Consider the following 72,089-nt stretch of genomic DNA (forward strand, 5'->3'; position numbering starts at 1 on the left):
GTGGCTCAGTGGTTACGGCGCTCGGCTGCTGGCCCAAAAGATGCGGGGTCGATCCCGGCCGCGGCGGCTGAATTTTGATGGAGGTGAAATTCTAGAGGCCCGTGTGCTGTGCGATGTCAGTGCACGTTAAAGAACCCCAGGTGGTCGCAATTTGCGGAGCCCTCCACTACGGCGTCCCTCATAGCCTGAGTTGCTTCGGGACATTAAACTCCAATAAACCATCCTCTTCTAACACTCGCCCAACGAGCATCGCCTATAACTAGCAAGGCGGCGAAAAGCCACACAACCAGCGCGCCGACGAAGCATGGGCGCTCAAGATGACGCCGTTTGTTGTCGAAAATCCACCTGTCATGCGTTTCGACCACAATGACGTGATTGAGTAGCCTGGCCTGCAAGACATGTTTACGCAAAAAGCGTACTGGCGCTAAAAGACGGAGACAACACAAACAAGACTGGCACCAACTTCCAACTAATTTTATTTACCGGAAAATCACTTAATAATCCCACGAGCAGGCAAAAAGATAAAAGCAAAACAGAAAAAGCAACCGATACAAGGGGTGATTTAACAAACGCACACGTGCCAAAAGAACCAAAGCAATGATTATAACGCTGACAAAGACCCACTAAGAAAATTAACCTCTTCACCTGACAGCGACACAGTCATGCTAAAAGAAGTCATGCTACAACCAACTAGCTCAAATCAAAGTATTGCTGGCCTGCAAGATTCAATTTGTGAGTACCATCATACTTTTATCTTGAATGTGTTCAGAAATGAATATGGTTCATGGCGTAATTGCTGCTTTCACTGGGGGCCAATTTTTTTTTGTTTCTCCGGCAGGAAAAGAGAAAGCGACAAAGCACTGGGGCGACTTCTGAATGTCAACTCTCACTGCGATGCGTCGAGCTCAAAGGAGTGCACAGATGGTGAGGACTTTATTTTTCAGCTTTGATGAAACAGATTTAGCGAACGCTGATCTTCCTCTTCAGTCAGCGTGGCGGAGTGTTGTGTGACCCGATTCATGTTGCGTTCATTACATTGGTAGTCTCTCGTTTGTACAAGATGAGTATCAGAAGCGCTTAGTCATCCACTGCAGCAGGCCCCTCAGGCTACGTGTAATATTTCTATGCCGTGTTCCTTTGTCTTGGCCACTTGCAGGCGTACGAGCAACTTCGGAATTCCTGGTCCCAGTGATTTTTACTCCACGTTGTCTTTGAATTAATTACCCATAGACTATCAGAAGAGTGCTTTCGTGTGGTTTTCAAGTAAGGGTTCAGTCTCCCCTGTTACATGCTTGCGAAGCGACATCGATAATCTGCTTACTTAAAAAAAAAGTGTGCTCAGTTTGCTGCGTTCAGCACATTTCACAAAGCTGTGCAAACCGTCTTTGCATGGAATACTTTATTACATACAGAAAAAAAATTGCTCAAAGCTGTTAAATGGGAGGAAATGGTACCACTTGGGCCATACTTTGCTGGAACAAAAAGGCAGACAACCAGCTCGCAATATAGACTCGTTTTTTTTTTCATAGTAAATATAAAAATAGATGTATTTGTATTAAACTCTATATTTATCTCTTTCTGTGAATTTCAATAAGTATTTGAGGGTGTGACAAAGCAAATTAAGATTAAAAATCACGAGGAAGAAAAATTTGGTAAATTCGATTCCACATTTTGCAATTAATAAGTGGCTTTATATTAAGTATCATTCGAGAATTATTCTATAAAAATGGGTTGCGAGTACCTGACCGCACACTGTGCGTCACTAAATTCAATGTGTTATTTTATTTTTTGTCTTTTTTCTGCGATCGTTGTACTTACGCTGACGACCACATCATGCATCTCTATGCAGCTTCGGTGTTGAGTGAGGTCATCGTGCAAGAGCTTGGCGAAGAATTATTTTCCAGGCAGTGCAAAAGTTCTGCTATAAGAGGAGTGCAACGATTAGTGGCGATTAGACTCCTCGGTTCAGCGGCACCAGTCACAGTGCACCTCACGATGTACTGGCACCGTAGATGCAATAAATTTTGTACCTTGAATCCTTTCTTTTTTGCATGTCCGCTGACTGCTTATATGTAAAATGTTACATATTCAAGCTCCGGCCAGTGGAAAACAAGCAGAATAAGTCAGCATTGTTGTCGGCCAGTCCACATGTAGCGAAAGGCTACATGCAGTTCTGTATGCAAGCTTGGCTGTTCTAGACAAAAACAAATTGCAGAATACATAGCAAGGGGTCTGGAATAAAACTAGGAGGACCCGCCTTCGCATACACTTTCCAACTGGCCTTGCAACTGATAACCCACCTCTAAATGATATTGGCAGTACAGTAGGGATTAATCTTGAACCAGAGAGGAAAAACTCGCACATGGGCCAAATCTGGCGCGATCGCAGCGGCATTATTCAGACTGGCTTATTATGGGCCTATTCCAGGCACAAACCTCGGGCCATTATTTATAGACCGGCTGAATGTGGGCATAGTGTCGGTGCGTATGGTGGGCCAATATTATTAGACTGGCTGAAAATAGGCATAGTCTTGGCGCGAACGTCGGGCCGCTGTCGCCAGACTGGCTGCATATAGGCCCTGAGCAGGCGTGGACGATGGGCCAATACCTACAGCTAGACTCGCGGAGCATAGGCGTTGTCTTGGCATGGATGACGAGCCATTGTTGTAAAAAGCCTCGGATTCCCCAACTGCCGATGTAGAACCCATATTATGCCAATTTTCGCCACTGTTTTGCCACTATCGGCCCAATCCTTTTGTGCTGCTTGAACCGAATGAATGATTGAATGATCCATGTTCACAAGCAAGCAATAAATTATCGCGGCGTCTGCAGAGCCTTTAGTGTAGCTCTAAACCAGCATAACTGTAAAGTCTTTCTATTTTCAATTATTATTTTCCCAGAAATTGTGTTTTACATTCTGTGCTGGCTACGGTCCCAAATTCTCTTCTATTTTGGGCCGGCCTTTGGCTTATATCTTGGGTGGAAAATACCTCTACCCAAAGGATATTTTCTGAAACACTTTTCATAGAATGCTAGAATCTACAACGTCTCCAAAGTAAAAGCCTCTTACATCATTTATGCTGGTTGAGACAGGCTCATAGGCAGGAGTACACTGAATGTCGCTGGTGTCATTTTTGACTGAAGCGCAGCTAAAACTGATAGAAGAGGTGAAGTACAGTTCGTTTGGCAACTTCCTTCTTAATACTTCAAAGTATTAATACTTTGAAGTATTTAACAAATAATACTTTTGAAGTATTAATATTTCAAAAAGACATCGCTTACAGTGATTCCTTACAGTGATCTCCTTGGTCATCGTTTCGAATATTAGTATCAAAATCGTCACAATGACTGCCTTAGAAATTAAAAAAAAGTGGCCTGCTTGGATAATTACGGAAATTAAAAAAGAAGAAAATAACTGTTGCAGCAACACAGAAAACACACTGGACGACGAATTTTGCTTAATTATTTTGTGCTTTATTTCTTGTGAACTCTTGGCTTTCCCGCGGGCTTTCTCTTTGTCATCAGCAATATCTTTTGCCACAAATTCTGTACACGAAATTGCATAAGGTGAAAAAAGCCTGGCTAAAGTTCTCAACATTAAAAATTGCCCTCAACCATTGCTGCTAAAGCATATTTGTCTCCTGAGTGAAGGCATTGTTTGCCTTTTTACAAACAGCATTATAGTTCTGCCTTATTCTCGCTGCGTTTACATCTGATGCAATGGCTTTACGTGTCTTACAATTCAGTTTTTGTTAACTAGTAATGCGCAAATTTAGTGCGAAATTTATCATCATAATCATGGGCAAGATTAAACTTATTACACCCGATTGAATCAACCCGTCCTGTGCCCGTTGCACCACCTTATACCAGCAAACTACTTATTCGCATCCGCACACCTAACTTTCTGCCATCCTTTGCTACGACTTCCATGTCTTGGTACCCTCTCCGTTACCCTTAACGAGCAATGTTATCTTGCCTTCTTCGCTTCACATGCACTGTTCAAGCCCATATCTTTTTTATTTCGAATAGGATGTCATTAACCCGCTCTTCTTCACTGACCAACCGCGTCCTTTTCCTGTCCCTAAACGTTGCACCTATAATCTTCCTTTCCATTTAAGTATAACTCTCTTCGTTAGCCTTCACGTTTCTGTAACTTACATGAGCACCAGTAATGTACACCTGTCGTTTATTTTTCTCTGGTGGAGGGTTGAACTGCAGTTCATGATCTGAGAGGAGCTACAAATTGCGCTCTACCAAATTCCTTTTACTCTAGGTACTTCAGGCACGTGATCCGGATTCGCGGACACTATGTTGCTAAATTAAACGACTTGATTACTTGATCCACAGACTGGCTGCCAGTCGTAAACTGCTGCTTCCTTCTGAAAATGTTTAACATTCCATTGGTTTTCTGCATTCCGTTTTTAAGCTAACCATACTCTTCTGTTGTTGAAAATTATTGGTCATGATTTGCAATTTATCTCAGTGAGTTAGCAAGGCAAGGCTATGATTGAATCAGAGGAAGTAAGGTATTCTGCACTGACTCTCATCTCTAGCTATCCCCAATCCAAACCTTTTAGTACGCCCTGTAAACCGGCAGTAGATATCATTGGACAAACCTTCTTTCTTATCTGACGCTCTCCCTTTTTGGAGTTTCATCCCTGACTTTAAGGATGGCAATGGTAGCTGTTCATTTGTTGTATACGTCTTAGGCATTTTTAGAAATGACTCATCTGCACTGTGGTTCTTGATGTCTGCATGACTTCTAAGGTTTCATCGGAGTCAAATGCTTTCTCTTTATCTGTGAAGGCTTCTTTTCTACTTTATTTGTACCACAATGTGATTAACCTACGTTTGTTCCCTGATCCGCTCTGCCCTGTCTTAACGTTGCACCCATATTTTCCTTTCTATAGCTCGCTATGTTTTCGTGAACTTACGTGAACCCTTTTCACCAGCCACCACGTTTCAGTCCCACAAGTACTGGTGAGATACAGCGGTTAAACTTTTCTCTTGAGAAACATTGTTGAACTACCATTCATGATCTGAGTTCGTGGAGTTTGTTCTGTCTGAAATTCAGACTGCAATCCTTCTTTAACAAGTGACTGAGAAAAGTCTTTCATGCAGTACCTTTTAATAGTTGGATGCCTGGACTTCATATCCATATAAATTCCGAGATGTACATCTCAGATATTCTATATCGCGCCGATAAATTACTTTATTCAAAACCAATGTGCCCCACTAGCACCAGAAATTAGTATTAGGCAGTTTTAGAATAGCATATGCACAATTATGAATACAGAATGCAAGAATTTTGTAGCACATGACGCATTTCTCTTAACTTCACTTCAGATCAGCTTATGCGAATGCAAACGCTGCTATATTGGATTGGATTAAATTAAATAGTTCAGCTTAGTGGTACCATCTGATTTTAAAGCAGGAACAATTTTGTGAGCAAACCGATGCTCGTCTTGAAGCCTAGGAACTGCAGAACCGTCACTTAAAATAAAAAAGAGCAAGTGTATATTTCATATGTTTCTTTACAGGTTCGATGAGGCAAAGCGAAGCACTGATTCCCAATTTATGAAATGTGAAGATATTGGAAAGCGCACTAATGACGAATTCACTCCACAGCGAGGGGTCCTGCTCGAACTTGCTCATCGCACCTACTTTATTCTTGAAGATTTGTTCTGACGGTATAATATGTGTGATTCATCAGGGAAGCGTATTAATTGAATAATTTTATCCTTTCACATTAACGACGCTAATGACAGCGTTACGGATATTTCCGCAAATCATTCACCACATGGCATTTCGTTTCGCTTTATATATTTCTTTATTACGTGTAGATTTCAGGTGCCTGAAGCACGAGTGTCGGAAAATAAACATTCTGAACAGGGACGTTTCATGTTTTAGCGCATAAATATTGTTACGTGGCCCGAAGTCTATGTCGGCACAAGGACGACCGGAGCACAGGGTCCAGATCACAGCTAGCCCCGAGCGGCAAGCGCGCACACACCGGGCACTTCCTCTGCGTCGTCTTCACGGAGATTATCCGTTGCATGGCCCCCCGGTCGGAAAAGCACCGTCTCGGTGCTCATCAGGGCAGTGAGGGCGACTGCAAGACGTAGGGCTTGAGGCGAGAGACGTGCACAACATCGGTCTGATGCTGAGAGGACGTGGCACCGGGGAAGGCCGGAGCGATCTCGTAGGTGACTGCGGTGACTTGGCGCAGGACACGGTACGGGCCGATGTAGCGGGACAGAAGTTTTTCAGAGAGCCCCACGCGGCGAGATGGCGACCAAAGCAAGACGAGGGAGCCAGGGGTGAAGGAGACCACACGGTGACGGCGGTTGTAGAATTCCTGCTGAGAGGTCTGGGAAGCGAGGAGCCGGGAGCGTGCGAGTTGGCGAGCGTGGTCAGCGCGGGTAATGGCGTCGTGGGCGTATGCAGACGGCGGAGCAGTAGAAGTGGGAAGCAGCGTGTCCAGAGGCAGCAGGGGCTCGCGGCCATACAAAAGATAAAAAGGGGAGTAACCGGCAGTGTCATGGCGGGAGGAGTTGTAGGCGAAGGTCACATAGGGGAGAGCGGTATCCCAGTCGCGATGGTCCGGAGAAACGTACATAGCCAGCATATCTGTGAGAGTGCGATTGAAGCGTTCTGTGAGGCCGTTCGTCTGCGGGTGGTAGGCGGTGGTGAGCTTATGTTTCGTAGAGCACGATCGAAGAATGTCAGCGACAACTCTGGACAGAAAGCATCGGCCTCGGTCGGTCAGAAGTTGACGGGGAGCTCCATGATGTAGGATAAGGTCGGTCAAAAGAAAGTCGGCAACATCAGTAGCCGTACTGGTGGGCAGTGCGCGTGTGATCGCGTAACGGGTAGCGTAGTCTGTGGCAACAGCTATCCATTTGTTGCCCGAGGCGGATTCCGGAAATGGTCCCAAAAGGTCTAAGCCGACGCGATGGAAAGGTTCGGGTGGGACGTCAATGGGCTGAAGCAGACCGGCTGACAGAGTGGTGGGGCGTTTCCGGCGCTGGCACTCATCGCAGGCAGCAACATAGCGGCGTACACAGCGGTAGAGGCGCGGCCAAAAGAATCGACGACGCACGCGGTCGTAAGTACGGGAGACACCCAAGTGACCAGCAGTGGGAAGATCATGCAGCTCTTGAAGGACAGCAGTGCGAAGGTGCTCGGGGACAACGAGAAGGAGGTCTGGGCCATCCTGGCTAAGGCTCCTGCGGTATAAAACTCCATCACGGAGCACAAAGCGGCGCATCGGAGGCTCGAATGGGGCGGTGTTGAGGCGGTCGATAATGGAGCGCAGCTCGGCATCGCGGCGCTGTTCCTCGGCCATGTTAGCGAGGACAGAGAGGGAGCACAGAGCATCCACGCTGTCAGTGCCAAGATTGTCACACGGGCCAACGGGGTAACGGGAAAGGCAGTCGGCATCGGCGTGCAAGCGGCCAGACTTGTAGAGTACAGAGTAATGGTACTGCTGCAGGCTCAGTGCCCAACGACCAAGCCGTCCTGTAGGGTCTTTCAAGGAAGAGAGCCAGCACAACGCATGGTGGTCAGTGACAACTGTAAAGGGGCGGCCGTATAAATATGGGCGAAATTTCCCAACAGCCCAGACAAGAGCTAAGCACTCGCGTTCGGTAATTGAGTAATTCCGCTCCGGGGCAGAGAGGAGACGGCTGGCGTACGCGATCACACGGTGCTCTCCGGATTGTCTCTGTGAGAGGATAGCGCCGATGCCGTAGCCACTGGCGTCGGTGCGAACTTCAGTGGGAGCGGTCACATCGAAGTGGGCGAGAACTGGCGCGGTAGTAAGCTTCGATATCAGGTTGGAAAACGCTTGCGCCTGGTCGGGTCCCCAGATGAAGGTGGTGTCTTTCTTCAGAAGGTTAGTTAGGGGGCGGGCGATGTCGGCGAAGCCTTGAACGAATCGACGAAAGTAGGAGCAGAGTCCCAAGAAGCTTCGGACGTCGTTAGAAGAACGTGGCTGGGGAAAGTCTTTGACGGCTCGGATCTTCTCAGGGTCAGGGTGGACCCCCGTATTGTCGACGACATGACCCAAGATGGTGAGCTGGCGGCGCGCGAAACGGCACTTAGACGAGTTGAGCTGCAGGCCGGCATGACGAAAGAGGGAAAGGATCTGGGAAAGGTCAGTGATATGAGCGGAAAACGTGGGCGAAAAGACAATGACGTCATCGAGGTAGCACAGGCAGGTGGACCACTTAAAGCCGTGCAAAAGGGCATCCATCATGCGCTCGAATGTGGCTGGCGCGTTGCATAATCCGAAAGGCATAACTTTGAATTGGTAAAGCCCATCAGGTGTCACAAAGGCGGTCTTTTCACGGTCCTGGTCGTCTACAGCAATTTGCCAGTAGCCGGAGCGAAGATCAATGGAGGAGAAAAATTTGGCACCATGAAGGCAGTCAAGGGCGTCATCGATACGCGGCAAGGGGTACACGTCCTTTTTGGTGATCTTATTCAAGTGCCGATAATCAATGCAAAAACGCCAGGAGCCATCCTTTTTCTTCACAAGTACGACGGGTGAGGCCCAGGGACTGTGCGAGGGTTCGATAATGTTTTTCGCGAGCATTTTAGTAACTTCCGCATTGATAACTTGACGCTCGGCGTGAGAGACTCGATAGGGGCGGCGGCGGATGGGAGGGGCATCGCCGGTTTCAATGCGGTGCCTGACGGCGAGAGTTTGACCCAGCGTCGTGTTGTTGACATCAAAAATATCCGAAAAAGATTCGAGAAGGGCACGAAGCTGGGCAGTTTGGTCGGGACTGAGGTCGGTGGCCATCATGGTCGTGAAGGCGTCGAGCGACTGAGGAGACTGCCGGCGCGGGGTGGCAGTGTCGTGAACAGGGGTGTTGGCCAACTGAGCGACGTGGCAAGGAGCGAGAGGAGATAGGGTGGCCACGCAGATGCCGGACGGGAGCACTTGAGAAGAGACGCCGAAGTTGAGGAAAGGCAGAGAGAGGGCGTTAGCTTGGATGGTGGCGATGGTATGAGGTAGGGCAACGTTACGGGTCAGCAGGAGGTCAAGGTTGGGCGTAACGAGATAGTCGCCATCAGGAACAGGGCGAGATGGGGTCAGTGGAACGAAAGAGGCGGTTCGGGATGACAGGCGAGCATAATCGGTACTGTACAGTCGCAGGGATATATCGACGGGTTCTGAATCCAGCAGTGGAAGTTCGAGGTGTAGGACGCCATCTGAGCAGTCAATGAGGGCGGAATGGTCAGTCAGAAAATCCAAGCCAATAATGAGGTCATGGGCACAGGTGGTCAGCACGGTGAATTGAACCGGTATACTGTGGCCGCCAATGGTAACGCGCGCGGTACACGTACCGTCGACAGCAGGCGTGCCACCATCCGCGACACGCACACGGGACATTGCAGGCGTGAGGACTTTGCGAAGGCGACGGCGGAGGGCAGCACTCATCACTGATATTTGAGCACCGGTGTCAATCAGGGCGCGCACAGGAACACGGTCGATAAAGACGTCCAGGAGATTTGGTCGAGAGGTCTTTTATGATTGCGTCCACGGTGGTGCAGTCTTTGCAAACCAGTAAGTTAAAAGCATCATCCGCAATCCCTTTCAGAATATGGCTCACTTTGTCGGACTCGGTCATGGCGGCGTCGACCTTGTGGCAAAGCGCCAAGACATCTTGGATATATGCCACATAGCTTTCGGTTGACGACTGGGCGCGCGACGCGAGCTGCTTCTTCGCGGAGAGCTTCCGGTCATCGGGTCTGTCAAACAAAGTACGGAGCTTTTCTTTAAAAGTGTCCCAGCTCGTCAGTTCTTCTTCGTGGGTTTCGTACCAGACCCGGGCCGTGCCACTAAGATAGAAGATCGCATTCGCTAGCATCACGGTGGGATCCCACCGGTTATAGGTGCTCACTCGCTCATATAGGCTGAGCCAGTCGTCGACATCGGTGCCGTCGTTCCCAGAAAAGGTACCAGGGTCACGGGGAGGAGCCATGACCACGAAGGGAGCAGAGGGAGCAGAGGGAGTGGTTCGTGACTCGCCGGGTGGAGCCATGATGGTAGTAGCCCCGGCCTGACGACCGCTTCGGAGCTGCGTGGCGTGGAGATCGTTTACCCCGCACCTCCACCAAAGATGTTACGTGGCCCAAAGTCTATGTCGGCACAAGGACGACCGGAGCACAGGGTCCAGATCACAGCTAGCCCCGAGCGGCAAGCGCGCACACACCGGGCACTTCCTCTGCGTCGTCTTCACGGAGATTATCCGTTGCAATATATTATTTTTTTGCAGTTTCATTGTATCTGAAATGAGGTATGTTTTAAACACTTCTTTTACCCTGAGCGCATAAGTCACTGTGACAAGAAAATTTAGGAAATGCTTTTATTATGAACATTTTCAATTTAGCAAAGCCATGGCAATCAGCTGCAGAGGATAGCTTCTGAGGCAGAGCTGCACCAGTCCAACTTGGCAATCAAGAATGCAGCACCCTGAACAGGCAAGGCTGCCAACATCTGGAACATCTTTTATACAGGATGCAGTGCTGGTTTCAGCTCACCATTGGTAGATCTGGTTAATGACAGCAGTGCACTTCATTCATTTGTGCGTCCAGAAGCGCTACGAGGAAAAAAAATGGCTGAGGCTTAGCTAAGGTTAAGCCTAGTCAGATGCGAAGCATATTGATGGCTAGGCTTGGTAATACATTGCTTTCCTTGGTTGACGTTCATCCCGCTCTTCATCGATCTCTGTGGCACGCTGAAGCTTTCGCTTCTCGTTCAAATCAGCCCTGCTTCTAGGCGGCATCCCAACACCTGGCCGCCTCGTAAGTGCCCGGAGAGCGACGCAAGCTCAGCTTTATACCGCTGCTGTAGCGTCACGTGGTCAGCTGCAGCGCCTCTGATGTGGAGCCTCCACTAGAGATGCAAAATTTCAAGAAATTTTGAATGGCATGAAAAAAACCTTTTTTTTCGGGTTTTTTTCATGAAAAATTGGAAATTTTGCAAAACGTATCAAAAACAGATTTATTTGCAACAGCACGACGATCAATAATAATTCTCCGAAGTTCAGTCAAATATGCAGTTATAGATGTCATATTGTGAAACGATCTTCTTGTTCTATTGCACTGAGAAGATAAATAATGAGTTGACTTCAGGCGAATATGGAGATATAAATATCATATTTGTGGAACGAACTTCTTGTTCTATTGCACCGAGAAAGGGAACATGAAAACTGATGTATAAGTCACTCTATATCGGACTCAGAGGCACTGTCGCTGGATGCGGCGCTACGCGCAACAGCATGGCCTGAACTTGTGTCCACAGCTAGGTTCGACTGCACATACACAAGCTTTCGAATGCGTTCCCCTGAAAGTCTGTTGCGAATCCTTGTTGGCACGTTTCCGAAACGTGTCCAGTTTCGTTCGCAGCTGGCGGTTGATTGTGGTATCTGCCACAATCGGCAAGCCAGACGAGTTAGCGACTGGCTGGTGCAAAGGCCTTGCCACCAGGTAAATGGGGCCACATGCATCGCTGAGTCCCAGACCCCTGTCCTGGATCAAATTCCTGCGGATGTCCTCTACTCTGCTACGTTGGAAATCAAGAAGCTAGGCTTGTATTTGGCTAAAACCGCTTACGCGCACAGCAGCCTATGTTTCTGTTAAGGGCGCAAAACAAATATTCTCTGTATGACAACAGAAAATTTCCGTAAAAATACTTGTCATTTCACACACATTTCTTACAGTGTATGTTATTTATGCCGTGTGTGCGCCGCTGTAGAATTTGCAGTCATTTTCTTTTACTTGAGCTGTGAGTTCAAGTAATAGTGTGTTTTTAAGTCAATCATGGATCTTATATGTGACCTGGCCTTCAACCCGCGTTCTCGCAGCACGAACGTTTTAAAAGCCCTACCTGGCACCGGCGATGACGACTGCTCTCCACTCGTTCAACTGCGCACACTGTAATGATTTTCAAAGCAAAATCTAAAGCCTAAACTAAAAGCGAGCAATTATAAAACCTTAAAATTGCATTGTGAAATTTTCGATGTTTCTTTCCATTTTTCCTCGTCGGAAAAAAACGAAAAAAACCGTTTTTTTTTTCCAAAATTGCAGTGTTTTTTTCAGGCCTTCACATCTCTAGCCTCCACCGGCGCGGCCGACCGCGCGAGCCGGCAGCCCATCTCTCCTCTGCTGTGACGTCATGTTGTCACGTGGTCAGCCGCCGCGCCTCTGATGTGGAGCCTCCACCGCCGCGGCCGACCGCGCGAGCCGGCAGCCCATCTCTCCTGTGCTGCGACGTCATGTTGTCACGTGGTTTCAAGTGGTCACGTGGTGTCACGTGGTCACGGTGGTAGCTCCACCGCCGGGCTCGACGGGCTGTAGTGTAGCCCTAGTAATATGCTTCACATAAAATTGAATGGGCGACATTTATTTCCATAGGGCACAGATCGCTTTTCTCAAACTGTGTGGTAGCGCAAAATGATCAACGCAGATGTATTTCTTTTCCTTCGCTTGAAGCATCCAAGATGCCGGCTCTAAATTTCACACCCGGGAATTTTTGTGGGCTGGTGGCTGAAACCGGCCCTTTTCTTCACGGCGGAAACTGCGTTCCTGTCCCACCTTTTGTAGTAGCTGATCACAGACTGTATCCAATCGAAATAGTTGTCCACACGGGTATGGGCGCTGGGCATTACTTTTCCGTAACTGCAACTGTATGGGAACGATACTACGCCCACTTGAGTTACTCGACCGTAGTCGCCAACTATCGTCACTGGGCCTCCACCGTCACCCTGGAAGCAGATGCGAACCAAAAATTCAATTTATAAATCGGGGACAGTAATTGCTGAATTTCTTATTTTTATGTCCTGCTAGATACTATAATGAGGTACACAATATTTCACCAGAGAAATAGAAAGTTTGAAACCGTCTTAATCACATACTTAAAGCACACCCAGGAATCTGGGCAATAGCATTTTTTAGAGGGAAACCATTTGCGAACGCAATTTTTTGATGTAATGTAACATTTCGCTATAGCAGTCAATATATCCGCAGATCACCCGACAGAGTCATGTATTTTTTTCTGTTCATGTTTTTGCTTCCGTTAAAAGCGCTCCCTACTGGTATTCTAAGGCATTTTTAAGTGTTCGATGCAATCGACGGAAACACTGTATAGAAAGATTTAGCTACACATTAGAATAATGGGCCATTATCTTCAATATTTCCATATAGGTGTCTTAAGAGTTTCAAATTTTTGAAAATTAGAAAATTTTGCCCCAAGAAAGCGGGGCATGAGGCTGCCTATTGTAGTGTGTGCTATAAGTTTCTAATGTTCAGTGATTTTCCAACTAAACGGCTGTTTGCAACCAGTTCTACTGCTCTATATGCTAAGGCATGCATGCGTGATCACTGTCTTGAAAGTTCGTGTGCCTTGCATTAAATTTTGCCATGGGATTATACTAACTTACCACACTGATACGCCTTAGTATATTTTCAGCGGTGGATGAACTTTAAAAATTTTGGGGATTCTTAGGAATATTTACGTGCTTGTCAAGTACCATATTTTTGGGGTCCTCAAAATACCAACCTTGGCGGTGGCATATGTTTGGTGCACTTGTGGTCATGCATTGTTGATAATTTAACGGCCCCACAATGGCATCCGTCCTAATACCCCTTGCTCGGGCAGGGGTACATCGGTTAAGCGATGTGAGTCAGCCAGGCTAGGTGGCTGTTTGAAACATAGCCACCTATAGTACAGTATTTAAACAACTCCTGTATAAATCTAAGCTGGCCCGATGTGCTTCGCGAAGCACGCAAAAATGCACGGAACTTCACCATCTTGTTGATTTTAATCAATTTTGCACACCCCTGAATGCCATATCAGATATACAATGCAGCCTTTCAACGGAACGAAAAGGGAACCAAACAGGGTGACACGCCATACCTACTATCACGTTCAATATGAATTGAAACGCGTACTCGGCAAAACTGCAGTTTGCGCCACTTCAAACTGTAACAATCAATCTGCACACACCGCACGTACCATGCAAAAATATTCAAAAATATCCAGTTAACTTTCTGCGCTGTATCAATGGCTAAATGTAAAATTTTCAGCAGCATTGATTTCGCAATGCTACAATAACTGAGCACGGGCTGCAATTTGTGTGTTACTGCTCAAATTAAGCGTGATAGTAAATTGTGAATTTTTCTCCGGTCGACATTTGGTATAAGTAGAGGACGATATGTCGATTACAATAGGGTTAATGCACTAGTTAGGGCAGAGAACGCACTATGTGCATGTTTTTAAAATATTCATTTCATACCATGTTTCTTGTGGATTAGCGAAGCACTGCTGTCTGACTTATTGTGTCTTCATTTATGACTTTTTTTACATTACCTTATTGGCCATGGTGTTTATAATCTGGTTTTTGGAGGCATAACCATCGCTCATCCTATTCGTTGTTTTCACTCCGTCTTGCTTTCCTATGCCCAACTAAGTAATGGCCTGGAGGGCCTTCAGTAAAATTCAAATCAATAAATATCTTGTAACATGGCCCAAAGCGAAGACGACAGAAGCAACAGATAGGCATAGCAAACAGGGTGAGAGAAAAAAACTCGCACAGGAAACACGGTGCACACATACCCCCTACAGGCGCGCCACAGAGACACTTCGTTCACTCCGTGTCCATTTGTATTACAAATTTTAGCGCAAGTAACCATTCCGGTACCCTTGTACCTGTTCTAAAAATATACATTTGTTTTCATTTGAAGTTGCTTTATCGGTAGATAAAAACTTCGTTCTGAATGTTTGGAACATTCTGCCACCTAACCTTGGTACGCAGTCATCTGCAAACTGAGGACTGCGGCTGCAATACTTACCTTGCATGGACCTCTGTGCTGTCCTGAGGTACAAATCAAAGTACCGTTCCTGAATACCTCCCTGGATCTGACTTCTGCCAACCTGTCCATGCAAGTCCTGAATGAAATAATCTTTACCTGTCTCTGCTGGAGGCTCCTTCCAGCTGCAAGACAATGTTGTTTTTTATTCAGGTAAATAGACAGAAATAAGATAGGCACCAGTAGAGTAAAATGGGTCTAGGCGAGGAGAGAAATGTTTTCTAGTTTCGAGTTTTCGTCCTAACTTCCCAAATATAACGAGCACATTCACGATCTCAGCGAAATTTGCCAGCCGATTATCACATGGACTGTGTTGGGAAAGAAGTCAGGCCTTTGCTTTAAAAATGTTTTTCGTTGGGAGGCTTTAGGTAATAGTGCTATTGCCATTTATTGCGGCACCTTGATCGAGCTGTACATGGAAATAATGCAATCTTTCATAAGCATCAAAAACCTTAACGACATGTGTAAAAATGATTAGCGCCGACGTTGCATTGCTTTCCTCAAATCAGTAGATAGAAACAGAAAGCAAAACTATTCTGCTCCTGAGACTAGGGCATGTTAGAGTCGTCTCTCGGCAAACCTATTGGGATAAAAAAAAACCTTCCTAAATTTCTTTTAGGGTGGGCCTTTAATAAGATTTTGCTTCTAAGCCTGCGCCTCAAGTGCTGTGTAAATATATTATCTAGTATATATTTGCAAATTTTAGGTCTGTGAGATGAAGTGTGAAATTGAATCCTGTATCAGTACGAGCACTACTGCCGAACTGTACATAGAGGGGGCCGGGCTTTGTCAAGCCGCAGTTATGCGGCTTTTACCCGTCATCCCCTTTTCTCCTTGAGAGAAAATAAAGACGATTTGGTTTGATTTGAGTAACGTGTGCATTGTCTTCTAATATATATTGAATTCTTAGTACAACTTTTCCGTACACTTCAGCGGCAAATGCAAACTAACCGTACTTATTCGTCACTACACGTGCTGGGGAAAACGCTGCTGGAATGAAAGAAAATAGTTCTAAAAAGTTGCCTAATTTGTGCATTCCTGGGACCGAGGAGGTTAAATACGGAAATGAGTTTTTCCACCGTGCAATTTAACTGCTCCATGGACTGCTAGTGGCACCATTTATGTTTTACAATTAACTCGTTCAGAAATAAGCAGCACGAAGGCAGATTATCCAAGTATACATGTATGAGCCAAATGTTTAGCCTAATCTTCATTTCCCGGTGCTCGATGTCATGGCCATATTGAATCAGATTAGGTGTAGACAGAATGCTATACTTATATCGATGGTTAAAACATTTCACCTACGGAACTGAAAATTGAACTACCAGACTTCAGTGTGAGCCAGCGAGGGACACTCATTTAAAATGAATCATCATGTAGAGGACAATACTCACTGCCCCATCCTGACACGGTAGCAAGCTTGCCTTTCAAGCGCATTTTCTTGTTCATTAGGCAAACTGGTCTGGCATCCTGGCTTATTGGAATAGGTTCCATGAGCTGAAAAAGCATGACCAAGATTAGGTTCTTACATCTTAGGACCTAATCAAGCTGAACATAAATCTTAGATATTCCAATAATGGTGTTTACGGTTCATTAGGAACATGTTACGGATATAGATAGTGACCCGTGCGCCGCTCTCATTTTGTCGCAATTAAATCGTTGGGTGGGTGATTCAATGTCTATCATATTCTGAGCATTGCGGATGAGAAAAGTTACTTTCTTGGCGATTTAAATTGAAATAGCTTGGTTGATAGTTATGTTATGATTTTTTGAACCAATTTTAACGGCATTAACAATAATATACAGCTCCATGAATTCTCTTGTCAAATTTAAAACTCGTTCTACTTACTACTGCAGTTTCACCATTTTATATATGAGACCTTTAAAGAATTTTTTTAAAAATAGTGGAATGCTCGAGAGATATGAAAGCCTCATCAAAAGCGGCAGATATGTCTCTTGGTGAATCGATATTATTTTTATGCCTTTAGAAATTGAAAGTGAGTTAAAAGCCTTAAAAGACTAACGCAAAGCCGCTATCTATTTTCTAGAATGGGTAGGTTTAGGATGCTCTTCTTTTTTAACTGAGACAACCTAATCAGAAAGCAATGAAAAGTAAAAAAAATTCATCTGCTTTTAAGGTTACTTTAATGAGTTTATTCGATGATCGAACCACCTGTGATGTCTAAGAGCACCTTGAAACTTAATTGTTTTAAGGTTGACCTTGAGTACACGGACCACGCAAGTTTTCGATGCTCACAGCTAAAGCCAAGTCTCCTGGGACGTTATTCAGGGAAAACAACCTATAATAAAGATATTTACCGATCTACCTGCCACCGGCGTGACCGGAAACACAGCCGCGGACCCTCGAACCACTTTACTCCCACCTTAAAGTGACCGACTGAAAACTCGAGCCATTCCTTCACTAGCTATCCGGCAAAGAAATGAAGACTGTCCTCAGTAAAACAAATTTCTCTTAGAACTACTGCAAGTGGCAAAAATATTGTAATGATCAGCTGTAATTATCTTTCAATATTTATCTCACATTTCTTATCACTTTGACTGTAATACCTGTTGTAAATTTTCTTCCAAAATCCTAAAAAAATAGCAATTAGAATTTCTGTTTAAATAAAAGCTACTGCGTGTTTAAATAGACAGGGTGTGTACGTTTCTAGCATCTTAGCTCAATGTTTATATTTTTGTAAAGTTGAGCATGGAATTTTATTTTTGAGTGTACACTACAAGTGTACGCTTTTGAATTTTGTGAAGGCGCTCGACCGTCACCCTTTCTCCGCAATCTGCACTACAATAAACAACATTTTTTTTCTTTTTGTATTTTCAACTTTGCAAATTTTTCGCCTAATGCCTAATTATTTACTTAAAATTGACTTAACACCACTATGCCGTAGGCGGTGCAGGCAGGGAAATTATTTTTTTGGCTGCCCACCAACTATCGAAAACAACCAAAGAAGACTTGAGTATGCCGGTGAAATTTGCACAAGGCGCCATATAATAGCCCTGCTAGTGCGAACCCGAGCAACCGCATTCTAGCGTAGCGACAAATTACGTCCGTTGGGCTTGATCAGAGAAGTGCACTAAGGAGTGTGGTGAAGCAAGCATGCCTCTCGAGTTTTTTTAAAGGTCGTCGTATCCCTCTGTGACCATGCAAATAGGTGACTTGTCGTTTACAAGAGAGCCATTTGGTTCTTGGTTCGTTTGCAACGTTCGAAAAGAGGCGTCTGGTAGCATCGTGTGCTGTGAAAAAAAAATGACGACTTGTTATTTTTTTTTTTTTCACTTTTCGGGGTGGCTACTAAAGATCAGTGGAGTCAACTGAATGGGAAACGCAAAAAATGATTGCATATGGCGCTACTTTTCTAGACCTTACTGCTTCTTGAAGCCATCTTGTAGGAATATGCGTGAATATTTTTAATTTATGCCACCCCAGATAAGAAACAGCTCTGCTCGTCATTGCGAATTATCCAAATTGCATGCAGCTGTTATCCGCGCGCAGCATTTCGCTTTATTCTATTTTGGATGCAAGATATGTGCGACGACTTGTGGTTGCGGTCCTTTGACGTAAAGCGAGTCTCGAAATCACACTCCTGACTTCAATGTAAATGTTTAGCGTTTGAAAATGTTTACGCACGGAGGAAAAACGAGATAGGAAATGCAGTATACTTTCTCTGACGAAATTTTTTTCTCCATTGTAAACTGCACATTGCGCCGCATTTTAGTTTCATTGCATTTAATAGTTTGTTCATTTATTGCGTTTCTTCAATCAGTGCATATGGGTGAGCTTTGTATAAAGATATATGAGAGCTTAGCCATGGTGTGCAGAAATTCGGATTATAGCGTGTCTTCTAGCCTTTCTGCAGGTCGTTAAAGTTGTCCTTGCCAAAACTAATCAAGCAACGGGGTTTGTTACTTAATCGCGTAGCGCAGATTTCGGTTACTAAGGATGGTGGATAGGCTTTGTATGATGATGAGTAGGAAAACCGTTTCCTGGTTACGGCAGGCAACCACGGCACTTTCTTTAACTGGTCAGTGGTGCAGCAAAGCTTGTCGATTTGCTTGCTTCACTGCTTTAGTCTTCGGCAAGTGCCGTTATAACTTGACTAGCAACTTCAAGCGCGGGGAGAGAGCTGTGGAACTGTGGTCTGAGCACGAGACATTTCGTAGTCTAATACCCATTGTTGCCCATCTTAGCAGCGCGCCCACCCCGCGTGCTTTTAGATGCTGTCACCACCGAGTTGACTTCCATTTCAGCGCACAGGCTCACCTAACCTGTAGTCTGACTACTAAGCCGGTCCTTTTTATGTCCTTTATATCAGCGACCCAGGCTCAGCGATGGCTTAGATGGCCGGAGCTGCCGCACGCCTCGCGTGCAGAAATGCCGGAGTCCAAAGCTCGGTGCGATGCAGTTCGCTACCGAGTAAAACATTCGGGAAGTCAGTGGTCCGGCCTAATCCGGCCTGAGGTACGGCCTGATATCACTGATCAGAACCGACAAAGCACTCCTTCATCTTAACAGGATTTGGACACCCTGTTGTAGTACGTGCCCACAACCTCCTATATGAAAAACATTCAGGGCACTCTGGCTCTCTAAAATGCTTCCAGGCGAAAGCCTTTCCTGGCGCACTGTTCGGCATTGACTGGGAGACTGTTAGTGCGGTACTAGTGCTTTATGTGACTACACACTTTGACTACACATTACAAATGCATACTTTGACAGCCGGCTTTGACTACTTCTTTAGCACGACTCTCTCTCTCTCTGTTTCGATGAGTTCGGTCGTATCCATGGCTCTGTTCGCAGTAATGAGGCATGTAATGAGGTCACCCACGGACGCCTTACGCCTTCTATCGAAGCAGACAACAGTTTTTTAGTTTTCGTGTGCTCCAAAAGGGGGTGTCAGGCATCCGTGGGTGACCTCATTACTTCGGATCCGCGCACTCTGACGGCATAACCATTTCGACCAAACGAAAAGCGTGACACCTCTGCTGGCAGCCTTCTGTTGACAACGATGAGGCATTAAAGGCTTTCGCCTTAACATACTAATTAGCCCGCGGCCGTCAGACCGCCGCGGCTGCGGTGAAACTGACCGAGGCTGTGGCCCGACCTGTGAAGCTGTGGTGAATCGTATGAATTTCTGGCTCCGGACAGGGCACAGAAGGGAAGGAGGGTAGCGCAGTTGCTTGTACGACCACTGTAATTCCGCTATTACAACGTGTTTTCACAAACTTTTGGCAGCCGCACTTTACGAAGGCGATGCCGAAGAACCACCTGGGCATAAGATATTAACGACCGGAGAGTGGCCAGGGACGAATCAATCCATAAACGTTGATTTCTTTTCCAATCCTAATGCAATAAAACAAGTTTTGTCATCTAATTATGCGACTTATGAAAATAGGAGTGCTTGGAGGCAAGAAGTAAATAGGGCGAAAATTCGCTGCATGGTTTCAAGGCATGGCATTTGTGCCTATTTCATTGACATCACCATATACGGGAAGGGAAATCTTACCCGGAGCAGAGCGATGTTATGGAGTCGAGTCTTCCTGTCGAAATTTGGATGAATCTGCGTGTCGGCCACCACAATAGATGGGCCCGTGTCGCTTAGTGCATCTTTGTAATATACTTTTATTGTGCTTGCCATCTCGTTCCTTCTGTATAAAAGAATAATGATTTATAAAGACAACGTCGTCCACTGCGCGTCCTAAGATTCGTTGCTGCAGTATTCCTTGCAGGCAGTAGCGGTCCTAAGGGGGGGTGACGGCGTGGTCGCCGCCCCCAAAAGCCTTTGCACATTTTCCCGAACGTCCGTTTATGGGCTCTCATAGGGCGAGATGTCATTTTTTACGTAAACATGGAAAGCTTTTTCTTCTATGATGCGTCAAGTAGTTCCCTGCTTTGTACATTTACCGTGTTAGCCGCTCCCTTATTTCACACAATACTACGTTCAACAGGTTTGTTTGTTTGTTTATTTATTTATTTATTTATTTATTTATTTATTTATTTATTTATTTATTTATTTATTTATTTATTTATTTATTTATTTATTTATTTATTTATTTATTTATTTATTTATTTATTTATTTATTTATTTATTTATGTTAGTACCTCAAATACCCAGGGCAAGAGGCATTCATGAGGGATGGGTTTTACAGAAATCTCAAGAAAAAAAAAACATATTCTCTACAATGCCAACATGAAGGTTCAAAATACAAATGGAACAAGAAGACAGCTCATAAAACCAAAATGCGAGATGCTCAAATGCTTTCGAATAAAAAAGAAAAATCAAGACAAGAATAAAAGACAGGAAGAAGCGCTGAACGGGGGAGTAAGAATTAAGCAACTGATAAGAGAACAATGAAAACCGCATAATCAAACAAAGTGCAATAGGTCAACGTTAGAGGGCAAAGGTACACGAAAACCTAAAATGTGTCAAAGATTTAAGCTTATCTTTGAAAGCAAACGTGCCTTCTATTATTACTGCGGCAATGGGAAGACCGTTCCAATCTTTTGCTGTTCGGATGAAGAAAGACTGCGCAAATCTTTGAGTTTTTGGGCAAGGGTATGACACCTGTTGACTGTTTTTTTGACGAGCTGAAAACAGGGACTGTTCTGTGACGTAGATGCTAACAGAAATGAAGAGTAGGAACGATGAAAACGGGCCAAACTGGGTAGTTTTCGACGGTGCTTTAGTAATGGCAAGCTGGATCGGTTCTTCAGATCGGTTACACTTGTGTAGTACGAATAATCGGAATGAACAAGTCTAATTGCGTGATTTTGATAGTTCTATGCTCTCAGAAAGGTGTTCCTCATGTGGGTTTCACATGGCGGCTGCATATTCTAATTTTGGCCTCATTAATGTGGTGCAGGCTAGTAATTTCGCATGTGCTGGGGCCAACTTCATTGAGCGTTGAAGATAGCCAGGGGATCGGCTGGATGCTGCAGTCATGTGGTCGATGTGCACTGACAACGTAAGATCGTCAGGCAGGCTTAATCCAAGATTTTTGTATGCTTTAGTAACATGTAAGGGAGAACCGCAGATAAAGTAGCTGTATTAAGTTGGAGCGTCTATGGAAATGCATGACCTTACACTTAACAATATTGAAAGACATTTGCCATTTTTCACACCAGTTTCCTACTGCAATAGTAAGTCAGGCTGTTAGCTAATCCTGTCTTACAACAGTATTAGTTACACAACAGGTTGGTAGTTATACGAGTGCAATTCGTACGTGACTATCGAGGTATCGTGGTCTTGCCGTACCCTCACAGTTACTTTTGCGCTTCATGATTGGCAATATCACTCAATTTGAAATATTGTGAGCTAAATATATGTATTGCTTGTGTGTTTTATCGGGGTTTAACGTCCCAAAGCAACTCAAGCTATGAGGGACGCCGTAACAAAGGGCTCCGGCAATTGCGACAGCGGTTCTTTAACGTGCACTGACATCGCACAATACACGGACCGCTAGAATGTTTCCTGGATCGAAATTTGACCAACGCGTAAATATATATAAATTTTATAAGTTAATTCTTACGTGAGCAATATTCATATATAAATCATAAACAGATAGGAATTACATATGAATATTTTTTCACGTAAGCGTTAGCATTCAAAGAATGAGTTATGGTACAACATCTTATCGTTCGCCATTGATTTTTCAACAACAAAGTGCAAAAAAAATTGTTGTACAATAAGTAAAAAGTGGAGGAAAAAATCGTTTTTTTTCTATTTTTTTTGTATACGGAAGTCCGTCCGCCCCCCTAGAACCAATCGCTGGGACCCCCCCTGCTTGCAGGAGACAGCTGTCTGGATGACTTCAGAACAGAATATTCTTCTTCGCAATATCATGGATAGAGAAAACTTCCCGCAAAACATTAGCAATATAGTTTACTTCACATCAGTAATGTGAAGCGTCTTTGAAGCTATGACGGAAAAACCCTCAGTTCAATAGTAGTGTCGAAGCGAAACTGGTTCACTGATGTTCAAAGCAGATTTGAAAGGCAAGTAAGCCGCTTGATAGAAGTATAAGCCCCAAAAATTCTGCTGTTCATATATGAAATTCACACGGTCGGTTTGAAATGTTTGGTAACAGCTTACATAGTACCCTCCAAAAGAAGTAGCCCATGTGAAATGTAGCATTGCTGTGTGCCTTGACTATATGCATGAGTATTTTATATATCCATGTTAGGGACAGTGTGTGAGTAGTCAATCACATTTGTTTAGTGACTGATTTTTGCTGTGTTGAACAGATAAATCATACATCAAATATACTGGGAAAAAATGCAGGGCAAGTTTTGGCCCCTAGTCACGCACGCATGACACAAAGTAATAAACTAGGAATTGAAATACTGCAAAAGTATGTCAGTCTCAAACCGAAAAATAGAAAACAAATAAAATAATAAATACAGCTTGTGACTGCTACATATCATTGGAGAAAAAAAATCTTCGTAGAGGGTGTTCAAAGCAGTTAGATATTGTGATCCCAAGCGAGATTCCATTACAAATTTTAGCACCGTAGAACTGCAGCAATCTGTGCCAATAAAGTCTGCGTGTTAAAAAGATTAAATGGATTCAAATTCCTCGTGATACTGGTACGCACAGTGACAATATGAATTGCGAGAAAGCGGTTATTGGATACAATGTCGTAAACTGTATTGGACACCTTGACCTGAAGCACAAGCATAAATGGAAGGGTTCTAAGTTGTTAAAAATGGAACAGCTCGGCTGATACCTGTTAGAGAATTTCATTATGAGCAATTCTCGTTTTAAGGCGTATAATAGGATCCAAGTACGTTTTGAATGTAGAAGCCCAAGAGTTGCGACCATAAGCTAGATGGCAGTGGAAATTCGCACAGTAAATAGTTTTCCGAGCAGATATATAAAAGCGTGCTCCGCTTCTAAGAAGAGCTTAACATGGTGATGCTAATTTCAACATACGTCCTAAATGTGTCGTTTGCAGTTTAGGGTATGGTCCAATACCACGTCTAGATATTTTATTCTGTCAACTTCTTCCAACAGACAGTTGTTGAAATAAATATTAGCAAATGCGTGTGAATAAGTAGATATGAAGAGCGGAATACTATGTGCTTAGTTTTAAAAGTGTTATGTGTTAAGCTATTAATTCGTAACTGCAACGACAGGTTTATTAGTTCGTGGTTCCCGATGGCACCTAATTGTTGCACTGTTTTTCCAGAAAAAAACAAGTGTAGTGTCGTCACCATACATGATGAATTTAGATGTCCGCATATTTTAGGGTAACTCATTAACGTAACGTGAAAGCAAAATTGGCCGTAAAACTCTACCTTGAGGCGCTCCTGTTAAAACCGTAAAGTTTAAGGGTGAAAATTTGCTTACAAAAACATACTTCTGACGGTTCGGTGAATAGCGAGTGAAAAATACGACAGCGCTTCCCCTCAATCCGTACTGCCCTAAATTGTTGAACAAGATTGAATGCGCTATAGCATCGAAAGCCTTCTTAAGGCCCAAAAATATAACTACTGCTATAACAATGTTGTGTAAGGAAGAGAAAAGGGCGGTGTTAAATCTATTATTGAGTTTGCCGCTGTGTTTGGGAAAGTTATATCACTACAGTACAAACATTTATGAATGAATGTAATGTAATTACAAGGTCACAGCCTGGTTCAAGACCTCAAAAGTCAGCGGCAAACTCTTTAATAGATTTAATAAAGCCTTTTTTGTCTTCATTCCACTAGTCATGTAGGGGCATATTGGCTCGCTGACTATGTGGTCAGGATACAGGCAACACCGATTAAATCACTTAAAACGGCAATAAGCTTCGAAGACTCAGCGTTAACACTGCAGCTGTATTTTATGTGTAGAAGTTTATAACGTAGGCCTAATAAGCTGTAGTTGATTCTGGGCTTCGGCGAAGACGTTACACTGCTGTGAGCGGCGACTCCTATGCGATGGAATGCAAATAGTGGTAATACTGGTAAGGAATGCAAATATTGGTACTATTGATAAATATTGCACGAAAGCTTCATTTTTCGGGAAATATTATATAACTTGAAGCAACGCCCTCTACTCTCATGTTCATAACTTTATTTGATGATCCGGAGACAAAATGCTTATGCAGTCTGCACTTTTTGCACTTTCAGACCAAAGGGTCGACTGTGTGCTCGGTGGCATATAACGAAAATGGCTGTTCGGAGCCTTAAAAACATGGCTAAATTTTTGCAAAGGACGTCATATCAGTAAAACTGTGGCCCAGAGGTAGTAGGAGCGCGAATTGGCGAATTTTTCGGGGTGTTAGTGAAGTATACAACACTAGTGTTGATTCCTTGTCGTTTGCGTCTGCATTTGCCATGTTAGCTGGTTTCTGCTGCCTGTCAGTCACTCAGCGGTCGGCCCAGTAAAGAAAGCTGGGGCTACCCTACTGAAAAATCCGGTATGAATTTTAAACCGGAACCGCATACCGGGTTATTGTACAGGATTTGCGATACCGGATTACTGGAATATCCTGTATAAAACAGGACAGTCCTGTATAATACAGGACTCTCCTGTTTTGTACAGGATACTCCAGTATCGCAAATCCTGTACAATAACCCGGTATGCGGTTCCGGTTTAAAATTCATACCGGAATACAGGACAGTCCTGTATTAAACAGGCTAGGCCCGTATTATACAGGAGGGCCCTGTATCACAGGACAAAGGCAGAATAAAATGCTTCAAATATATCCCACTTGGACTAAATCTGCCCAAAAACTGGGGCCATAAGTGTACATGCCAAATGCTGAAATATACAGAGCCTCAAAAACTGGTAATCTGCGATTATCAGCAACTCGCATTGCAGTCGATGTGCCATTGTGTTATTTGCTCCCACCTTTTACCAAAGTATTGGTAGCTTGGTGAGTATTATAATGCATCAAAAACTCCAAAAGATGTTTATTTTTTCCGCATGTCTTGAACCAGCTCACTAAGGTAATAATTTAACTCTTTGCGACGATCTACCGGCGCTGGGGTCTCTACAGGGTGCTGGCCAATGAAGTAGTCAAAAGCACCTGCAGAAAAGAAAATATGATTGGTAGTACATAATGCCCCCAGCTTATCATTTAATTGCGCACTGACACACAACATAATGCATTGAGCACTGTCACATGCAACTTACGGCCAATGGCTTGTAGCTTTTCAGGGGTCGTTGGCTTTCTGCCCACTGTGGAGGCTTCTGACTTCAGGTTCCGATGGCAAGCTTGCCCTGTAACGCCCCTTTCCAGGAGTTGTGGAGTCGTCCAAAGGCTGCGTCTTTACAGAAACGCGAATCTTTGGGTGCCATCATAACTGCTGCGCACGTTGCCGAAGGAATAAAAATTCCATTCCCGAGGTGGACCTGTATGCAATAACAAATGCATACCCCAGTAGCACAAACGGGGCTCTGAATTGCGGGCCCCCGTGGGCCCAGACAAGCCACAGACAAGCCAGGCGTCTCAAGACGCCAGGCCCTGAGCATTGGCAATGCTCAGTATCGTGAATGCACCTACCGCCTTCCATATTTGAATCAATAATGTATTGCAAATCTGCGTCGTAACATTGTTGGTGTGTAAACAGGTTGCTCAGACGATTGCGATGCTTGCGTGGTCATCCTCCATTATTTACGGCACATACCGCAGCATTGATGCGATGCGTGATGTTTGTTCAAGGTCTTGAGCCGCTCCCCCTCAGGACGCTTATCAATGATTGCTCTCGCACGTATACACCATGTGCCTCTGTAAAGAAATAATACAAACTATAAAACTAATTTTAGTCGTGCTATCATGAAGGACAAGCAATTTCGGTATGTAACTGAAAGAAAATTTTGCGCTATTTCGTCCCTCTACGCTGTGCAGTCTACAAAGTTTTAGTTAAAAAGACACTGAACAGTTAGAACGTTTCTGTTGACGCCGAGCATATAACCGAGACGGAGGCAGTACTTAAAGAACAGAGTGATTTAAAATGCGTACTTACGTCCTAGCAGCACGACGTCGCCGTCATAAAATCCGCCTTCCACCGGTCAAATGTTCACCACCGGCCTCCACCGGTCAAATGTTCACCACTCACGTCTTTCGGAGCGAAGTCATTCATCACTGAGACAAGGATGATAGGGTTCCACCATATTTGCACTGGACGTACGCATGAAAGGCGATGTCATCTTTGATCATGGATTGATCAAGGCAACACGAAGAAAGTCGCAAAAAATTGTATAACACAAATTCAACGCCAACGAGCGAGTGCCAGCGTGTTTTCCCAGCTACCTTCATCGCTTGACACTCAACCCAGCCGCAGGAGAGAAGTAAAAACCTGTTCCAAACAAACGCAGGAAAGGCGGGGGGGGGGGGGGGGGGGGGGCACTTTTGCAAAAAGTCACCGCGAAGCGGCCGGGGACAGTGAACAAGTAGAATCGGAACCTCCTCGCCACTTCATGGAAGTCGCGGGAAGCGTGGTCGGGAGGGCGGCTTAAAATGTTCGGTCGTGGGTTGACAGACACAGAGGAGCCCAAGGGGAAGGAACAAAGCCCGATAGAAAGACCAGGAATGCGCAAGTTTTTTTGTTGTGACGGACCCAGGAAAAGAAGAGAAGGCGGTGATGAGAGAAAAAAAAAAGCTTTAAAAAATTTGCGTAAAGACGGGTTACTCGTGTAAGGTTTCTACAGGTGGTTTTTGTTTTTATTTTGTTCTCTCGAGCGCTGTATCTTCTAGCTAGCACGAAGCGTCGCCCTTAAGGGAACACCGCAAGCTGCCGGCTCCGTTGATATCTTGTTCGTCGATAGAAATGTTCTGGGCGATTTGTGATTAGTATGCCTTCCTGATAAAGTGAAGGGTGGGGCCGCTCGGGATGGCACTTGGACAAGTTGCGTTATCAATGGGCAATCACTTGACGAAGAAGAAGTGCAAAGAATTCCTGCACGAAAACCAAGAATTTTCTTTCTTCATCGATGCGTCGCTACAGACTGCCGCTAGCGAACAGCTGCTGCAATGAACGCGACAGTAACAAACCTTTTGGAGCCTCTGGCGCAGTCACCGGAGGCTCGCCATGTTTATCAGCCAGTCGTGAAGTTCTGCACTGTGAAATCCAGAGTAATCTGCGCAGGACTTACGAAGGCTGCTGGCGGATATATACTAGCCGTGTGCCCGCACACAGCCGCCTTGACTTTGTCAGGGTGCTGCACGGGAAGCCAATATGGCGGTTGCCCTCAAATCACCAAATCATGCACAAACTGCATGTTTTGCCACTGCGAAGCTCACGCTTAGCCCTTTTGTTTTCCTAGCCCTTTCAACAAAACCGCGTATGTGTTGATTATCGCACTTATGCGCTCGCTGCCCCCACCTTTCCCCTAAAAAATATCTGCTGGCGTACAACAGTCAATCTGCAGACCAAGCACCAAAACCGCGGCACATATCGCTCTGAATACAGGCTGGTATGTCTGGTTTGAGCTCCGTACCGGACTAGTCTGTCCGGTTTGAGCTCCGTACCGGACTGGTCTGTCCAGTTTGAGCTTCGAACCGGGAATGGACTGTCCGGTATGAGCTCCGTACCGGAGCGGTCTGTCCGGTTTGGGATCGATACCGGACCGGTATGAACCGGTATAGCCATCAAACCGGATGGGTCTCGCCGGTATGAGAGTGATACCGGACCGGTATGAAACCGATATGTTCCGGTAAAATCCGGTTTGCCGCGATACCGGATTTTTCAATAGGGTAGTTTTCTTATCCTACAAAGATGTTGCGTTTCATTATGTAGGCGTTGTGAAACTCTTAGAGAGTGGACGCTGATAGAACCGCCTCCCAGTGTTAGCGTTCCGCAAGAACTAAATAAAACTCTAAAACACCCAATAATGAAAAGTACTTTCAGCATAATGTTCATTGGCAGAAGACGAAAAGGTGACTAAATATTATAGGTGGCGTGGTTATGACTCTTATATAGAATCCACAGGTTAAAAATGTCCCCTCTACGGCTGCGCCAGTTAAAATGCCCTCTCTTAAGATCTCGTAGAGGGGAACTGCTGTTGAAGATGATTGTTGTAGGACTCTTGACGTCTTGCAGATTCGAATTGCTCAATCACATTGCAAGATGACACTTCTGGAGATGTTAAACTTTTTATAACAATTAAAAGCACAAAGGAATTTACAAGCAAGGAGAAAACATATTTACACTTGACTGGCTCGACGTGACGAAACCAGCCCTCGGTCCTGCCGAAACAGCGGGTTTTAAACCCTATGTCCCCGCCCTCGGTGGGAGGAATAACCAATCAGGTACTGTACAAACATCCACCCAATAACGTATTGGGGAAAGGAAAACACAACCAATCAATGATTGGGGAAAGAAGGTAGCTCATCGCGACACCTTACACATATTGTATGTACACTTTCCACCATCACGATTTTGCTTTCCTGCTGCGAGCTTTGCGAACACTCTCACTTTCCCATGATGCAGATTACTTCAACGTCCGGTTGACCCAAGTTCCAGGGAAGCCACTTCAACTCATCTGTTAAGGATCGTCGCTCCTCATGCCTCACAGCTAGCGCGACAATATGTCAAAGCACGCCGCTGCAGACATGGCACAAAAGACCACGCACTGTGATGCGGCCTAATGACTCCGTCCATGAGGGGAGTTTGATGTCTCCCGTAATCACCCGCCATTCGGCGCCCCCTCTTCCCCCGCTGGGTTGACTGACCCCTTTCTGTGCGGTTGTGCGGAGGGCCCAAGAAAAAGTACGTAATGGGCATTCCACTAACGCGACCGGATGCGGTAAACAAAATACAGCACCGCGAACTTCACTCCACAACTTTCATCATCTGGCTTTATCGAAGTCCTTGAAACCTCACGCGCTTATTAGTTAAAGAAACACATTGAGGATTTCTTCACATCAGACACAAAAAATAGCCACTCATGAAGCACTCACTTCTTCAGCACACATCGGGCGGCTGTTAACACAAACCGGGAAGATATGATGCTGCCGCCACAGCGATATTTCTCAACCTTGCCTTTATCACCAGCGAAGGAAGCGTGTATGTCGACCTGGGCAGATAATGGGGCACAGGAGAAAAGTGCATTCAACCCCTATATTTCTCAGTAAAGAAAATCACGTTACCAAAAGCCTGATTAGTAGCTTTCGGTTTATAATTTAAGGTTACATATAGCAGCAGCGCAAGGTACTATAGCTCAGTTATATTAAAACCTCTACTGTTTAAACTGAAGCTGAGCGGCAAATTGGAGCCATAATAGATGTGTGGTGGACTAAACAAATGTAGTCGAGTGTTTGCTTCCTTCAAAAATTTTGTTTGCTCTTTGTTGGCATCAGTAGTGATTATTTAGATTGTTTTTAGCAAGCCATTTAGCAACCAAGAAAAATCGGATCCGAAGGATGTACCCAACAAAAGTAGCGATCTATGAAGGAACTCAAGCGAATTCAAACAAATACTCGACTCCTCTCTGATAGAACATTATATTATAATTAGAGCGTGTGGCGAAAACAGCTACGGGTAAACAGGGTCAGAGTGGAAGCAGATTTTCCTCGGTCTGGATACGCCAGAGATTGATTAATTTAGCTATATGAACATCTGATACGCATAGGAGAATGACCTCTTTTCTAACAGGCCACTTTCAATAAACCAGCAGCACACTTTAGTGTCTGAGAGGGGCGTTATATAAGGGTTATCGACTATCGCGGCAGGATTAGTACCTGTGTGAACATTACAATGGCGCCGTACAAACTTACTGCTTCACGGTGCTGCTCTTTCTAGACCGTGTAGAGTTTATTTATTTATTTATGTGCATACTGCAGACCATGGTTAGGTCCAAGCAGGAAGGGCAGGTGCACAAAAAGCAAAATTATAGCAACAAAAATACAACAATACAGCAAAGATAATGTAGTAAAACAACAATACAGCAATGCAAGACAAAGCAGAAAAAATACAGAATACGCAATATAAAAAAAGATGGCTGAGGACCGCGTCTGATTTTCAGGGTTGATTAGGTTCGGTTAATGAGTTCCAGTCGGATATGGTACGTGGAAAAAAGGAAAACTTGAACGAGTTAGCCCGGGCAAAATATGGTTTTAAAAGAGCTTTGTGATAGTGTCGTGTATTCCGCGTTGGCATTGGGGAAATATAAGCAGAAGGGTCAAGTCTGAGTTTATTGCTAAGAAGTAATGAAAGAAAATCTAAACGAAATTTTCGTCTTCTTAGCTGTAGTTCTTCAATACCGTTAGCATGCATCAAGTCTGAGGGGTGTCAGTGGGTAGATATTTTGAATATATGTATCTAATTGCTTTCCTTTGAATTTTCTCGAGCTTTCTTATGTTAGCCTTAGTATACGGGTCCCAAATTATGCAAGCATATTCAAGCTTGGGTCTAATTAGAGTATTATAACCTAAGAGCTTAACGTTAGCGGGGGCGTTTCGAAGTTTATGCCTTATATAACAGAGCTTACGGAATGCGAATGAACAGATGTTATCTATGTGAGAGTTCCAAGAAAGGTTATTAGTAAGTGTTACACCCAAGTACTTTACGGACGCTACTTGTTACAATGGTGATGATTCTAATTTATATACATACTCTAGAGCGTTTATCTTGTTAGTTATGCGAAGAGAAACGCTTTTATCTGCGTTCAGTGTCATGTGCCAGTGCTTGCACCACTGTACAATATTAGTAAGCGTATTTTGTAGGTCACTCTGATCGTTTTCATTGCTAACATCGCGAAATAGGACACAGTCATCAGGATATAATCGAATATGTACGCCAGGGCAAACTTCATCGATGATTTTGTTAATGCATATTAGAAAGAGTAGTGGCCCCAGTACGCTTCCCTGTGGCACACCTGATGTGACTGGGAGACAGCCAGACTGGTGCCGACCGATTGAAACATGTTGACTCCGGTTAGTTAAATAATCATTTATCCAGGAAATAAAAATAGGCGGAAGTCCAATAGTTTTTAGTTTTAGAATTAGGCTGTGGTGTGGAACTTTGTCAAACGCTTTACTGAAATCTAGAAAGATCGCGTCAATCTGGCTGTTATTGTCAAGTGATGCCGCAAATGAATGGATAACTGCAAGTAGTTGAGTGCGGGAGTGCGCTCTGCGGCGTCAGAAATCGACATTTCGAACAACTGCTCTACAATAAAAATACTAATTTCTTTTTACTATGGCATTGTAGAAAACGACTTAGATCATCCAAATGTATTGAGAAGTTTTAAAGGAAATAAAAGTTCTACTTGTAAGTCTGCCAGCGAATCAAATAGGAAATATTCCATTCACCCTTAGAAAATAACGAATTTTTGCTCTCTCCTTCACTAATGCACAAATTATGTATTTTTTCCGATGTGCTTAATTTTCATGCTTAGCATGTTAGGGACACTGTCAATAAGAAAAACGTCAAAATGGTTCAGAATTCTCGAACAAGCGTTTTGTGGTGGTTGGCAAGAAAACGCATTTTACAGGAGGAGGGCCAGGGATGTGCGAAATCAATAATTTTCATCGAAGAAGTTTATCTTGATGGAACATTTGGTCCATGATTGTAGAAAAAAAAACAGCAGAAAACACGTGCTCACAAGCAGGAGTAGTCGGGATTACAGAGGAAATACATTTGAATTTTACTCGGTGAAAGCCATCGTAGCAAAGAAGGGTGAACGTGCGCGTAAGCAACAGCGCCAACAAAGAAAACATAACAAAAAACAAGATAAAACTTGATAGTTCAGCTCTGTTATGTTGCAAGTGACAATGTTCCCGTTCATGAAATGAAATTCTCTTGGAGTAAACCGGACCATTGTGTCTCTGAAGCGTTCAGTGCCTAACTTGTTGATTTTAAATGCTTCCAGGATTTCTCGGCCTGTTAGTGTTTTTCCGTGGCCGATGATTCTGACATCATAGAAGAAGGGGTCGCAGTCAATAGACAGTGGTTGCAGTCTTTACGAAGATTGGCTGTGTTATCCGATTGCAGCGAGGTGCGGTGTTATCTGAAGCTATCATTACTATTCTGGCCAGTCTGACCGATGTAGACCTTTTCACATGTCAGCGGGAGAGCGTATGTGGCATCAGTAGTACATGTTGTGAACATATTCTGATGTTTGACATTGCATTTTTTTTTTGCGCTTAGTGGCTGCAATACGGGCACACAGTGACCACAGTTTTGTGGGAGTAGAGCAGCATGTTTAGTGGCAGCTTTTTATGTTAGACTTTGTGCATGTATGGGATTACAACCGGTCACATTTCATGACACGGCGCATCTTTGTTGTGACACATGTGTTTCACCTAGCATTGCTAGAGAGTGACTCAACAACAGAAACGTGAACCTGTTCAAGATAACGTGCTGACCGCAGGCGGAATAACTGTTACAGAAAACTGTTATGCAGAGCGTGGGGGCAGGTTTTCGTAGGGCATTGCCCAGGCATTTGTTGGCTAAGCCTCTTTTCGCAAGTTTCACTAAGCCACAAATGACATTTTATTATCTTTACAGGTTTGAGCTTCGCTCGTGAGGTAACACTTGAAAACCGCATGTGGTTTTAAGAATTGCTTTTGACTTTTGAGCTTTTCTAATGGAAGCCACGTTTGCTGGAGTTAGCGCCTTGCACAAATAAAGCCTGCGGCCCTTCACCTCCTAACATTCTAAACGCGTGAAAAAGGAGCATTGCCAACCACTGCCTAGGCAATTCCCTACAAAAAAAAACTGCCCCCCACATTCTGCAGAACAGTTTTCTGGGACTGGTATTCTGCCTGCGGTCAGCGGTTTTCCTTGAACAGGTGCTCATTTCTGTTGCTGACTCTCTGTCTGGCAATCTTAAGAGCATTATTTGCAACAATCATGCGCCGTGTCAAGAAATGAGACCGGCATTAATGCCATAGATGCAAAACAATCTCACAAAATAGTAAAAAGATCCCAATAGACATGGCGTCAACGTAGTAATTTCTGCTCCAACAAAACTGTCGTCACTGTGTTCCCGTGTCCCAGCCACGAAGCGCACAAAAAAGAAATGCCATGTCAAACACCAGAGTATGTGTACAAAATGTACTACTGATGTTGTGCACCCTCTCCCACTGACATGTGGAAAGGTCTACATCGGCCACAGTGGCTAATGTATTAACGACCGCTTAAGACAGCATTGCACCTCGTCGCGACCGGATCACGCAGCCTATGTGGCTAAACATTGCAACCACTGTAAAATTTGTTTTCAAATTTGTAACTTCCTCTTTAATGAAGTCAGAACAATCTGCCGCGAAAAAACCCAAGTTTAGGGAAAAATCCTTGAAGGATTTAAAATCAAGATGTTAGGCACTGAATTTGTAAGCAACAGCTTAGCCCGGTTTACGGTTTGCTAAAAGAATTCCGTTCCTTGAACAGAATGTAGTTTTTCAAGTGCAAGATAACAGACCTACCCTATGACATCCTTTTTTTTGGTTTCTGTTGTTTTCTTAGTCGGCGATGTTGCTTATGCGCATGCGCACCCGACTTTGCTGAGACGTCTTTTACAGAGTAAAATTCAGTTGTGTTGCCAGCGTCGTCCTGTTTTTTGCTTCTCTTTATGAACTCATCTTTTATGCTCTTTTGTTCCACAAAATGCTCATAAAATGTTTTATCATCCAGCGCTTTGTCGTTAACTGGAGGTGGTGCTTTTTTCACTGAAAAATGAGGTGAATATTCTGTGAAGATTGCGTAATTTATGACTATCGGTTCTAATTTTAGACTGGTGAGCTATGGTGCGCTTTCAATGGGAAAAACATGGTAGATCTTACCGTCCATGGAAGATTCGATTTCTTTTCGTTTGTGCCTCCTGCAATTTTTCCTCTTGCTCCTTGCCTACCGCAATCTATGAAATTCAACGTTTCAGAGGAAGCAATCGAATCAGACGCCAAGCAAAACACGTAAGTTTAGTTCGTATTAGTGTCGAGAGCACTTTGCATATCGGTTTTTCGCATGTGTGCGGATATGGTGTGCGACCTGTCTGGTGAGGCAGGAATGTTCAGTGAGCACGGTGAATGACAAGCTGTTTTACATATTAAATCTAATATTTCTGGCACTATGCAAGTTATCATTTTTCGTTCAGCAGGAGTAGTGCATTTAAAGCGTAATAGGCGTGTAAAGCAAAGAATATAAACAATACAAAGGGATGAATGTAATCAACCACTACTGCGGATGTGGTTGTAGCTTTTTCATATCTTTTGAGCATGCCAGGATGACTGCTATTAGAGATGAAATTCCGTTTTGAAAATAAATGCATTTCTCAAAAAATGGCGGCCAATCATTAGGCATTATAAGCTTTTGTGCTTTTAGTGAAATGCAGGGCTGTTTGCCTGCAAACGTGAATTTCGCCTTCTCTACAAGTTTACACGTTAGAACAGCTCACGAAAAACATTTCATTGCGCTTACGCTTTAAATAATGAACGAAGCTCATGGTAGGCTATGTTATATGTGCTCTCAGAAGCAGGCGACGGCGTTTGCACCGGCACAAGAAAAAAAGATGGGTTGAATGAAGTAGGCGCTACTGTGGCGAACTAAGTATAGCACTATTTCTTCTGTTGGCAGCAAGTACGTTTGCAAAAAATACTAAATTGAGTACCTTCAGTGCCGACTTTTCCCATTCCGCGAAAGAAAAAAACGTATAACAATTTGAGAGGCTAAAATGAAAGCGCGCAGTGCTTTACGAAATGTTGTGGTTAGAATGATTCTTCTACTCATTACTTCCATTGTAATTTTGTTTCATTACTCAGCTTGTCACTGAAATCATTGTGCCTTCCTCATAGTTTGACTGAAATGTGCAAACAAGTACATTTCTGTACATTTCTTCGTAAAAGCTAATATATTGGGGCTGCAAAATGAAACTGGACATCTTGTCTGGTAAAGAATAACAACTGACTTGTTCTTTTAGTCTTCGTTGGGTTAGTGCTTTTACTCTTCTGAAATCGTGCTTGAACAGCTCGAAAATATTTTTGGTGTACTTTCCCCCCACTAGGGTTAAGTCCAAATAGGTACTGAAATTAAGCTTCTTTGTGCTCTTGTGCTCTGCAAAACTTGCACTTGTGCTTTACAAGCACATAATGTGCTAGCAAAATTTTGCAGTTAATCTTCGATATGATTTTAATTGAGGCTTCTTATAAAATTACACGTGACCAGCAGGCTCTTCTTTCCCGCGTACTAATTAATGAGCCGCAAACGTTTACTGAAGAAGACGAGAGGCGGATGAAATCGTGGATGGTCGGGGACATTCATTTTAAAAGATCAAAACATGCCGACCAAAAGGAAGAAGCATCGAAAAAAACATCCTTCTCGTTTTGTTGCGGAAGCCAAAATATCCTTTTTATTTTTTCTTTGGCGGGGAGTTCATTTTTAATTTTTTATCGAACTCTCATTTTTATTCAAAGTGATGATTGATATATTGCCACAAGAAATAAGTTGACTCTTGCACGTCGAAATCTGAGCAATGACTTCACTTTTCAAGAGCATCGATTTGTTTTCACTGAGTGCAGGCAAATATTCGGAACCTTTTTTTTCATCGTATGGTTTTGTTTTGCTTTGGTACTCAAGCTGCAAAAACTGTTTTTGCTGCACCTTCGTATTCCAAAAGGTCCAGCGAGATTATTGATAGGTCTGTGTTCGACGTCTTTTTGCAAAAACCGCGTCTGATTGGCGTAATTTTTTAGCTTCGAGTGCCGAGGACTGCCGGTAATCTAAGTGCTGTACGATGCGTGTAGACAACTATCCCTCCCTCAAGGGGTAGTTTGCTCATTAGCGATATGCTTAGATGCATTTGTCTGTAACGTGTAAGATGCTTTGAATATTCAATACACGAGTATTTGACGTTCTAATAGCGGAGCATTCATAGTGACCTAATTTTCAGGAACCGGCTGACTGCCTTAAACTCAAAATCCTAGGTCATTCAGAGTTTTCAGGCAAAAAGGTGTTTTCTAGTGCAGTGTGTCTGTGCAAGGGTTAACAGAAAGCTGAGGTGGGGATCTCTTGCTCCCAAGAAAAAATAGACAGCATATTAGGTATATGTTTGGTTAGGTATCCACTAAACCTCCTTACAGTAGTAGTAGTTATATCATTATAATGTTCAAAATATACTTCCATTTGCTACGAGAATTGAGATCATTGTGCTCTCCGCCAAAACAGGTGGTCTGATTGGAATTTGTCTCAAGGCATATTTAAGCAGCTAATATGCCGCAAAAGGAATGCAGCCTTGCTCTGCTTAACCTAACTTTCCGTCAGATGTGAAAGCAAATGTTTTAAGGACTTTTTCCTCAGCCTGCTCCCCAATACGCTTTGCGACTGATTGGTAATTATAAGAAGCAGAAGTAAAAGAAGTGATGAATGGAGCGAATGTGAAAAAGAGTCGCCAAGCTAGCACTGATATTTATGTTTTGCTCAGAGCACAGTGGCGTAGAGGCGCGGCCCGTTATTTCTTCCGTGCCCTGCTAGCTCAAACATTTTTCACAATCCTGTCGCATGCCTTTCCTGAGCAAAATTTGGCACATAATAGATTCTTCACGTTCCGACTAATAATTACTGAACGCTTAGCTGAAAAAGCTTGTTGCCGTGGCCAACGTGACATTTCGACAAGAAGAAACGATTAAATATTTCCAAAATCTTTTGGAAAACGCAGTTTTTCTTTGTATAGTATGTGGGTTTTGAGATGCATTGAGAAAATTATTTAAACCCTTTTGATTCCGGTAGGGAGACACAGATTTAATGTGATCCTTACATAGATAACTAGAACTTTGGTACATTCGCTTTGTGCTGGAAGGTAAAATCTAAGATAAAGTTTGCAGATTGGGTTGTTCGTTGCATGTCTAGAAGGTGTATTCCCCTATGTGTTTTAGGACACAAATTTAATTTCGAATATCGGTTTGACAATACTCTGCTTCACCGCATAGTTGATACGTTCGTCTGCCTCGCCGAACGCATTAACAGTCTTTTTTATACGACAGCAAACACTGCACGATATAATGTTTCCCTCAATCTGCGAGCTTTTTCATTCCATACTGACATTATGTGATGACATATAGATACATTTTGGTGTAACTGCACAGTTTTAGTACACGATTGCTAGGGCTTCCACTCAGCTGCTTGGCCATTGTTTTTGTTGTCTCACTGTAGGGACAGGCTGGGATGACGTCACCAGGTCACCTGACCCAGCTGGCCCGCCTGCCACCTAGGTTGCATTCCTTGGAATTTTTATGCGCTGGCAGCAAAGTCCCCAGTCGCCAATTGCACAGATGTTTGTTAAGTTTGTGTTTGTTAAGAGGTGGGTGGCTGGATACCTGCTGCGTAGGTGGCATGTCGGCCATGCAGGTCACGTGACATTGCGAAATCATCCCATCCTGGCCACTGGATTTTGAGCAAACTGCCCAGCGTCCTGGTTTGCAATCGAATAATGATTATTAACGAGAGCAGAGCAGCCTGTCTTCATCGATAAGGGGACAGGCCCCATCGATGTCAGCAATTGTCATCCTAGGGTAGTGGCGCATCGCTTAACCGCTGCAAAATCACTCCAGCATTTACATGAGAGCTGCTGCAGATGTATGAATGCAAAGTAGAAATTAACCACTGCCAGAATGAAAACCGATATGCTAGCACACATCTAATTTGCATCCAATCCATCCACGCTAAATCGCCGTTATACTTTTCTTGATCGATGACTGGCTGTTTAGGCCAATTCTTTTCATGGGTGTGGATGCGTTCTATTGAATGTTTCCTTCCACCTTGGCCCCTGTTGTCTCACTACTCATTTTACCCCCTCTAAAAAATTCCTGTGAAAATTTGTCCTGGAGTTCTCCGCTCTTTCAAGAGAAAGCAGGCGAATGCAGCCTGTTGATGCTTTTGAATCGCGTGATGCTCATCTTTAAGCTGTGTCTTGTTGTGTTTAGTAGAAGCAGAGGAAGATCGTAGTAGACTCCCATGCCCCGCGTCTGCAGGTGCCATGCTTGCTGAGGTAAACAACAACAACAACATCTCGTGCGCAATTCCTGTAAAAAGAGGCTCCAAGCATCTATATAAAATTTCTGTCCGTAAAAATGAACTGCACGAATCCTTCTGGCTGGGTTGAGGTTTTTCTGGTAGCAAAACATTCTTTCAAAATTTGCTTTAGAAATATTTTTGCCACTCGTCTGACACTTGCGCCATGTACACCTAAACCGACCCCGTTGTCACCTCTTTCAAGCGTATGACGGCGTAGCCCATCACTTTGTTTCCGCATAATTAAAACTATCAACGCATTGTGGTTTTTTTGTCATATCGGCGGGGGAAGCCAAAACAACTGTTTGAAATCATGATTCTGCCTAACATAAGGAAATGCGCTTTTCAGTAAAAGCAGCACCAGAGTGCCCAGAATTCGCTCATTTATGGACATAGGCCAATTTAAATTCGTTTTCTGTCGCCCTTTATCGAAAAAAGAGGCATATGGATCACCACACTCATCGTGTGTGTGCCTCTTCAGTTCATCCTCCCGCTTTTATCTTTTTCATGAGCAGTACGATTTGCTCCGCATTTTATGCAAGAGCAACTATATCAGAAAATTCCATGCACTGACTTCCAGCAATTTTTTTTTCACCCGAGCTGCCATTTATTTAACAAAAAATTTATCAGGTGGCTTTGCTCAAAGCACTGTCCGGATTCGTTAAACTGGACAATTTTGAAAAGGATTAGAACTTACCCTTTCCATTGAGTTCGTAAGAGCGGCCCTGAAAACAAGAATGGAAGCTTCACGACAAGGTGTGATGCAATATGTAATTTGTCATCACTTGTAAGCACTCAGAGCAAGCTTGCATTTACGAGTGTTTTTGTCTGTTTCGTAAATTGCTCCTAATTCCAGGATTATCTCTCCGGATTGCATCAAGGACATGGCCTATCATAATATGCCAGTACTTGTCACGGATAATGTCCTGGTTTAGTCAAGATACAACCAATTCATTTTTTCTTTTGCAAGAATTTTATGCCAGTCCTGTGATTCATCGCTTCTTATCAACAACGGGGAAAATATATCTGAGCACTGTCATGAGTTAATGTTCCATCACTGCGATATCTACGGTAGCTTTTCAATGCACACCATTAACATCTTAAAAATTTCCGCAGTTCTGTGCACCCCGTTTGGACCAGACATTCTTCTATTGATTCAAAAAGAGCCATGCTCATTCGACGCATTTCTGCAGTCGTCAGAAAAAAATTCAGTTTACAAGTGGCTTCCTGTGCGATTAACATTTTTGCCCAAGTGGCCCTTCTTTTGTTCTAGGTTCACGGCTACTAAAAACCTAAAGATGGTTTAGGAAGGCTCTTGAGTACAAAGCGGATAACGTCAGTTCATTTGGACATATGAAAGTGCGGGAATTCTAAAATAATTGCTTCCAGTAATCGAACCAGGCTGTAATTTTAAGGTGCTTTAGAAGTTAGAAGTGTTCGCCGAACAAGAGGGAAGAAGTATGTTCTTGAGCAAGATTGTACCTGGCTGGTTCACATTGTACGCAAATCCCAAAATGTGCTTGCTTAATGCGCTTTGTATCATTGGACGTAAGTAATGAGTAATGCTGCTAGTTACATGAAAGGAAATCTTTAGCATTACCGAAAGCCATTGTATGCCTGGATGAAATGCGGGTATTGTATTCGTTACGGGAACCACAGTCTAACTTCTGACAGGTTTGCACGCTGTAATATGTTAGACATTTTTGCTATAATTGTGTTTAGTTTATTTTTCATCATGAGACCGGCGAGCCAAACAAGACAAATCAATTGTTCTTTCGGCTACTTTACAAAGAGCAATAAATAATGGTATTAAATCAGCTTGCACTGACCTGGTAACAAAGGCAAGCGATGAAGAACAGAAGGCCAGTGTTCCAGGCCAATTTCATGCGTCGTGCAACCATCGGAATGCACGCAGCCGCTGAGGCGCGTTGCTGGAAAAGAACTCGCCGCTCACTTCGGACACTGGGACTACTTTAATCACGCACGTGGTTGTGTGCCAATCTATAGAACTCTCCTTACTGGTACTGATAAAAACTAATTTATTCATCGAAGGATGCTTTCTATTCAAGGTGCTCCTCAGGCCTGCACTAAAAAGAGATCTTTTGTATTAGGTCAATTTGCAGCGACTCCCACACAGATGGCACATCTACCGAACTGCCTGAAGATGCGCAGGTCTATTTTTGTGGTAGGGTGAACGGCAAGCTGGTTGACTCTGTGAAAGCAGCGGGCATTTCAGGAGGCACATTTGTAAAAAGAAAAGCGACTGCTAATATTTTCATTACTTCGACATGTCAACCACCTCGAACGCCAGGAGTCTGCTGCTAGCTTGACGTCTTCAGAAAGCACCAAGCAAGTGGCGGCCGCAAGATGATTCAATAATTCATGTCAGGCAGAATGCGACTAGGAAGCCTTAAAAAGACAGAGGTAGTATTCGTATAGGCATTTCGGTTCTCTGCCCTTGATTTATGCAGCATTTTAAGGCGCTCGTGAATGGGTATTGTGTTGAGAGATAAAAAAAAAAGGAAGGAACTCGGACTGGAACGCGAATAGAACAAAAAAAAACTATCCGATGTGACTACGTTCAATGAGATTTTATGCATAGTAAGACAGAGAACACGACGTGATCGAAATGGTCGAAAATGGCAGGAGCCTTTTCTATCCGGCAATTTTTAGGTGTAGTTTTCGATAAGTATCATCACTCACACACAGAAAGCTGAGACGAAGCACAGCGTTCCTTTTTACGCATTACTTTCCCGTGACACCAATCAAAGGTCGTTGCTGACTGGCATGAGCTGTGTAATAACATTCGTAATGAATGAAAAGTTACCACCAGTAGGAGGTGTGACTTCATTCCACATTTTTCTGCGCTTTCATGTACATTCTTCCAGCTAAGACGATCACTTGAAAGTGATTATCTGTTATTTAGAATAATATGTTTCGAAAATTTCAGAAAATTTGAGAGCGAAGTGCGCTTCGATATCAAAAATACTGCACGAATAACTTGTAAACAGGTAGACAATGGCACTCACCTGTGTGCACCTGGAGCTACAATTGGTTTTACGTGATTAATCCGGTAGTGCGAAACCTGAATGTCATCAGTGTTTCCGCCCTATACTGTGATATTTTGTCCATACGATAGTTCCGAATTCCATTTGTTTTTCATTCACAGCCAAACAAGTTCAAGATGGGTGCAATTAAATAGTTGTTTGCAAGATTTTGAAAGAGCGTTCAACTTAAGTTTGTGGTCCTGAGGACACCTTTTTAAGCGAATGTTGTCACAGCTATTGCGCAGGTTTGTCGTTTCATGAATAGATGGCTGGACTGAAAACGATTCAACTGCACTAATATACAGGACGAAAAAAAACATAGACGACGTAAGACAACAACGCAGACTTATGCGGATGAGTGTTGTTTTCTTCCGTTTCGTTTCTTTGCGCTCGGTCGGTTCGTAGAGCGTCATCGAACGTTCGATGACGTTCTACGTCACATCAGCGGTACCTCAGGGCGTGCTACGTCCGCCGCTTAAGAACGTGGGTGGCGCTGATGAACACTCGGAAAGGTTAGGTTATTTGTAAACATAAATACCCCCGAAAAGGAGAAGATTTGACAGCCGTCACCGTAGCTCAGCGGTAGAGCACCGGACGCGTAATTCGGAGGTCGTGGGTTCGGATCCCACCGGCGGCATGTGGTTGTTTTTTCTTCTGCTTTTCTAACAAATCAGCTTTAAGCGTTAACATATTCAGTAATATTCTAAATCGAACAAGAGCACAATATCAATAAATTAATTAAAAATTCCCTATGTCTCATGGTTTCTGTGGCTGTTGGCTTCTCTCATGTTGCTAAACTGAGTGTGATAGGCTGCTCCTATCTGAGGGCACCCTTATCCTTGGGCTAAACGAGTGATCGCCGTTCCCGAATACTGAGTTGTGCTCCCCTGGAGGAAGTTCATAGTGTTAGACGTTAAAAATAGACGCAATAACAATCACTCCCTCTCCTGGTCACTCCCACGCGAATCTTTGGCGAAGCAGGGATTGCTACATAGAGGGCGTATGGAGCCAACGTCTCTCTCATTTACGCAAATTTGGCCTCATAGTTAAATAATCAAATTTTTCCTATACCGACATGACTCCTCTTTCAACCACTAGTTTTTTTTAGTGATTACTGCATGCCAAACTTAGCGAAATTATATTGCTAGTTCTTAGTGTACACACGAGTCAAAGACCACAAATACAAAGGACAGACGCTAGTCTTCAACACGCTAGTCTTCAAGTGTAATTTCTAGTACAATGGGCCCTTTCTTTCACTCTGTTCTACCTCTGAAAATGAGTTGAAGACTGGCGTCTGTCCTGTGTGTTTACTGTCTTTGTCTCTTGCGTCCACTAAGCGCTAGCAAAATGATTTCACATGCTTTTCAACTAACCCAAGTTTCCGCCGTAATCAGTCAAATACAGGCAAACTTGCACTAATTAGCTAGTTTTTAGCTAAATATATGCTTTAAAGCATTTTTCGTGCGGCTTCTTTGTTCCAGGCACACGCGAGTAGTCAGTATTATACTCTGAGTTCATGCCAGTTCTTTTCAAAAGAAAGTATTGCGAATTATCAAAAAATCCTGCATAACGCAATCTGACATGGGAACGCATCCTGCGAGGTTCATCGTGCCCTCTTGATATAAGGTTATCATATGGATTATTTAGTCAAGTTCGCGTACCAAAAAACAGTCTGCGGATGAACTGTTGCTGGCCTGCACGCCCTGAAAAGGTAAAAAACAAGTCCTTTCGTAGACGCAAATAAGGCTTTAATTCAGCACATCCAACTTGCGTGGCTCAACAATGCGTGTGGCAGCACAGAGCGGAGTACGCTTTCTTGCTTATCCTCGGTGTGGTTCAGGGTCTTTGAAGTCGGGCAGATGGCCAATATCACCGTTGGGTGGTAGTGGCCAATAATCTTTGGGCTTATGTGTTGGCTTCTGTGGTTTTGCGGGTGGTTTTGGGGGACTTGGTGCTGTCTCGTTCTTTTTCGGCGGAATGCCCTTCTCCCGTCTGTGGTATTTTTTGAAGTAGTTGAGCACATCTTCAATCCAGCCGAAGTAATAGTCCACACGGACATGGGCGCTCGGCACGGTAATAGACATATTGCAGCTTAATGGATAGGAGATGATGCCGACTTGAGTGACACGTCCTTTGTCTACGAGCAGTACAGGTCCACCACCATCAGACTGCAAAAATCAGTGTAAGAAGAACGAATAAGACGCCTATTTCTTCACTGAGCTGAAAGTAGCGAAAATCTAGGATGCCTTAGATACGCGAGAGGGGAAGGAACTTTCACCTGGACGATGCACCGATTGTTCCCATTGGACCTTGCGGGGGCCTCCAATACCTACTTCGTGCAACATTCTACGGAAACGCAGGGCAATATCAGAGTGAATACTTTTTTTGTTGCGAAAGTAACACTACTGGAGCCCAGCTCGGCTCGTCGCATATCTCGTGGCCGCTTGAGCTGCGCTCCAACAGATGGCGACGTGCCGCTGCCGCCTGTCGCGTACACACCCAGAGGGCGCCACCTTCGCACAGGCACTAGGTTTCACTCCTAAACCAAACGCTTAACCGCAATATAACACCACAAGCTTATTTGCAAAAACGGCATGTACGATCCTGTGCCGTTGCCTAGCAACCCGTGTTACTATCCGTGCTTGCACAAGTTACTCGGGTAAGCTCCGGTAGTAACTCGGGTAAGTTCTGACGAGCGTCGTGCCATCTGCGCGAGAGGTTGCTCGGGAAGAGCAACATGGGTCGCAAAACCGCGATGGTTGGCCGGGATAGAAACAGCCACTTGCCAGTGCAGTGGCGCATCGCTTAACCGCTGCGCCACTGCGCTGGTAGTGGTATATGCATGGAGGAAGGAAAGAACTAAGGAGAGGCCCTGACGTCACTTTTTGTGAAGCCGCCCCGCAACCGGAAGTTGGTTCGGCTTTCCTCACTATCTTCCTTCTCCACCGAGCTGCGGGGCGGGGATCGCGCGCGGCTCGCAAGCGCTTCGTAAAAGAAAGGTATCAAAAAAACCGTGCCGCTCGCCGCTACACTCCTACACCTCCCTCCCCGCAAACACGCACCTAGACACAGACCGGCGCACAGGTGCGGTGAACCTTTTCCGACGCCAGGCGAAGAAAGACGACATTGCTCAGCTCACCATCCTCCTCGGGCTACGTGTTTGGCCTTCGAAACGCAGCTCAGCATCGCCGAGAGCGGCTTCATGTTTCTGTGCTGTTTGGTGAGGTGCGAAAGTTCACTGATCAAAATATCAACGCTTCTTCGCGTGTCGAAGCGCGGTTCCGGAGTGCCACCTTTTCGCGAGATTCATTTCAATGCATCGATCGCTCCGCGTAACGACACTAAGTTTGATGAACAAAATATCAAATGAGCGGTTATTTGCTGCATTTAAAAGCAATCTTAGATGCGTGCGCAACGTCATGACGCCAGGCATGTAGACTTTAACACGCAAGGCCGAACACACCGTGCCGAAAGCCCGTCCACCGCCACCGAGAAACACTCGGGCCCCTAGCAACAACGACGCTAACGACGCCGTACGCCGTTGCTAGTGGCCCGAGTTTTCTTAGCAACAACGACAACGTTGCTAGTGGCCCGACTTTTTAAGCCTAAATTTTGACGTCACTTCCGCCACATTTTCACCAATGCATTGGGAATACGAAGGGCCTCTCCTTAGTTTTCCTTCCTCCATGGGTATATGGGAACTCGCCGCCATTTATGAATCTTAGGTAGAAATTCCAAATTCAGCATACACGGGCATGAACCCACTAAAGATATCATGCCACACCCCTAAGGTGGAGCTCAAGTCCCCCTCCAATTGAAGGATGAACACCTGCTTTCGCAGGTCTACTCAGAATAACGAAGTTAAGCCCCTATCATATTGTTGTGGCACGCTGACGCCTACCATCATTTATAGCTTTCGCATGGGTGTAAGTGAAAGAGTTTTGCTGAAAAATGTGTGCCACGCCTCCTCGAAATGCCTTTTTGTTAGATCAAATACGGGATGTTTGTTTGCAATGTAGTGGGGCACATTTTGGCTGAACGCTCTCGTGTCACACGAAATATTGTGCAATTGAGGTTAGTTCTATGCGCCTTCACATACGTTGGAACATGATTGAAGACTCCGTGATTTATTGGAAAAAGCAAACGCGTTATCTGTATTTGTGTGAATGCTCCTACATTTGCACCAATTCATTTTATGGAACTGCTTCCCTGAATGCGAAATATATATCCTACTGCGCTGGCTCATAGCTCCCCAAAAAATGCATAACACACCCATTATCTGGCAGACTCGTTCAGCACGGTCATTTGTATTACCTGATGCCATTAACTATAAAAAGTTCTCGTGAATGGTATATTCAATTTCCAGGGGCACGCACCGAACTTCTTTCAAGGTTTACCGAGTTTACAGTGGACAGCGGAAGTTAGCCCGATGTATCCTAGGTTTTAAGAGAAACACAGTGCCCTAGCTCAGGGAAACCAACTATGAGATATTTGTAGTTGCATGGCCTGCTGTGCAGATTATTTTCGTTCTTGAAGAAAAATATTTTTAACTGTTTTTATTTATCGGCTTCAGGAACAGTGTCAGTACAGAAGTTGTAGATCGTCTCGAAAGCACCTGCCAGTGCTGTTTCTGTCAAGGTATGATTACAGTACCATTATATGTTAGCGTACAAAGAGCGCTAGTTTGAGACCAGCTTCTGGAGCGGGCGCGAAGCCTCTTCGGCGAGACCTCCCCAGGAAGAAGCGTATTTGGTTCTTTTAGGCATGACTCGAGAGGTTGAATCGGCCCCGTTGTCACTTGGAGGCTTTTCTTTATCAACCGATTATGGTTTAGGCCGGAAAGGCACTAAACTTCGTAAACGGTAGTTTCCTGAGCACATTGTGGCGGGCTGTTTTCTCAAAATGATCTGATACATTTTATTCACAAATTGCTCGTCAAGCAAATAATGATATCAGATAATCAATTGTTGCTAATTAATAAATTTTAGAGAATGAAAAGCACTGCAGACTAGGTCAGGCGACACGAAAGAGATCTTGGTTGGTTCCATTGGGCTAGGACGCTTCGGGTTTTCTAAAAGCTTGGTTACATTTACTGGGACACCTGGTATTCCATTCGCAGGCTACTGCGTGATTGTCGGTTGTTTTGTCCCCTTCAACTGTTCCTAAAGGCACGATTCATTTGCTGAAGCAAAACTGGAAGAGTTGTTGCCAGTTTCAATTTTGTGTTAAAAACTCCTTTACTGCTGCCGTAGAGGAAAAAAGATGCTAGACTGCGGGGAAGGAGAGTGAATGAATGTGTGCCTACGGAGGCGTTGCAAAATCTTGGATGCCACCTAAGGAGTGCCTGAACATGCACGAGCGTGTTGCCATGTAATAGCGTCCATAAGAGCTGGATACCCACGCTCATCAAATTCATTTTGACCTCCAGCACATGGAGAAGTCGTCCTACAATGTGGTCGACTATAACTTACAATGAATTCGTCCTGTGCAACAACGGAAGGTCTTTATTTCCAAGTACTAGGAACTAAATGTTTCTTGCTTGTATACCGAAAATTGAAGCCATCACCTCTGGAAACTGCAGCGAGCCGAAGTACTAAAATAAAAATGATCTCTAAAACATTCTTTGCAGATGGTAGGTAGGAGAAAAAGTTCAGAGCTGGCAAGAACACACACCTGCGGCTAGGCTACGGCAATACCTTGCTTTTCAACGTGTATGAACACTATGCCAAGGCAGTTTTTTTTATAATTATGTGCACTGTGTCAAGCAATCACATTGGCGCAGAAGATGGAAGGATAGTACAACTATCACGAAGGGAGTTGTGTTTTGCCGATGCTTCTTTCTGAAATCGTTTCAAGTTCGCCACCTTTTTCCACACGGGCGTCATTTCGGCAATCACAGTCTATCTGTCGTATACTTGTCTTACTTAAATGACACTTTTTACGGAGCACCCAATTCCGCGGGCGTCCACATCACACCTCAAAGAGATTCTCGTTTTCCATAATGAGCGGAGGCCGAGCCATATATAAAGTATTACAATGCTCTCCCTTCTTAGCCGACTCGACGAAATCGTATCCCAATTGGAGTGACTGGTAAGCCATTGTTTGAAGCCAAGTGCAAATATCGCGCAGAAGTACTGCAAACCAGCAATGAAGAAAAATGTGCTTTGTGTTTTTTTTTATTATTGCGTGAGAAGCAATCAACTGAGCATGATTAAAAATCTTTTTTTCTAGCAACCATCGTCTGACGCGTAATTTTCGCAGCAAAATCAGCATGAAGAAGGCACTATAAACATGACATAAAGCAGCTCATTGTAGAGGCCTTTTGGAGCGGCAATAGAAAGGTAATGGACTCAGTACCTCACTTTCAATATACTGGGAGCCGCAAGAGCTTTGCAAAAAAGATCCTTTCATTCTTTTATGCTTGATTGTTCCAGAAGGCAACAAAAGTCTAAATTCTAAATCATACTCAGAAAAGGAACGCTTTGATGCTGTCACAAATAAATTAGGATAAACTGATTCCTCCAATGTTCACTAGGCAAAACAATTTAGTTCGAAAAGCTGTCTCGAAAAACCGAGTCCCCCCATAAAAAACACCGTGCCTCACGGCACGCTACACCTTGACAAGGTAAGCACTTCCACTACTTACGAGATTTCTTTAAAAGCAACAGAAAAAATACCCAATTGGCCCCAGCAGTTAACATATCAGGAACCCCAATTCACAGTTTCATGCCGTCGACTTTCATATTAAGGAACCTGGTCGGATTTATTGTCCTTTTATTTTGATAGCCTTGCTCCACAGTACCGCGTTCCATTGTTGTGCATTGTTATTGGTTAAAAACAGGCAGTGGTTTGCATTAAACTCCATACCACAGCTCAGTACATTTGACTATATAAAGTGGTTAGCAGTCGCCTTAAAAAAGATAGCAGAAAAAACCGCTGTGTCATCTGCACATGATATAATCATTACTTAACTCTTCAAAAATGCAAGGCCGCTTGATCGTTTCTATATTAATGACTCAAACATAATGGCTAAAGTAGACGGCATTGAAGAAAGCAGAAAGACTAAATCTTTGTCAGGCACACACGCTTACCAGAACCTCAAGGAGAGGGCTGTGTCGGGCTGGTTGGTTCATGTTGAATGGTACGGCAAAACAGCGCTGACGGACGGGACGGAAGAAGATGAGAAAGACACATGCGCTGTCTGTCTCATCTTCTTCCGTCCCGTCCGTCAGCGCTGTTTTGCCGTACCATTTACCAAAACCTTCCTATGACTGGTCAGTTGGCGATCACGTTAATGAAACAATTACCGTAAGACAATTCAGCTTCCTACTATTACTGGGCCCAGGTGGGCACGACTCAGTACTCTAACAGGATTTCTTGGCAAACTAGTTAGACAGCTTTGTTGAACTTCAGTTGGAGCGTTGCAATTTGGCGCTTAAACGCGTGATTGCAAACCAGTATGCTCAAAGCTAAGTGAATATTTGTGAAAATAATTTATCTGTTTCAAGCGTTCGCTATCCTATAAAGTGCGATCGCTAACAATAAAAGACCTTGCTGAAAGTTCATAGTTTCAAATATAGTTCCCCTTTCTATCTGCTTCTACCTCTTAAAACAAAAAGTCTACTCGAGGTCATTGCGGTCTGACCTTTTGGTAGTTCTCTGAATTAGAGAATGTTATAGTGAATGAAAGTGCTGTTATTATTTTACAACACACATTATAACGAGTAACGCAGCATATATTCTGAACAGTGGCACTGTAGCGTAAACAAGGAACATTAACAGCAGTTCTGAAGACAAAAATTGGCTCCGTTACTTACCAGGCAGGTTCCTTTTCCCTTCCCAGCGGTGCAGATTACTGTGTTATTGTTGAACAAGGTTGCATTTTGCAGCGGTTTTATGAACTTGGAACAGTTTGTGAACGTAATTATCTTGTCCTCGGCGGAACGGAGCCGTCTTGAACCGTGGTGAGCTGCGATCGAAACAAGGCGCTTCAAGAGCCGGTAGTAAAGACGTACGAAGAAATATTGTGTCGCGTTGGCACTGCCTTCCTCGACATTTGGAAACACTTTATCATCGACTTCGTCTGAATGCTGCATATACAAACGGCTTGCGATGCCGTTTTGGACAAATGAACAGTCCGGATTGTGCCTCGATAGAAACTGTGGAACATATCTTGCTTGAGTGTCCTGCGTATGCTAACGAGCGTGCGTACTATGAACATTGCATGCAGAAGCTCTGCCCAGTGCCCCTATCAATGGACAAAGTTTTAGGTACCTTAGCCTGCCTTAGGCAACAGACTTGCAATGAACTTTCTATTTACATATTTAAAAGACATTGGACATCTCGATAAGCTTTAAATTCACTTGCACGTTACCTTCATGGATTCTTCATGCAGTGAGCTTCGTCAGCCCATTTGTCGGACTATGCACTCCATTATTCAATAGGTTACATCAGTACTCGCCATTGCATCCTTAGTACCCATTTCATGGCCTCATTTTATCTTCGTTTTTATTTACCTCTTCCACACTGATCTCCTTCTGTATTTATCTCCCAAATTCCCCTCCCTACGCAGAGTAGCATGCCAGCGATTTTTAAACGCCGGCTAAATTCTCTGTATTTCATTAAAGAGTCTCTCTCTCTCTCTTTAGCACTGCCATTTCCACGTTCTCCTGTCAACGACTTTCACAAGTAATGGTGATAACTTTGTAGAAGTTGGTCACAACTTTTGATTTCTGAGAATGTGCTGTGTCTTGTACGCTTTTCTTTCTTTCTTTGAATTGATTACCTGCGTACCACATCAGAGCTGTTTACGAATGATGACAACGCTCTAAGTAAGATTTACAAGCATTTTTAATCTATTTACTTCCTTTATTAACCAAGAAAGGTGGATTTTATTCATTCAAAAGCTTGCTTTAGACACTCCGAAGTTGAAAAAAAACCTCGATAGCGAAATCCATGCATGATCTTATGACGTAACGGAGCCGGAAAAAGCCAGCAGTAATATTTCAGCACTGCAGCTTTGGCGTGTTCACCATTACATTGAAACAGTCGCGGAAGAGCTAATGTGCTAACTCTGCGCAAGTCTATGACTTGCAATGGGCACTACAAAATGCACTCTGTAGAAGATTTCGACAGTGCTGAAGAAATCTATTGTTACATTGCGAATTTTCACTTTAGGATGAAAGGGTATGTGCTACAAAGAATGGATTCGCTATCTCAAGAAATATTTCGACATCAAATTAAGCACCTAACTAAATGATTCAACGTAGCAATGTAATTAAATAAAAATAAATGACCCACAAATTGTCTGCATGAAGGGGCCAAGTGCAGTCCGCATATTCCGCTGTGAAACTGCTTCTCTTACTATCTCAGCCCCAAAACCTGGCTGTCCAGATTGCTGGGTGCCTCATAGAAGACCCACGCGGTAAATATTCTTTGCGTCAATCAACTTGCGAAAAAGTGTACCCAAGCTCTTGGCTGTGCAATCCATTATGGGCTAGAAAGGTTACACTTCTTAAGTCTGAAACCGATCTTGTTGTGCTCCTATTTCAGAAAAGGAGCCTCGCGTTCTGCATCTTTGTTCAAATGCAGCCTCTAATTGCAAATGCCTGGGATGCTATGAATTAAGTTCACAATGTTGAATTTGAGGCTTTTCGCATCTGTCCGCAAAATAAGTGAAATGTTCAAGAGCAAATCTTGCTTGCCACAAGGTAGTCTGTTAATGCGTCCTGCATTCCTTAAAAATAACTTTATTCTTTGACAACCTGGACAATTTCGACACCATTTTCTCCACAGTGCCGCTATTCAGAAGAGGGTACTCATGCTCATTATCGTCAGCCTGAATGTACACACTGGCAGACAATGGTTCCTGCCATATCCCCCCTGTTAATTTTCTTCTGTGCGAGCTGCGGCCATCTTATTCAAGCAAACTTCCTGATCGCATCTGCCAACATAACTTTACGCCGCTCCCTCGTACTCTTCGTTTACCTGGAATCCGCTCTGTTACCCTTAAGGGCCTTACCCTTAAGGACTATGAGACAATGCCTTCGCATTACATGCCATGCCCAAGCCCATTTCTTCCTCTTGATTTCGACTCGGAGGTCATTAACCCGTGTTTGATCCCTGACGCCCTCTGACCTTTTTCTAGCTCCTAATGTTAAACCAAATAATTTTCTTTCCATACTTAGCTGCGCTGTCCTTAGCTTAAGTTTAACCATTTCCGTTAGCCTCTACGTTCCTGTCCGATTGGTGAGGGCCGGTAAGACATAGCCGCTATATAGCTTTCTCTTGAAGGATATTGGTAAATTGTTATTCGTGATCCAAGAGAACCTGAGTAATGCGCTGCACCCCTTTTTTACTATTCTAGTTGTTTTCGTCTCGGGATCCGCATGTGTAGTCACTACCTGCCCTAAGTACACGCATTCCTTTTACACTTGTAGAGGGTAAAACTGAAGTGAACTAATTTGGCTGCCACCTCTGCGGGCAGGAATTGCGTGCATCATTAAAAACAACGAGCCTGGTCAGAAAGGGTTACTTGGCCAAATGCTGCGAATGTGTTCTTCCACGTACGGAAACCGGTTGAGAAAATGATCTCTCCTAACTAGCCTGTTCATAGAGGGCTCCAGGTAGCGCAGTCAAGTTTGTTAAGTTACTCAGGGGTGAATGGGTCAAAACGGAGTAAAGGCATTTTTCCTTTCTCAAGAGAAAGTCCCAAAATATGCCACGTTGTGTTTATCTAGTATCGACATAGACAATGTTCTTCAGCTGCTCTCATGACCAGAATAAAACACCATTTTATTTTTTCGCAGTGTGCTAGTTTTGTACTGCTATTAAAAAAAAGGAATTGTCAAAGCATGTAATTCGTACAACAGGTAAACAATGGTTTCAAAAGGTAGCACCAGACACTTCGCAAGTAACGCAATGTACAAAGGCTTAGCATAGAACCGGATGGCCAGATTTCACCATTGAATTGAATCGTTCGCTGAATCGGAACATTGCTAAAGCTTCAAGCAGAGGCAGCGGAGATATTTAACCTCCTCGTAAAAACTTCTTGTTAGGCGCGCTGAAAGCCGTCGCCACGGATTTTAAAAAACAATGAGGAAAACATAAGAGGACGTTTAAGTCACCACTAGAATGGAATACGCCATGATTTCAGGCAGCGCTGATGCTGCATGTTTCAGTATAAGCTGCTAGGAGCGTGTCAGTGGTATCAGCTCCTGCGGGCATACATAGAGTAGGTTTTAGAATGATGCAAGCTGAAGCTGGCCCACTCGCGCCCATACTTAAAGGCGAGCAGCAGCGCGGCTACGCGGGGGCTTCCGCGTCAACCGCGAACGTGTTGCAATCTGCTTGTCTAGCCTTTCACGGCTGTGCTCTCGCGCCGAGACCGTGCTTAAAACCTACTTTTCTCAACAATTTCCTGTTGTGCGCTGCGCCCTTAATGGCCTTTTTTAGCGCCGAGTGTCCACGATTACTGCTCTACCGCCTAAAACTTTTTCACAATTCTTTTTTAGAGCTTTTCCTATTGGGTACTTCGGCCTTGTTTCCCAATTTTAACTCTCGTGACCTTGTAAAGTAGTCGCCGTCTTAGCCAATCAGTGACTGTTGTGGAGTGTAATGTTGTGTCTAAATGTATTTCAAAGGAGAAACAGGGCAAGGGAACAGATTTCTGTGTGTACGCGTCGTGAACGAACAGATGTACGGAAATATCCTTCTGGAGTGCAAGATGCCGGGCTAGTTGGTAATGCATGATGAATTAAAACAGCGCAAGGAACGGGATGAAACACGAAGGAAGAAGACACAGACACGGGCGCTGACTAACAACTGACATTTTATTTTGATGCGGGACACATATATAAAGTCTTCAGCCTTTTCACCTTTTTATCGTTTTTACACTTGGACGTGACTACACTGTTTCGGTGATTGTGCAGGATCGCCTTGGACACCCCCCCCCCCCCCCCCCCCTCTGTACTTTATAAATGTGTCCCGCATCGAAATAAAATTTCAGTTGTTAGTCAGCGCCCGTGTCTGTGTCTTCTTCCTTCGTGTTTCATCCCGTTCCTTGCGCTGTTTTAATTCATCATCCTTCTGGAGCTTTACTTCCACTTTTTGTAGAGAGTCTGTCGTGTAGGGAATTATTATACTCATGGCTAGATAGCTGGCGAAATTATTATATAGCTTGATAGCTTGATCTGTTTGATTTTTCGTACCGAAGCAGAGACTTGGAAGTCAAAACTTGGCATCCACTTAATATAAACTTGTAACTTTTTCTCTCTTAATACATTTCTTAAAAAAGAGTTTTACATTCGCATTGTTTTTATCTCTGCTTTCAAGCAAAACCAGAAGTTTAGCACTTGAGACTGAATCATAAAGTAAAACAAAATTACGCCTCAGGCAATAAGAACCAACAAAGAAGGGAAATTTAAATAAGAATTTTAATGGACTGTCTGCCGAATTTGGATGAAGGCAAAATGAAAGCGCGTCCGCACTATACTGTGATGCCTGGGATCGCTATAAACAATAGGTGATCAAGAAAAATCCTAGCTCCTTCACTGTGCTGGCCCTCATACCAGCTGTGCAGCTAAAGGACGGTGACCCGCAGGTACCGTACGACACCATACCAGGATGAAGGTTGAGGACAACACGAGCGCTAAACTTCCACTGAACTATCTTTATTTGTTGCTCACAGCTTTATAAAGATGACATCAGGCTGTCAGCGCCAAATGAAGACCGTTCAGTGAAAGTTCAGCGCTCGTGTTGTGACCCTTGAATATTGTGCGCTATGGATCATCATGTTGACTACCCACTAGGTCCAACCGCGACCCTTCTAAACCATACTAGGCTTATTATAAAAACAAAAAGGTTATATACTTACGTCCAAAACCTAACACGACCACTTTCTTATCGAGGAGGGGGATTTTTTTATCCATGAGGCACACTGGAAGCGACTTTGGGCCCTTTTCAATCCGCTTTGCAAGCTAGGAAAAACACAATAATACATGAAAAGCTAGTCTTTCTAAGCCCGCAGTGTTTCCCCAAAACCCATGCGGCATGACTCGCTGTGGCTGAACGACAGACTTTCGGTAAATAATGTCCTCTCATAGATTTAACCGCGGAAAATGCCGATATTCATTCAGCATCTTGCAAAACATGCATGTGCATGTGCATCGAATTCTAATTTTTTCAGTTCGGCCACTACTGCAAATTCACAGCAATAACAGTTAAAATTACACCTGTATTATTTCATTGAAATCTATTAGATTTTAATTACGCCCAGCTTAAACCGTATTTTGGGGAGAAAACCGGCCAGCATATATGTGTATCCACAGCTGCATTCGATCGCTTCTCTATGTTTTTGTAGGAAAATCACACGGAGTATAATAGAGCCTACTTTCTTTCTGAAGGTACTATCGCGCTCAATATGAGTTGCAACGCGCGGTCATCGACCGGGGCTCGTTCCGTTGTGTGCCTCCTCCAAACAGTCGCTCGGAATTCTGGGAGAAACTTTTTCCTGAGCGGGGGTGCTGTTGTTTCCTGGAACAGCACTTTCTCCCAGAATTCCGAGCGACTGTTTGGAGGAGGCACACCACGGAACGAGCCCCGGTCGATGACCGCGCGTTGCAACTCATATTGAGCGCGATAGTACACGGGTGATGCATGTATTTTGAAATTGCTCTGATCAAGAAAAATTATGCAGGACTAAATATGTGCCTGGTAATGCACTGAAAAGTCATAATTTATCCCTTTATTCTAAATAGAAAGAAAAACACCTCGCTCCAGAATGATGGCCTGTTACAAGATAGGAAATTACAATTTTCTGAGTGTACTCTCAAGGATCCTAGTAATTTTACTGTTATATTGGTAGCATTCCTCTAACTACTGAGCTAATCTGGAGGTTAAAAAAAACACATCAAGTATCGAAATAACTTTCATTTTGTCTCTGTTGTCCACAAAAATGGCTACACAGGTGATACATTTTTTTTGGCGTGCTTGAAAGCACTACTTTTATGTTGTTCTTCATACTCGATATCCCTTGCTTTATTTGTAGCCATTCCTCTAATACAGATCTTCATACCTGTCAGGATGCCTACTTTGCTTTTTGCAATCACACTGGTGAAAATATTTAGGTCTCGGCACTGAAGCATCTTAAGAAAGTTATTCAGCTCCATTATTTTATAATTCCTTGTTTGGGTATTGGAGATGGTTTCAAAGCCTCTCCAGTCGCTTTTGCCGCTTTTGTCTTAATCTAGTACCCAAAATCAAGCACAATGTTAAGATTTGTTTAAAAACATTTTTTTTCTCGGTTGCTTGAATGATGCGCCTTCGTCATCTCGTCTCCCTTTGGACCATGGGATGAAATTCTAGGTCACGAAGAGCCGAAAATTATGAACTGATGGGAGCGGTCAGATAATCTTTGCAGGCTCCGCGTTCGAGGACAGGTGTCTCCATTACCGAGGTAATGGAGGATGATCACATGTGACCACATAGTACATAGATTAGAAGACACGTGACAGAATTCATGCACTGAAGAGAGCTGCGAAAGTGGGCCTAGTTCATATATTAGGGCTTATGGGAATCGGTTGTGGTGATTGAGGAAATCCCTCGTAGTTGAAAGGGTCGAGATGATCTGCGCAGACGCGGCATTAAGGGGATTAAGGCGGAGCACAAGACGGAACAAGAAAGGTAGGTGCGAGGGCGATAGAGAATTTAAAAAGAAAAGCGTAAAAGCGTTTGAGCAAACGAGAGAAGACGAAGTATTAAAGGTTGATCTTGAACTCGAGGAGAGAAAGCAGAAGCTAGGTCTTATGAAGAATAGGAGAAAACGCTAAAAGGATGCTCCAGGATCTCAGACGCAAAAAATTATGTGGCTCAGATTGCAAAAACGTGAGCTCGTTTGAAAATTTTCTGAAACGTCAAAATGTTCAGATATTTCGTCGACGTGTTTTAGAAGACTCGAAAGAAAGAGCAGCTAGACAAGTGAGATAGGTGAATGATGTCAGCGGGAGTCGTCTCTGGTGATGCCGGCGACGCAATCGCTCAACTGTGCTGCAAGGGTACAAACAGGTAAGCGAAAGCTGTAAGTGCCGTCTACTGATAATGTAGAATTCGCTGGAAATTGAAAATTTCAGAGTTGCCTGTCTTGTTATAACCGGTTCTTTATAGTGAACTGCAAGACAGCTGCGCCCAGGCCAACCTGAAATGCCGTGACAGCTCGAAACACTCCCATCAGAGTGTCGACAACGTGCCTAGAATCATCGATTGGTTGGCTCGTGACACGACTACTGCTTAGAAGACCAGTGGTCGAGCGGCATTACGCTGAGAAAGAGCCGAACATTTTAGTCACAAACCAAATGAAGGGGGCATCAAGCCAGCCATAACGGCCCAATAGCTTGCTTGGGCACAACTACCAGGACCCAATAAATGTGCCACAGAGCCATTTAAACCCAGCAGAATAATGTCGCCTTGGAAGCGAACATTAGATTTCGCAGTCTGGGGCCCACGAATGATCACATCACGTCTCATAACAGGGAAACCCTAGAGAGAAAGAGGAAAGTGCTTTCATGACAGAAGGACTCATACTAAAGAACGAGAAGGACGAAAGGGTAAGGCAATGCAAGGACGCGACGTCGACGAATGAGCACTGCTTGGTAAGCGAGAGAGATGGCCGTGAGAATTTGTGCCGACGCAGTCAAGGAACAACCAAAGATCTTCAGTCACTGCGGCCGACGACAGTAAACATTTAGGGTGATGGCTCCATACTCAGGAAAAGAAAAAGACCGGGAGTCGCTTTATGCGAACTCTCAGACGCCAAGCAGAAGGCAAAGCTAGCAGAAACTTGCAGCTCCGAATAAAGTGCTTCCGCAAGCCTGAAAGACTGAACGGCGACACTAAATCCATTCTTGCGAAGAACAATGCGCTTAGCTGCGCAGAACGATAACTGCAAATTAGTGCTTCAAAGATTGCTGCGTGAAGTGAGCCACCAGGAATGTTCGGTCATAATTTGACTTTGATAAGTAAATTTTGCCTAGCACCGCATCGAAACGGACAGCTACAAGATGGTAAAAGGACTGCGGCTGCTAACAAACCCCCGGAAACGAGCTGTAATGCTCAAAGAAAAACGTAGGCTCGTTCGCGTTTGCAATAGAGCCAACGCCCGGCGCCGAGAACGACACTCTGTTGTACAGTGGCGAGTTGAGACGCATCTGATTTTGTGAAGGTGATGCGCTTGCTGTTCTGGAGCTGTAGACCTTTGCGGGCCGCTTCGTCTGCTCTCTCGTTGGCCAGGATGCCGGAGTTAGCAGGAATCCATTGAAAAATTATACAGTGGCCTTCAGCAACAGACAAATGGTGCAGGTATCCAATGTCATGTGAAACTGGCTTGTGATTTGTTCTCTTCAGCAGGTCGGACAAGGCTTATAGTGCTCCTTGGGAGTCCATGAAGATTACCTAGCGTCCTCGGTTATGATGCATAATATAGGAGACAGCTTCTTTTATCACCTATAGCTCTGCTATGGTGGAAGATGTCCTACGCTGTAGACGCCATGAAACATTAGGCCTGATGAGGGCACTTAAAGGCCAGACTATGAAGAGTCATGAGAAGTTGAGCCATCAGTGAGGATGTGTGTGTCTTGCAAATACTGCTAAGCTAAGTAGTTCAGAGCAGCTCGTAACAGCGCAGCCAGCGGAATGCCGTTCTTCGCAGTGACACCTGGTGTGAGATTCTTGATTACAACAGGTGAGAGTCCAAGGAGGAAAAATTGGAGCCAGTAGTTTACTTGGCTGACTGATGGCAGCAAGATGCAATAGCTGCACAGCTTGCGAAAGCCGGAATTTCTGTGGGTTATATGAACTCGGTACAGGAAATGTTTATTCCCTTGCTATATACATGACGTAGATGTGTTAGAATCGCTACCTTTGCGGCGATGCATCCCAACTCGCCGACCGACTTACCAAGGATGAAAAGAACCGCCTCTGGAACTTGCCAAGTCATCATAAGCACTTTCTCTATTCTATCGACCAACAACTCAAATTAAGACTACCACTCGTGCTTCCGCGTCATCTAGAAACAATTTATCATCGCCTCCGTCCTAATTTTCCATTTACAAACAGTCTACGACACCGTTTCTAGCCAGCCGACAATCAGTATTTTGCCAATACCGGCTCAGTTGAGGCTGTACTTCTTATTCGCTTCCAGTGTCCAGCGTACGCCAGCGAGCGTGCGCGCTATGAACAATGCATGCAGTCCGTCACCCATGCGCCACTCACAGTCCATGCACCCTATACTAGATCGTTTAGGCTGATAGAGAAAGCAGCGACATGCAATGGAGTTCTTATTTGCCTATTTAGACGCTATTGCTGTTTTAGACGAGCTCTTAATTTCCAGAGCACTTGATCCGCCCGCTGTATATGCGCGGAACATGATTTCAGTCTCATCCAAACGCGCCATCATGCAGCGAACTATAGCGCGACAATCTTTTTCAATAACCACACTGTTTCCTACCACCCTTCTTGCATCTTTACTTCCCTATTTCCTCCCCTAAGCTGAGCAGCATGTCAGCCAATATTCAGGCCCTATAAAATCTATGTTTCTCATTAAATAGCTCTCTCTATATCTCAAACTATCATTAGCCTAAGAAGCGGCGCTGATGTGCCGGTTGCGGCTTTATTTATGTTTGCAGTTGTACTTCATACCGTTCGTTCACCATTCATTCACCAGCAAGTCTCTGTCGTTATTTTCTCCTCGTTTATTCGTGAAGACAGCACCGACAAAGGAGCCTTCCTCGCTCTGCGCGCTCGACGGAAATGCGCCATATTTATGTGCAAACACATTAAGCACCAGCTCGAAGTTGCAGAAATGGTTGCGCGTTGTAGTGCGCGGGCGGAACAGACAAAGTTCAAGGTCACAAAGCTTTACCATTAGTCTTCCCGTCGTGAACCTGTGTAGAGCGTGTAACATGGAGCGATCAAATGGTCCTTCTTGCGCACGCGGCATTACGGCAGCCTGAATGTTCTCTTTATCTTCATCAGCATCAGCCTGACTACACCCACTGCAGGGCAAAGGCCTCTTCCATGTCTCTCCAATTAACTCTGTCCTTTGCCAGCTGCGGCCACTATATCGCCGCAAACTTCTTAATCTCATCCACCCACCTAATTTTCTGCCGTCCCCTGCTACGTTTGCCTTCTCTTGGAATCCACTCCGTTACCCTTAAGGACCAGCGGTTATCTTTCCTTCGCATTACATGCCCTGCCCATGCCCATTTCTTCCTCTTGATTTCAACTAGAATATCATTAACGTGCGTTTGCTCCGTCACCCAGTCCGCCCTATTCCGATCTCTTGCTGTTACACCTATCATTTTCCTTTCCATAGCTCGCTGCGTTGTTTTTAATTTAAGCTGAACCCCCTTTGTTAACCTCCACGCTTCTGCCCCATTAGTGAGTACCGGTAATATACAGCTGTTGTATACTTTTCTCTTCTTCTCTTTATATAGCACTAATATTTCCCAGCCCGATCGTGCTCTAGAAGTGGTGCCTGTGGTTACGGCTTATTCTGTGAATATCACGCACCTGATTACCAGTAATTTACAAATGAAAAATAATCAAATAACAAGGAATGTTACCGTTGACAACAAAAAACGAATGGAATATATTTAGTAAACATACGTGGTTTATTATACGTGTTGAATTGCTTCAAAATGCTTTACGTTCAACGCTGGTTGAGAACGGTTATTATCACTCTAAAACGACAGCTCCTTCTTCCTCTTCGCTGCAATGTGAATTAGGTTATTAGGTTATTCGCGGATGATTGTGTAATATATCGAAATATTACTAATGAAACCAACCGCCATTCACTTCAAACTGATCTTGACGCTGTAACGGCTTGGTGTTCTTCCTGGCTAATGTCTCTAAATGCATCTAAAACAAAGTTAATGTCGTTTACTAACCGTTCCACTCGAATTGCTACAACCTACTTCCTCAATAACGATAGAGTTGAACTTACAACAACTTACAAGTACCTAGGAGTTCACTTTCAGTCTGACCTAACTTGGCATTACCATATTAACACAATCTTAGCATCAGCAAATCGCGCACTCGGCCTTCTTAGGCGTAATCTCAAACACGCGCCTTCACATTTAAAAAAACTTGCTTACATCACGCTAATCCGCCCAAAAGTTGAGTATGCTTCTGCCATATGGGACCCTCATCAAGCATACATCATAAACAACCTTGAATCCCTGCAAAACCGTGCTGTTCGCTTCATCTTTTCAGATTATTCACGCTTCACCAGTGTCACAACATTAAAACAACGTGTCGAGTTGGAACCGCTATCATGTCGACGCCATTTCGCTCGCCTAACCTTGCTTCACAAACTGTATCACCATCCCACCCTCCACGACGACTTCTTTTTGCCACATCCTGCAGTCTTTCCTCGCCGTGACCACGATAACAAAATAAAACGCATCACATGCCGTTCATGGCTCTACGCGAAATCATTCATTCCTCGCACTATAATAGATTGGAATAACTTGCCATCACACATAGCTACTGAGGTTAACCCACAATCGTTTCAGCATTCGTTAAAGCAAACCATGGACTAACAGATTTGGTTTTTTTGTTGTATTATGTGCATTTACTGAGTATTTTATTCTGCGTTGTTTGTTGTTATTATTTTTGTACATTACTAGTTTTAATTCATTATTACGTGTATTTTGTTCAAATTTCTGTGCCATATTTTTATGCTTGTATCGCCCCCCCCCCCCCCCCTATGTTATACCCTCGCACGAGGGCCCTTAGGGGTATTGTAAATAAATAAATCAGTACGCAGTGCTTCGATTTGGCTCACTTTTCTTGGTCTTTTCTTCAATTTCTTAGTTGGCTTCATGACAGCGCCGAAATGTCTGCTCTTTCCAATCTTAACCTGGCTTATGACAAACTGAAGACACGTGTACATAGCTTCCTGTGTTAACTCCTTCAGAATCCTGCAGAGACTTACCCTGAGCAAAGCAAGATTGTGTTGCCGCGTCCGCCAGTCGTAGTTAGGGTGAACAATTACGTCCCGTGCCTTAATATAGGGTTTCTGTTCGAGCATCTCGCTTTCGTAGTACACGTACACTTTGCTGCCATGGTAATGGCTTGGAAAATGAATAAGAAAAGGAGAAACATCAAGGTGAGCGCAAACACGAAGTGCTGTGTTGCATTTCGCAACCACTATTTGTTAAAAAGACAGTTGTGTTTATTCGTCTCACATTTGGCGTAAGTGTTCCTGAAGTTTCATTTGAATGTTACAACAATTCAGCTGTATAATAGTCTCCAGGAAGTCATAGGCTTAAAATTAATGGACAGTTTTCATTGAACCAAAATTCATGCTTTTCATTATATAATTTGTTTTTGCTAGGAAATCATGCAGAGCAAATGTGTTGCAGAGACGATAGAGTGTGCAAGAAATTGCCTGCAGAGCACACCTCACCCTTTGGAAAACTGCGTTCAAGCTCAAGCACAGGCCTAAACATCACAAGCACTTTCTTTACAAACATAAACATCTCAGAAGATATAATTCTTCTCTTTTTTGCGAGGAATTATGGCTACAGGCACAAAAACAAAATAAGCTATGCAAATCTACTAGAAACGCAATACTCAAGTTTGAAAAAAGACATCTACAGTAAACAAATGTATAACTGAACTTAACGCTTCAAAATAAATCGTTTGTGATTCTAAAGCGCTGATCTTCCCCTAGAAAACATTGTCAATTTTTTGTTTAGTTTTTTTACTAAAGATGCCCTGGTCCTGAGTGGTAGTAAAGCTGCCTAATAAGTCCCATATCTGACACCTTAATATCTGGTATCCTTAGTTGTCTCGAGCTCGTTGTTTTGTAATATTATAGTTATTTAATTTAGGTTACTAATAATATAGGTAATAATATAATTCTTTTTCGCATTTTCTTCCGTGATTACGGAAACATTACTGTTAACTTTCCATCGTCGAAAGACTCACATCCAGTGTACTATGTGCTGTTTTTATCACGAGATTCATAGAAAGGAGCCAGTGCGTTAGGTCCTTTTGACGTGATGACAGTGTTGCAGTGAATGAAAGCTTAGCAAAATTTAATACTACCAATGCTAGAGCAAGTTTTGCAGGGCAATCCTTTTCCTCTGCATAGAAGACTACATTATAAATTATTTCGTTTGTGTACACTGTCCAGATGACCACTTTCATCCAGTCACGTGATATACTGATTGCGGTGCAATCGGCGACTGCTGTTTGGGAGAGCTCACACTACCGATTTGAAATCCTATATTTATAACTCCTTTTTTTTACTATAGAAGAACTTTAAGTGTTCCATTTACAAAGTTCATGGAACAACCTTTGATATTATACCTTATGTCTGAATTCAGTTTTAAACGTATTTGAGAAATATGGCAAGCTTTTTTGTATGCATTTTCTAAATAATATTAATGAAATTTCTCTTAATCCTGTTGAGTGCCTAATAAGGCTTGACTTTTTGGTAGAGAGAATGATACATGATTGTGTAATCATCTTTGTTTTTTGCGAAGGCTTTTGTAAGCTCCCAGATTATTTAATAAAAGCAGGTGTTTACCTTAGTAGTGCTGCTAAAATTTGTGATAATAAACGCATTACATCAAGCTCGTATCAGCTTGGCTTTATGTATCGCAATATTATGCTCTTTTTGCTGTATATACTAATGAAACAAGTTTCGCTTAATAAACGTTACCAAAGAGAAAATGATGAAAACGCACTGGTTCAGTTCGTAGAATTTTATATATATTTGAACTTTGACGCGAACGCATCAAACAAAACATTGAAGCCAGATCATGCTGAAGCCAGATAATGCTCAAAGTGTGGTGCTTATTCAGGAAGATGTTTGTTAGTATTTCTGCAGTGCTTGATGATGTAGGGATCTATTGTGTTGTGGCATTATGTATGAGGATCAAGGTATAAAACAAACCAGTTTGAAGCTGGTAGATGAAGAGCACCCAGAATTGCGGAGACACAATAAGGCGCGCGCACACAGTGCACCTATTTCCAGGAATTCATTTAGCAAAGAAACGTTATTTATCATTTCACATTACCGGGCGTTTGTTTGCATGCGCTGTATTTCTGTGTCCTCTTTATTGGTTCTTTTCCATTGTCGCGATACCTCAACCGGAATCTCAAACCCGGCACCTTGCATTTAATGTAAGTGCAGACGTTGAATATTAGCGATAAAAAATCTGCTGTGGAAAATAAGCTTCAAGAGCTAGATAAAATAAATAATTGTTCCCTCCGTCAACTTGTTGAGGGTAGTGCAGTATTTTCTTTTGATACTGATTCCTGCTGTTCCCCACTCGTTCTCGGGCTTTATGTTGGCATATTTTTCTCCTTTTAATTTTATTGAACTCAATGCGTTTAAAAAGGCCCTCAAGTACTTACTGTCTGGTTACACAGCGGGCAGTGGTGAGCACAAACCTCGTCGTTATCAACGTGCCGCCACAGTAAACATTGTCTGTGAGGTTTGCGGTCTTAACAAACATAGAGACCACACTCACCTGTATAAAATGATAGAGTTAGTAATGCACCCATTGAGGATCAGATAAGCGGGTATACGAACACAACATCGTCTACAGTGACAGGCTATGAAACGTGTAAAGACTTTTCCTTACCATCCTTCAGCGTGGTTTCTTAAATGCACTGTAAAGCCTGGCAGGGGATGATCATGATAAACTCTTCATTTCCTCCAGAAAATAGGAAGCACAGCTCGAAGACTAAGAGTGCTGCATTACAGTAGGTGGGCAGGGATATCATGGGACTCTGCGGTCTTCAATGCGTGTGAAATGAGCTGGCACTGTTGGACCGGCTCAGTGGTACTCCGGAGGGACTCCCACGCGTCCCACGTATTTGAAATGTCAGCGTTGTGTTGTGCATATGTCCACATTATCTGAAGAAATGTGGCGTGTTGTGGTCAGTGTTTGTACGCAGATGGAAAGACACTGGGGAACATCTGCTATATATTTTTATCTTGCACATAGTTCTGTAAAATTGCTTCTTTATAAATCGCCGCCGCGGTGGCTCAGTGGCTATGGTGCTCGGCTGCTGACCCAAAAGACGCGGGTTCGATCCCGGCCGCGGCGGCTGGAATTTCTTTGGAGGAGAAATTCTAGAGGCCCGTGTACTGTGCGATGTCAGTGCACGTTAAAGAACCCCAGGTGGTCGAAATTTCCGGAGCCCTCCACTACGGCGTCTCTCATAGCCTGAGTCGCTTTGGGACGTTAAATCCTATAAACCATAAACCATTCTTTATAAATCGTTAGTTCGTACTAAACTTGAATATGCTGCATCTGTTTGGGACCCCAGTCAAGAGACGCTCATCTATCAACTGGAATCCGTCCAGAACCGGGCGGCTAGTTTCATTCTTTGAAATTATCATTGCAACCACAGCGTCACGACTATGAAAACAAGCTTGTCACTACCCCTGCTGTCACAACGTAGGAAAATATACCGTCTTTGCCTGTTCCATGAAATTTATTACGATAATCCCATTCTTAAGAATCAAATGATGTTACCACCCTTTTACATTTCACATCGCATTGACCATCGTCATAAGGTTGGTATTCCTTCATGCCAAACCAACCATTATCACAATTCATTCATCCCAAGTACGTCAGTAAGCTGGAATCACCTTCCCGGATCTATCGTCGAAATTTCTGATATTTCTATGTTTAAATCTGCTTTAACCAACCTGTTGCTGTCATAAACTCGAGAATCCTTAACACTGTCATCTTTTTTTTCTTTTTACGGTTGTTCCACTTCTTTTATATGCGCGCATGTTGCTGCCTTTTGAACGTGATTTCTCTTGTCGTTTGTTTTTATTGTATGTTGTTGCTTTTTGCTGTTGTTTTCATTCTGCGATATGCGCTGCTAATTTTTTACTTGTTTTGACGTAACCTGTTTGTTCGTTTTTTTTTCTGTGGCCTTCATTTATGTGTAATTATTAAGTGTATTTACAGCGGTATTTTTGTTTCACTTTCGTGTGTAGTCCACTCCCCTCTGTAATGCCCTCTGGCCCTGAGGGTAATGAAATAAATAAATAAATAAATGTGTTTGCGGAGGTTGCCCTTTGTATTTTGCGCCAATGCACGGTTTTGCGCCACGCGAGCTCCCGGTGTGGTGAGCGTGGATAGAAACCGTTCGAGCTTTTAATGCTCCAGAGTGTCCGCGTACTTAACAAGTGCCGTATGAGTGCTTTGGGTTGTCTGAGAAGAAGCGGCAGACTTAGGCTAGTGCTCGGCCCGGTGTTTTGGTTCTCGGGCTAACTCATGCTCCTGCGCGGTCCCGCTGAGTGCGTTATGGGCTGGGGCCCATATGAGAATACCTGGTGTAGACGGTAAAGGCCGATTCACACGACGGTCCGTTCGCCCGCGGCCCACGCACTACGTGTTCATGCGTCACCACATTGAGAGGCGCGCTGTCGGCCCGCGGCCTGGTCAGCGCGCCTCTCAATATGCTGACGCATGAACATGTGATGCGCGGGCCGCGGGCGAGCGAACCGTCGTGTGAATCGGCCTTAAGGGGAGAGATCGGAGAACATCGTGTGCCCTTCGGGAGAGACCACCTGCATCTAAAGTGCGAATGGTTCAATGGAAGCCGCTAACGAGTACTTAGGCCCAGGGTTCGGTCAAACCTTGCGCTCTTGCAACGTGTTTCCGGCTTGTAACAGTTGCCGTGTTGGGGACGCTGCGGGCACTTTGTCAGTTTCGGTGCGGTGCCAATATGACCGCAACCGTGGTGGGGAGAAAGTGGTGGTGGGTCGCACCTTTGTAAGTAAAGTCAAGCCGACCTGAAACATTTCCGGATTTCGTGGTCCCGATTGGCTCTACGCTCGGCATGATGCTCTGGATGCATACTTGGTCCACATGCCAAAATTTTGGTATTGTTCCACCTTTAAAAAATGTGGCAGTTTTCTGGCCGCACATGGGTTGCCATAGTGGCGGGATTTGCAGTTTTGGCACGAAAAGTTGGCATGATGTGGACGTGGCAGGAAAATATTGTTTGAACTAGTTTGCGTTGGAAGTGGTTTCACGACGTGAAAATGGCAGTAAAATCTGGTTTAGGTTGGTTGTTTGTTGTAAACGATGGCATATGTGCGGCGATGGGGCGCCCAGCGTCCATCTGCCGGGGGCTCACTGTATGTCGGCGTGTGTCTGGAGGGTTCTTTGGGTTTGTGTTGGCATAAAATAGTGATAACGAAGGGCACAGAAACTAGTCCAAGGATTGGCACTGAAGTCATCACGTAGACGGAACAACTGAGCACATAAATGCTATGTACATCTCCGCTCTATAGGAGGTATTCACATGACGTCATCCGCAAGGGGCGCTAGCGGCCGGCGCGGCATTCGCCTTGTTGGTGGTCGCGCGCGCGGCCGCCACAGCCAGCGGCAGCGTTTGAATAGCTGGTGATGGGTGAAATGTGAGTGTATTTCGCGTCTCGGCGCACGTAATTTCTGTCCGACCCGTGCCGCCGCGTGACTGAGTGAATATTCCGTGAACTGTGCGAAGCAGAAAAGAGCGGGCACGCTCAGAAGGTTCTACTTTGTGAAAATGTCGACCCCCCGTAGGAATGCGGAGGCACCGGCATGGTGTGCGACGTATACAAGACTGCTGCCGCGCGTTGAATTCACCGGTATCGAGGCCCACCTTGTGCACGGCTTAAGTTTGCTGGCAGGCCAAGGAATTAAAGGATATAAACCTATGAGAGGGTGCAATTACTTGACAAGCGGGTGAGTCCAAGAGTCGTGCTGTGGGTGCCGACGTCCGCGGTGCCGACGGCCGAAGTGCCGTTTTTGAAGAGGTGAGTAATTCGAAGGGTCTGTTCACTTAGCTGTAGCTTAACTTGTCATCTCTACCTGCTGAAAGTGACGTGTTACAACTGAATCTAGCGGAACGGCTGCACACTGCGTTGCTGCGAAAACGGTCTTGTGCATACGAAGCAACGCTACGTAGCTACAATCAAAACTGCAAAACATTCTCGCTGTGTCTGCCGTTCGTGCTGCGAGCGCATGGCAGTATTTGTTTGGCCGTTCTGTCGGGTAAATAAGGCAGCTATGACGCTTTGCCTTTCTGCTGAAAGACCGTACATCTGAGAAGCGTCAGCAGTTCGCGGACTACAGCTAGGCGCTTGAATTATCAATTTCTGCGGTGGCAGTTCTGGAATTTCGGTAATTAATCGTGCTGTTTATCCACGATGTGCCCTGCATGACTAGGTGACAGTTATCAACTGATATTAAAAGCTGCAAGTCGTGTACGTTCTTGCGTGCAGCGCAGCCAGCCAGTTTTGCTGCCGAGTTGAGGCAGCTCGGTGGAATCACGGCGCAGAAGAATTCTGCTGCAAACTTCATGCACAATACGCGCTCCACAAAGATAAGTGGTCGCTGACGTATTCAACAACGTACAAATATGTTACGGATCACTAACAGTTCAGGCCGGGTACCTCACTGCGCACGGTGACACTGCGCGAGCTGGCCTGAAACGACCGCAAACATGGCGCGCCTGCCGCGACGACGCTCGCGCCGTCTGGTAGCGGGGCCTCAGTGAATACCTCCTATAGGATCGCTATGAAGTACCACAATTTTTTTTCACATAGATGATGCAGCAGCTAGCCCAGCTTTCAGTCTCAACTGCAGATGTTAAGCAGCTGCACACTGGAGGGCGTACACTAAGGGATGCCGGCGAAGGCAATAGCAGTCTCCCGTGGAATGCTCTTGATTAAGGCGCACTTCTGAGAGCACAGTTAGTGATAATGTTACTTTCATTTTTAACCAACCATGCTAAACGCCGCTAAAGATTAATATCACCTTGATTTCTGAATATCAATGCCGGTAGGGCAGCTCAGTCTATACCGCAGACAACCTGCCACGTTGGTTGGCGTGCTTTGCAATATAAGCGTACTTGAACAAACCCACGTGATTTCAAGTATTCCGGAGCTTTCCATTACCCCGTCCTCATAAATATGAGTTGATCTCAATACCAAACTCCAGTTTTTATAGCTTAATTGTATTTCCAAGCGTGCATTCTTAATATCACTTGCTCTCTAGCTAGGCCATCTTAGAGCACTCTACACCTTTTTAGGCAATGTTTTAATCGCCCCTTCGTGCTCGCCTCATTCATGATATAACCGAAACTCCGGTTGTCGAATGGGTGAAGTTATGGAAAAATGGTTATCCAGTGCTCTGGCTTTTTAATTCTGAACTGAAAAGAAGTAGTTCATAATTTCTGCTCTTACGAAGTTTTGAACTTGTAAAATCTCGTTATGGCCTCAGAAAATATCTGTTTCGTTTAAACCTCCGATCAAATAACAATCATCTCTTTCAATACAAAACTCAATACTCTACCAAATATACGGACAGTTTAAAGAGATTTGATTCTCCGTTCGTAGTCCTGTAATCTTATCTTCCAGCTTTCAAATTTTCCCTCTTAACTTTATGTCAGAAACGCAAGCCTGTAACTGGGAAATGCAGCATTAGTGGCCGATAATTAGAATTAAAAGTATAGACATTTTGAGGAGATTTCCAGCGAGGTCAACTAGTGCCAAAATATAGGAAGGAGTGCCTGTTATCCTCCGACAAAACAAATGAACGCTCTAGATAGAATGGAATCTAGAGCAATACACAACGAAGAAGTTATATGATAGAAGAATTGATTTACATTAAAAAAGTGGTGTTCAATATTAGACATCTTACGGATAACAAAATATAAGTACAAATTATTTAATTTGCACAGATAAGTAACGGCGGTTTCTTGGAACTGAGTGTTCCACTGCCGTATATTTCATGCAGAATCTGTTATAGTTTTCACAGAAAGGCAGCTGCAGGCGCAAGTGCACTAAATTATCCGGTCTCAAGAAAGAAAGTAAATACAACGTCACCATCCACGGCTGGTCTTCTTTTCTCACGTCTTTCCCATTAAGAATTCGTGCCTTGGCAGGCAACCTCCCACAATCTGAAAGCATATCATTTCGCAGACAGCTGTCAAAGCCGTGATAACACACAGAGAAGGCATGCAGGTCGCTATCAGAAGAAAAGACGAACTCTTCCATACTCTTGAATCATAAGTGTAACACTGTAGGCCAAGAGGAAGTACAAGAGAATTATAATAATAATAAAAATATTATTAGTACTAATATTCTTCGCAATAACAATTTTATTGCCAGGATATTGCCACATTTTAGGAGGTCTAGGCCTGGCAAATAGGCAGAAACATCATAGACAAACTTTATATATATATATATATATATATATATATATATATATATATATATATATATATATATATATATATCAAAATTTTACCCATCAGTTTAATGAAAAGACATGAAAAATGCAAAGCAGAAAAACAATAATGCAGGAGAAAATAGAATCATTCAATCTGCTAGCAATATCATAAGCACAGATTACGGAAGGCGAAAAAGCAGAGAAAATGCACTTAGATTGTCATTAGATCCACATTAGATTTTAGACGAATTATAATGTGTATCACTTAGATATTGTTATTATACCTATATTTGCTTCATACTTCAAACAAACAGAGGATTGTGCAGAAACAGCAATCCGTATAGCGGTAAAATGAGAGCCACAGCATTCCCGATATTGTTTTTAACCTACAATGGAGGTAAGCAACAACACCCGAAGCGTTTATACACTCTCCGAAAAAAAAGAAAATAAAGATTGAAAGAAAACAACAGCACAGCAAGTAGAAATTTCATTCATAGATTTGGAGAAAAAAACCAATAAACAGCATCTGAGAATGCAGTGATCTTACAAAAAATTCCAAACTAAACGAAAGGCTTTGTCAAACCCTTTTAGGAAAATTAATCTTAACACAAATCAGATGTCATGAAGAAAAGTTTCGCAAAAAAATACTTTTTCAAAAATTGTTTAATGTCCTAGGTATTTGAAAATTCAAAGCCTGTGTTGTGTTGTCAGTACGTAGTTGTGGTGTAGAAGTTTTTTCAAGTCTCAAGTTGCATGCGTTTTTTTTTGTGACGAAAGGCGTGCTAAAGTGTTCTTTGGTGGTCTGTCTGAGAAGAAGTTCTTCGTGCGATAATTTATGCAAGAATAGGTAGTCTATAGCAACTATTCGAAGCTTATTAAAAAACGGCCTAGCTTGCGCAAGGAAGTCGACATTACAAATGATTCTTAGCGCCCTTTCTTCAGCCAAATTGTGAATCCAAGTTTATTTTGCTGATAGTCCCCGATACGAAAAGGGAATATTGTAGACGTGAGAGTATTAGCCAGCAATTCATTTCCTTCTTCATGCTGAATAGCATAAAGTGCTTCAAGAGGTTTATCATTCCTATCGCTCTGCGAATATGTGCGCGGAGGGATTAAACGTGGATTGACCAATAGAGATTGTCACTAAACCATACGCTAAAAATTTAAAGCAGGTAGTGTTTTCAATGATAGCACCCCCAAATTTCAAATAGTAGTAATTCGTCAAATACTTTCGTTTAAGTCTAAATATAGCACACTTCGTTTTATTGTAGATTAATTGCAATTTATTTGTGATTAACCAGCTTTTGTGCGACACAGCAAGCTATTGGCTGCATTAAAAACATCATTCATGTTTTCCACAGAGAAGAAAGAGCTCGTGTTGTCAACATGTAAGATAATACAATGTATTGTTCATTTAGAATTTTCACTATGTCACTGATGCATAGAAGAAATAATGTTGGACCCAGAACTGCCCCTTGAGGAACTCCACGTTTCAAGACGAGACACTCAGAGCGAAGTGCATCTAGGGAAAAGAACTTCTTTCGAGTGCCTCGGTAATTTTTAATCAACGCATGCGCAAAACCATACCAATACCAATATCATACCAACCAATACCAACCAACCAACAATACCTACCAATACCATACCATGGAAACTTCCTGACTAAGACACCTAGATTAATGGAATCAAAAGCTTTCTTAAATTCCAAGAATACTCCAAATGTTAGAAGCTCTTTTTCCAAATTCTAATTTATGTGGCCTTTTTCATGCAAAACTGCCTGCTCTGTACATTTTTGTTTCTGAAAACCAAATTGTTCGGGAACAATTGCATTGCTCTTCGTCAGGCGTCCAAATGATATTCTAATGGTATCTGATTGCGTTTACTAACTAATTGTGCCCACTCCTGCAGGTATTTCTTAAGCAGATTTCGCTCGAAAACCTAGAATATAATGTTT

At 43.8% G+C, this 72,089-nt stretch overlaps 1 protein-coding gene, 1 long non-coding RNA gene and 1 pseudogene across 2 annotated transcripts; all 3 read right to left on the bottom strand.

The window, feature by feature from the left end:
• Window positions 1-12,471: 12,471 nt before the first annotated feature.
• LOC149328767 (chymotrypsin-2-like) lies at window positions 12,472-40,730 on the bottom strand (annotated as a pseudogene).
• Window positions 26,392-27,222, bottom strand: LOC149328768 (uncharacterized). Its single transcript, XR_016285772.1, has 2 exons — window positions 26,851-27,222; window positions 26,392-26,612 (listed from the first exon to the last, which is right to left on the bottom strand). It is a non-coding gene; the product is annotated as an uncharacterized LOC149328768 (long non-coding RNA).
• A 2,966-nt stretch (window positions 40,731-43,696) lies between the features above and the next one.
• LOC149328769 (chymotrypsin B-like) lies at window positions 43,697-64,411 on the bottom strand. The gene is made up of 5 exons (XM_089559082.1): window positions 64,302-64,411; window positions 61,867-62,005; window positions 54,751-54,853; window positions 49,694-49,845; window positions 43,697-44,044 (listed from the first exon to the last, which is right to left on the bottom strand). The coding sequence occupies exons 1-5, from the start codon at window positions 64,400-64,402 to the stop codon at window positions 43,697-43,699; spliced, it is 843 nt and encodes a 280-aa protein (XP_089415208.1). The 5' UTR covers window positions 64,403-64,411.
• Between the last annotated feature and the right edge of the window lie 7,678 nt (window positions 64,412-72,089).

This window comes from Amblyomma mixtum, chromosome 9, assembly GCF_055824585.1.
Source record: "Amblyomma mixtum isolate Tamu chromosome 9, ASM5582458v1, whole genome shotgun sequence".
Taxonomy (NCBI): domain Eukaryota; kingdom Metazoa; phylum Arthropoda; class Arachnida; order Ixodida; family Ixodidae; genus Amblyomma; species Amblyomma mixtum.

Coding starts and splice junctions, on each gene's coding strand:
- LOC149328769 (XM_089559082.1), bottom strand. CDS start 64,402: ATGTTTGTTAAGACCGCAAACCTCACAGACAATGTTTACTGTGGCGGC. Junction 62,006..64,301: donor GCCCGCTGTGTAACCAGACA/GTAAGTACTTGA, acceptor TCATTTTCCAAG/CCATTACCATGGCAGCAAAG. Junction 44,045..49,693: donor AGGGAAAAGGAACCTGCCTG/GTAAGTAACGGA, acceptor TGATTTTTGCAG/TCTGATGGTGGTGGACCTGT.